The sequence below is a fragment of the Engystomops pustulosus genome, chromosome 3 (genome assembly GCF_040894005.1).
Source record: "Engystomops pustulosus chromosome 3, aEngPut4.maternal, whole genome shotgun sequence".
Taxonomy (NCBI): Eukaryota; Metazoa; Chordata; class Amphibia; order Anura; family Leptodactylidae; genus Engystomops; species Engystomops pustulosus.
The window spans coordinates 180,393,998-180,466,086 of record NC_092413.1 but is presented as its reverse complement, the minus strand read 5'-3'; the positions used below and the strand labels follow the sequence as shown (position 1 = coordinate 180,466,086).

General features: G+C 42.3%; 2 protein-coding genes and 1 long non-coding RNA gene across 3 annotated transcripts in view; 1 reads left to right on the top strand and 2 right to left on the bottom strand.

The window, feature by feature from the left end:
- Window positions 1-12,435, bottom strand: part of LOC140120639 (uncharacterized) — a 15,083-nt gene extending 2,648 nt beyond the window's left edge. The window contains exons 1-2 of the long non-coding RNA XR_011853925.1: window positions 12,289-12,435; window positions 6,986-7,059 (exon numbers count right to left, since the gene is read on the bottom strand). This is a non-coding gene — a long non-coding RNA (uncharacterized lncRNA). The remainder of the gene's footprint in view (window positions 1-6,985; window positions 7,060-12,288) is intronic.
- Window positions 12,436-23,209: 10,774 nt separating this feature from the next.
- Window positions 23,210-53,389, bottom strand: SLC25A36 (solute carrier family 25 member 36). The gene is made up of 7 exons (XM_072143117.1): window positions 53,045-53,389; window positions 42,738-42,908; window positions 38,963-39,040; window positions 38,301-38,401; window positions 30,402-30,468; window positions 28,854-29,143; window positions 23,210-25,700 (listed from the first exon to the last, which is right to left on the bottom strand). Exons 1-7 carry the CDS (start codon window positions 53,083-53,085, stop codon window positions 25,507-25,509), a joined length of 942 nt encoding a protein of 313 aa, XP_071999218.1. The 5' UTR covers window positions 53,086-53,389; the 3' UTR covers window positions 23,210-25,506.
- Window positions 53,390-55,961: 2,572 nt separating this feature from the next.
- LOC140122356 (uncharacterized) lies at window positions 55,962-60,397 on the top strand. The gene is made up of 2 exons (XM_072143114.1): window positions 55,962-58,950; window positions 59,234-60,397. The coding sequence occupies exons 1-2, from the start codon at window positions 56,026-56,028 to the stop codon at window positions 59,246-59,248; spliced, it is 2,940 nt and encodes a 979-aa protein (XP_071999215.1). The 5' UTR covers window positions 55,962-56,025; the 3' UTR covers window positions 59,249-60,397.
- The last annotated feature ends 11,692 nt before the right edge of the window (window positions 60,398-72,089 follow it).

Sequence of the window (72,089 nt, the reverse complement as noted above, 5' to 3'; positions counted from 1 at the left end):
CAGACCACCCCTTTAAAAGACCATTTTTTGTCTCAAAATTGGGGTGCCTGCTAAAAGAGGTTTCACTGCATTATGTGCACAGTCCATGCAAACTGGGTGACAGAGCACCCAATGCTGGAAATGCAGAAAATAACTTTTTAAATAGGATGAGCATGGAGTGCCATCGATGATTCCTGTCATCCAGCGTTACATATGCAACACCCTCGCCGATGCAAGGCAGAGGAGTGGTTGCGAATACGTCCCACCATGTAGCTTGCAGCCTGTGTAGGGTCTGATTAGCCTCACAGCATGTCACTACATAACACAGATGAACTCTGCAGTGGTAGATCCTGCCTGGTAAGGCAGGAGTTAATTGCTTTATGTGATGTCATATGTGTCAGCCAATCACAGGTGTTATACTTTGTCTCTGTGAGCTGAGCTGTGAGCTGAGATGTAATTGGAGGAGTAGCCACCACCTGACCAGGGGAGTAACAAGATCCCTGGAAAACTTCCAGAAGCAGTTAGTTCTCTCTGAGAAGAGAGTGCAGTGTGAGGAGAGAGTTTACTCTCTCAGATTAGAAACTCAGAGGAGTCTGTGCAGTCAGCATACCAGACCAAGAGCAGGTGAGCCTAGCCCCTGCCTGAAGAGTGAAGCTAATAGCTAGTATAGTGAGGAAAGGGGTATCATCCTACCTTTAAGGGTGATACCTGAAGCACTCCAGGACAAGCTGAAGCTTCCTATTAGGACACAGCTACCTCCCTGCCTGCCCTCTGCATCCAGGCTGGCGATCTACCTCTTGTGGCTCCCTCCAAGTACATCTCAGCAATCCACTACTCTGTTAAAGGCACGTTGCTGCGGTTCCTGTCGGTTCCAATAAAGAACTGTAAGTTGTTTAGTTTAACCTCTGCCTCCGTCTGGTCCCTGCTACTACAGCTGCCGTCATCACAGGCACCCTGTCCACCACACAGAGACTCATACTCTAGACACCAAAGGGTTGCCCCAGGGAGATCCGCTATAGCCGCCTCTCCCTCATCATTTCTTGCCAACACCACCCTGCTGGAGACCTGCCAGGCTGTAGGACAGCCCTCCGGTTCCCCCATACCAAGCACCGTGACACAAGCGTGCTTAGGCCGCAACCGCCAGCCACTCAGGTACTGCGGGCCCCGGCTGACTCCAGGCCCCGAGAAAAGGCTAGGCCCCGGTGGGGGATGTTGCGCATATTTTACCCTGCCAGAGGAAGTATAGTTGCCACATACTACATTACAGTTTTAGTGCAGTATATTGTTTAAGAAATTAGACACCAGCACCCTAGACATGCCAAAAACCACAGTACAATACAAATGCCACCTCAGAAACCACTACTGCATTATACTACATGTGTACATTACTAATACAGACCCCAGAGCCGGCTATTATACATACATTGATTTGTAAAGCACAACAGAATATGATGGCACCATATAAATATAAATTATTATTATAACAGGCGCTAATACAGGAGACCCTGCAGAGCAGGCACTAGTGAAGGAGTAATAGAATTTTTTTCCAGCTTCCAGGTACAAGCATGAAATATTAGCTGATGTCATGAGGAATTACAATTTGTCCCACAGATAAAAAGCCTTTATATGCTGCTCTGTCAACAGAGAATATAAAGTGGCTTTTGGAAAGTGGGGAGTAGAAACGGAAATACAACAATGGACGAGGATTTAATGTAAGTGTATTACCCCTCACCTCAAGTAGATTATACAACCTCAGTGATGCGGATGACATTTCAGTAATAAAGAACATATCAGAATATACCTTCAACATCAGGAGCATTGTCCTCAATCTTGTGGATGCATTGCATTATCCAAATCATTCCCATACATAGTACAATGGAAGAAGCCAAAAAAATCAGGACATGCTGCACGTACTTGCTGAATACTGTCCATGTGTCAGGTGAGAAGGTAGGGGGCAGGAACTATAAAAAAACTTGCATATATTGCATCTTATACAGTAATACAACATGTTAAAATGAATACTAATAGATGATAAGTAATTTTATTATAGGCACATAAGTCCAGGAACATGTGTTCTCTTCTCTTCTCATGAGTCATTCAATGTGGCTGACGACAAAAAATTTGCACAATTCAATAGGAATAGAAGAAAATACAAACACTTGTCAAAAACAATCCACGAGGGAAAATGTTGCTTCACATTGTTAATGAGTCTGTTCTGTTATTCCAACAACCATCTGCTTGCTGAAATTATTACTGATTTGTTGAAACACTTTTATCAGTGACATGATGGTATTAGGCATCTAGTGCGGCTTCAGCCATGATCAAGTGTGGCCTAGAAACGTCTCTGATCCGGAACATGACATGAAGTTGGGGAATATTGAGCTTGATGTGAAAAGGGAGGCTAATTAAATTCTATGTTTCATCCCAAAGCAGTCGTGTCAGTGCGATACATTTGTTTACAGGTCACCTTTTTAGTGGTGTCATAATGGTGGGTATAACATGATAACTAGGGGATAACTAGAATTCATATTAGTGCTGTAGATTTTATGATCCGTTCTTAATATTTTCTCGCTCAGCTTAATTTGGTGCCTCCACTATTGGTAGAGCATACCAAATCAGGTTTTGATGCTCATAGGTAAAACCTTAAAGAACTTCATCAGGATTATAACAGTGATGGCCTCTCCAACTTTCAAGACCGTTGTCAATGTTTATATAGACACGGAGGCCCATCCATAAAAGCGTCTGCTACTGCTTCATATCCTATTCAGACCTCAGCGCCTCACCAGAGTCTCACCAATCAAACACTGATGGGTTATCATAAGATTAGAATATGACTTTTATAACCCTCAATACAAACCGATAAGAAAGAAAAAAAACAGAAAACAACACCAGCAAAATTACATCATTTATTGAATATAGGTAAAATTAATCAATTTAAAACTTTATCCAGAAGAAGATGTACAGCAGAAAACAGTGATATACAAGTGCAGAGTAAGACAGCAAAGTTACATGTGCGCAGTCACAAGAATACTGGTACCTGATATATATGTATAGTAATAGCAATGGCCAACATATGTCACCTAAAAATCTGGGTTCCCCAGTGTGTAGCCAAGAAACGCTGCCCAGCATCTCCACACGATTTTCAAGGCAAACAGCTCTTTGCAAAGGGGTGGTGCTGGAGAGAGGTCAGGGTGATAGGGTGATATAAATTACAGGATGACCAATCAGAGAAACCTACCTCTAATAGATGGTAATACTGGCCGGGTGTGTAAGCTATGTGGCTTGAGCGACAGATCAGCGGGGTGGCTGGCCGAATGCAACATTTTTTCCAGCCACTAAGCTCTGCTTGCGCAAATAGTAGGTTTCTCTGATTGGTCAGCCTGTAATGTATACCTCCCTGACATTTCCTCAGCACCACCCTTTGACAAAGAGCTGTTTGTATCAAAAAATGTGTCGGGAGGTGCTGGGCTGTGTCTCTTGGCTACGCACTGGAGTACCCTGATTTTTAGGTAACATAGGTTGGCCATTGCTATTATTATTCTTCACTGAGACCCCCCACCAGTCAGCAAGTTAGGCCCTATCCTGTGGATAGGGCCTAACTTGGTTCGTGGGAAAACCCATTTAATACCACTAAATGTGGCCTTAATACCTTGCACTTGGCTGATACAATTATTTTCTAATTAGTAAGTTGGCTAACTGTAGTTTTATATCCCTCAAGACTGGGACCTAATACAGGCGGTCCCCTACTTAAGGACACCAGACTTATGCTTTACTATAGTCCCAGGCTGCAATAATCAGCAGTAAGGTGTCTGTAATGAAGCTTTATTCTTGGTCCCATTACAGAAAAAAAATTTTGAAACTCCAATTGTCACTGGGGCAAAAAAAATTTTTTGTCTGGAACTACAATTTAAAAATATACAGTTTTGACTTAAATGCAAATTCAACTTAAGAACTAATCTATGGAGCCCATCTTGTATGTAGCCTGGGGACTGACTCTATGTCTAATAAATAAGTTAGGAAAAACAGATACAGAATTGGTCTTTTCAAAAAAACACTGGTAAGTGGGTAGAATGTATTATTACTTTGTATTGTGAGGTTAACATATTCTACAGCAGTTTACAAACAATCACAATTTCTTATACAGTGGATAAGGGATAATATTTAAACTGTATTCCATTTCAAGGGATATCATATTGTGTTCTGTATTAAAGGTGAAATGTAATAATGAATGTCTGCGTTCAGACCTGATCTTAGTAAATGATAATGGTGAGGGTTAATACATTTATCATGTAATAGGTCAGAGGGGAGAAGAACTACATAGGCAGTTAATATATTTGCTTGTGAATGTCAGCACTGTATGCAGTCATCTCTAGAAGATTGCCCTGATTTATGCTCTAAAATTAAAAGTCACAAGGAGCGGAGATTCTAAATTTGGGTCATCTTTCCAGTATTCTGCATTATGCACTCATTGCTTTGTCTCAGAGCTTTCAGGCTTGTCACATCATACCAAGCAGGATTGAAAATCCATTATTCATTTGCATAAAAGTCTTAGAACTATTCAGCCCATAATTCTGAATTGCCAATTGTCACCCTGTTACTATTCATGTTTTTGTTTTTAAATCATAGTTAATTCAATTCCTCAAAACCTACAGGCCATGGCCTTTGATATTGTTGGACCTCTGGAGACAATTTTGCTGAGAAACCTGTTTAGGGGTTTAGTGCCATTGTGTTGTAACTGCTTAAAGGGGAATTCTGGAAATATGATCTTCTAATACAAAAATTCATAATGCTATAAATAAATTCATACAATAAACCTCAATGCCATAAGTCGCAAAACGGAGCTTAAATAGTTTGCTTTTATGATTCACAAAATTTTTCTAGATGGGTTTTCTAGAGTAGGTGGAGTTATCTCCAAGATGGCTGCTATCTATAACTACAACCCTCATGATTCCTCAGTTATCAATGACAGCTTCTCCCTTTAATGCTCTGCTACCAGTGATGATATAACACTCAGTCCTGCTCTGTAACCATAGTAATGATGTGTAGTTGCCATTACTGTACAGGACATCACTGAGATGACGTCTCACCACAACACTGGCCATACTGGATGCACTGCAACCAACCGAATACCGGCAGGTGCAGGACATGTGATATGGACATGTGACCAGCGGCCATCTTCTGTCCTGTGTCTGCGCCGCACAGAAAATCAACTGATTAAAGGGCCAGTAGCATTTAATTCTTCATTACAGTCTATATTAGCTTATATTTTAATGACCCATTTGTATGCTCATTACTGGAATACCCCTTTAATGCTTCCTAATACTAGTTGTGACTCCAGTATAGGATTTCATAGTATTAGGACCGGCAACTAAGTTTTTAAGAGATGTATAAGCTTTCCATGAAACATGCAAATTGGTTGTATGTAATTTGGAACCTCATCTTTTTTAATACAACTTTAAGTGAATATTAAAAGATTAATATTCATATTATATTTCGATAAGTGTTCCTTTTTTTTACTGCATTTCAGTTTTTTTCTGAAATTGTGTATGAAGTATGAAGTTGTGTGAAGTTTACACTTTAAAGAACACTATGGGGGAAATTTATTAGAGCTTCCATGTCATTTTTCTGGTGTAGAAGCATTTGCGACTATGCCACCTCCACACCATATGGGCATGGAGAGGGGAGGAGCCACCAGCAGAGTGGGCTGGTGCAGGGTATACCAATCCGCCAATGTATACATCAAGGGGTCTAAGCTTCTTGCTGCATCCACCAAGACATGGCTTGTATCATGCGCCATTGCACCATATCTAAGCCTTTCTGGTTGATGAGTGAGTTTTGTGCCATGCTAAAGGCTGGGGCACTGCCTCTGCCCGTGAGCCCATGTATCCATGGGGTGTCTGCAAAAACGGTAGTTAGCTGATCTTGCATTCCCCTAGGGCAGTGGTGGCGAACCCATGGCACGGGTGCCAGAGGTGACACTCAGAGCTCTTTCTGTGGGCACTCGGGCCATCGTCCAAGCATATCAGACAGGACTCAAAGAATTACAAGCAACTTAAAAGATGCTGCTTTCAGTCATAGTTTGATAATTACTTTGTTACTAGGGACTGTAGGAAGAGGGAGAATGAGTAGACAAGGACGAATTATCTTTGGAGGACCTTCTGCTGGCCCCATGATTCTCTGTGTACAGAGGGACACTGGAAAGAAGCTAAAATGATGAAAATTTTCCATCTCTCTACTGTGTTGCTGTCGGCAGGAGGCGAATATGATTGAAAACAGGGAGCAATAAATTACTGCTTTAATTTTTGGTTGGCAACTCGCGATAAATAAAGGGGGTTTTGGGTTGCAATTTGGGCACTCGGCCGCTGAAAGGTTCGCCATCACTGCCCTAGGGGGTGAAAAATGTCACACCATTTCTTCACATTGACCAGCGCTGTCTAATGGCACCCACCAGCCATGCTTAAAAAATGGACATCTACATTCACATCTTCTTCCAATGTTGCCACGGGAAAGGGGGTGGCAGTTGCAAAAGTGACCAATGTGACTCCCATTGCTACTCCACTGCCTATCACCTTGATTTTTTGGTTATCCTGATGCAGGCCCACATACACATAGAAGTCTAAGCCTCATTTGTAATATGCATAATTATGCCACAAGTAATACACATGTATTATGTACATCATACAACTAGTAAAAACTATATAGTCTATAAAAAAGCAATAAATTACAAAAGCCACACAACCAATTTTTTACAAGATTCGACTTACAGGCTACAATTTAGGGCAGTATACAGTGAGTGAGATCAAGTAGTGTGATTAGTTATGAGTTATGGCAGCATAATACACGCCTTTAACTCCATGGCAGCTCCTCAAGGTCACAAAACAGCGATGACATCTTTTCTTCAAATGTCTTCACTGCTCTGGTCTTCAAGGTGTTTTATTGAACCATAAGTTGTGCAGATAATAAATGAGTGACCTTGTATGGAACATGAAGCAAATGTTGCACTTACAATTCATTCCAGACGCCTCTCCCTTTGACGTCCACATTTCTGATGAATTTTTCAGGCATAAGATCTAATGATTTCTGTAACAACAATATTAGTGATATGTAAATAGTCCTTTTTTAATTTTACTTTTCATAAGTTTTTATCTTTATCCAGTAAACACCATATAGGCACATACTGTATATCCATGTTGTACCAAAATTGTTGATTTTGAAATTATGGCAAAATAACATTTTAGGAGATGATTGCTAAATTCAGTGATTTTCTATTTTTTTTTTTAGGCAGTTTAGTTGGAAATGTTATTTGTACAAACAACAATCGTACCATTGATCAAGTCCCAACTTGTTTGCTGATAACTATCTTATGTGTAAGAAACTTTGGAATCTGTTGCATTCATTTTCATTTCTTACATGTTCTTACCAACATATGGAGTTCTTAGGCTGCAGACAATGGGGCTCATTCACTTACCTGTCCACTGGAGTTCACTGAAAGTGCGTTGTCTGGCGATAATGCTCTGTGCCGCAATTCACTGAGATTGTGCGCCCAAAATCCTGCATGTGTCGCTTCCCTGTTCAGAGTAGTGCATGTAATTGCTGGGGCTTGCGACACAATTTGAAAGTTAAATCCTGCGCTCAGTCCGAATCAGTTGGATCGTCCGACGGCATGCCCCTCAAATTTCTCATGGAAGCCGGCGCAGCTCTGCCAAAAAATGATCCAAGCGACACAATCCCAGGACAGACACCTGTTAAATACCTGTCTAAGCCGTGCAATCCCCGAAAAAGTTGAACAGTCCAACAAAAGTGCAGTGCGCAACCCTTAGTAAATGAGCCCCAATGGGTCAGTGGTCTACTTTGCGGTCTGTTTCCCATCAGTGTGTAATCTATTGCCAAGCCGTATGTCCGCAATAATAGTCTGTGTGTTATCAATATGTCAATTGTTTTAGCGGATCCACCAAAAATATAAGGCTGGCTATTGATGACACTACCTTTTCCTTTGGAGGGTCACATGATGGTGTTACCTGAAAACTCAAATAGAGACTGCACACAGATGACACCAGTGTGGCATTTGTATTTTTCATGCCCCCATAGACTTCTATGGAAAGCCTAAGCTGCAAACACCGGCAGGAATGGAACTTATCTACAGCCTCCAAATGGATCAGTGAGAAACGTGTTCATGTAAATGAGTCTATTGAAAGTAGTGTCAGTATTTCACAGATAGCGCATGGACGAAAGAAACATTCATGTGCATTAGAGATGAGCGAGTATACTCGTCCGAGCTTGATGCTCGTTTGAGTATTAGCGTACTCGAAACGGCTCATTGCTCGGACGAGTATTTCGCCTACTCGATAAAGAGATTTCATTTAAGTTAACACAGTGAAGAACAGTGAAATTGGGGGTTGGATATTAGTCTGATAGCCCAGGGTAGGGCATTCCAGAGAATTGGTGCAGCTCAGGAGAAGTATTATAATGGGCCATCATATTTTGCAGCACTTTACAGATCGTGGGGTACATACACAGAGAAAATAGGACATTACATGTGATTACTCTAGCTTTAAACCTACAAGACATAACCCATGTGCAATGTTTCCTCACTTAAATTGATATAAAATGCAGACTTCATATACACAGAAGGTCATTTCTCTTTCGCAGCGGATTCCTTTTCTTTCCATGGGAGATAATACATTCTCTGTCAATCCACATGAAAACCATAGAGCAGGCGGCTCCATCCATAGTGTAGTGACTGTCCTATCCAGCTCTCGTTTCAGTGTGAAACAGCAGATCACCAGGGGGTACTGCACCTCACCTCATCCCCTATGGATAGGTCATCAGTGAAAGCAGAAAGATTACATAAATGCCAATAACATGCCCACAACACTCTCCTATATAATACAATAAGCTTAGCAAGTATAAAACAGTCACAGTTTATTTATAACAAAACAAATGTGTCCTGTATTCTAATGTTCTGGTTTTCTTAGCATTTACCATTCCCCTCATACTGTGGATTATTTTCCCGATTTAGTTCCCTCCATAAAACGGAACATTTAATAACACGCTGAAACCATTGTATAACAACATGATACGCAGCTAAGAGATTTTACTCCCCGACTTGTTGAAAATCCATTTTTCCTTGTCACTTTGCTCTGAAATAGTATTCCCCAGACACACAATTATCAGAATGAGCCGCTATTACACATAGCACCCAGAGCCCGCCTCATGCTTTATGACTATGTACCACACATATAATTGAACCAATAAATAAATCTACTCTGCAGAGGAGGGCGTCTTTGATTTATAAGAGTAATAGGCCTTTATTTCATTTTATGCTTGACTCCAACACAAAAACTGAAACAATTCGGTTTTATAGTAAAATGTTACTGGAATACATGAGTGAAAGGCTTGGGAACAGATTTTGGATTTCTTTTATTATTAGCTTCTGTTAAAATCATCAGTAACATTCTATCTAATAGAAATATCACATAGAGCAGGAGTGTATAATCTTTATCGGTTTGAGGTCCGCATTGTCAAACCTCTCAACTTCAGAGCACTAGCACCAATAACCACAGAACACAACAAAATCCCATTCCCGAAACCAAATACTGTGTATATAAAGTATAGATCCCAGAGCAGACTACAAATACAATTCTCAAACCAGAAAGTAATAATAATGGAGCAGGCACTTATAATACTGGAGACAAATGTTTAATGATGGTTACCCCCAGAAAAGACTATACAACTGGAAACCCCCAAGGCTGACTCCTCTCCCAGAGGAGATCTGTCAAAGTAGACATATGCAACATCCCCCACCGGGGCCTAGCCTTTTCTTGAGGCCTGGAGGAAGCCGGGGCCCAGAATACCGGAGTTGCTGGCGGTTGCGGCCTAGGCACGTTGATGTCACGGTGCTTGGTATGGGGACCGGAGGGCTGTCCTACAGCCTGGCAGGTCTCCAGTGGTGGTGTGTGCAAGAAATATGGAGGGAAAGGCTGAGGTACTGGTTCTCCCTGAGGCAACCCCTTAGTGTCTGTAATATATGTCCCTGGCTAATGGATAGGGAGCCTGTGATGGTGATACGGCTGTATCCAGGAATCAGACGGAGGCAACGTTGTGCAAAATAACTCACGGTTCTTTATTGGAACAACTGTAGGCAACGGGCCAAACGATCCTGTTACAGATTCCGGATTACAGGCTGATTCCAGATTACTGGAGTGGTCATGGAGAGTGATCCTCAGGAGTTGGTTCACCAGCCTGGTAGTGGATGTAGTCTGGGATGTAGCTGTGTCCAGTACTGGATGCTGCAGCTTTGTCCTGGGTGGTAGTTCTATGTGTAGCACTGAAGGTGTGCTACACACTATCTCTCTGTATGCTCTGACGGATGATGTGCTCTCTAGGAGAGCTGGGTTCCAAGATCTTCTCCTATGGTGAGAGCTCGGGCCTAGGAACTGCTCCTCTATCAGGAGCTGGGGCCTAAGAGATCTTGCCTCTTCCAGTACAGGGGTTTTGTTAAACTCTGGTCAGGTGGTGGCTCACTCTCCAATCACACTCCAGTTCACGTAAAGGAATATCATTGGATGACAATCTTACAATACTTAACCCTTGCCTGTTCTGGCAGTATCTACAGTTTCTGGTGCCTAACAATGACTGTATTCTCCCTGAGGCGAGTTGCACAGGCTCACCTGCTGGAGAGATGCACATGGAGGGCCTCATTCGCAATACCCCTCTGCCTGTACGTTGGCAGGGGTGTTGCACATATAATGCTGAAGACCCCCAGAGCTACACCTTAAGCCACCACAACATTCCCATGGGATGTATGAAGAGTGCTCACAGTCTGAGCCCTCTTCATACACATGGGGTGTTTGCTGCTGACACATCAAAATTTTAATAAAAGTAAGCAAAAGGTCATATAGTCCACATAACGGTAGCAATGAAATCCCACAAAAAATGACACCTTACACAGTTCTGTACACCAAAGTATAAAAAAAGTTGTTGGTCTCAGAATATGACAACATTAAGAATTATTTCTTGTACAAAAGATTGCATTTTTTAAACCCTACTAAAACATAATAAAACCAATATGATTTTGTTATTTCCGTGATTGTACCGAACCAAAGAATAAAGGAGAGGTGCCATTTGGGGTTCACAGAGAAAGCCGTAAAAAACAGGGCCCTAAAGAAAATGGCACAAATGTGTTTTTTGTCAATTTTACAGCATTTGGAAATTTTTTCCAGCTTCCCAGTGCACGGTATAGGATATTAAATATTGTCACTAGGAAGTTCAGCCATTCCTCCGCATCATTTTTTGTATTCCTCACTGGCAGATTGGTCACACTTTCCAATGAGGGAGATTTATCACACTGGGGCTCATTTACTAAGGGCTCCGCGGCCGCACTTTCATGGGGTTTCCCGAATTTTTCCGTTTTGCGCCAAATTGAACCACAAAGTTTAGGTCCGTGACAAACTTTGCGAGTTCGGCTCCACAAACCCAGACTCAAACGTTAGCCCGGGTTCAAATTCAGCTCAATCACTTTGCCAATAACATCCATGATGTTGCCAGAACTGATTGGAGTCTAATGTCTTACAATTACATAACGGGGATGTTGTGTGTCACCATATTGGGAAGGATCATTGCTCCACGATGACATCATGGGCAGTGGTGATCGTCGTGCCGCGTCAATTTAAATGCGTGACTATGCAAGATTGCCGAACGTCTGTAGAGAAAATCGCACACATCTTCAGACTTTCTTCACTTCAAATTTATGCTCAAAACCTATAACTGTGCCCTTCACCTTGCTAAACAGGTCTATTTCAATAATCTAATATCCTCTCTCTAACAGCCCCAAAAGGCTCTTTGATACTCTTCACTCCTTACTAACACCAAAGGTGCAGCCACCTGTCACAGACCTTAGGGCTGAAGATTTGGCCACCTACTTTAAAGGGGTTTGCCCATTAAAGAACATTCTCAAACTTCAAACCCCTAGTGATATTTATACAAATATCATTTTAGACCCTGACTTTACATTTTACTCAGTTTTATTGCTCTTTTAGCTCTTATCACTTAGTGATGGTCAGTGTAAGATTTCAGATTGTGGGTGGGGACTCTCTAACCAGACACTTCATGATTCCTCTGTGCTATGAAATGCTGTGTGCTGACAATGTGCTTAGATTATCAGGGAGCAAGGTTTATATACACTTTCATTTAACTTCTGAACTTTTACTAGTAATGATGAGATCCATGAGATGCATATTACACATGACATTCTCAGCTCTCCTATTACAGGCATAATATACACACATACACAACTCTGCTATATCTTACCTATAGCACATACTGTCAGATCTGCAGTGCCACCCCCTCCCCTGGAAAAAGATCTTATCTGTCTGTAGCTTGTAGCTTTTCTCTCCTCACGATCTGTTGTTTGCTGGCAGGAAGTCAGTGTCTGTGTGTGCAAATTCATCCTAGAATGCAAAGGTGGGGGCTAGAGAGAAAGAGAGCAGAGAATAGCTTAGTACAGCGTCAGACAGAAGAGTGAGATGTCTGCTGACCCTAAACTCAGAAGATACAGGTTTAGGTCCAGGTCAAAATTGTATACACCAGGACTGTAAGAGACAGGTTGGAATTATATCTGTATAAATGCTGTATTTTTGTTAATAACATTTTGAATAAGATAACCCGTCATCTCTCAGCTAACTCCCTCCTTGATCCTCTTTAATCTGATTTTCATACTTTGCACTCAACTGAAACTGCTCTTACTAAAGTCTCCAATGATCTCCTCACTGCTAATTCCAAAGGTGACTATTTGCTCTTCATTCTTCTTGATCTCTCGGCAACATTTGTTACTGTGGACCTCCAGCTACTCCTCAGAATGATTTGCTCCATTAGCCTGAAGGACACTGTGCTCTCTTTGTTTTCTTCTCTCTAACTGCCCTTTCAGTTCCTCCTTTTATGGATCTTTCTCTTCTCATCTTCCTCTTAGTGTCAGGGTTCCTCAGGGCTCAGAACTTCTCTTTTCCCTCTATACTGCCCAAAACGGACACACCATCAGCAAATTTGGTTTCCAGTATCATCTCTATGTTGATGATACCCGGCTCTATACTTCTGCATGTAGCATTACCCCTGCGTTACTTCAGAAGACCAGTGATTGTATCTCTGCTGTTTCTAACATCATGTCCCATCTCTTCAAGAAACGTAATCTTCTTACCACCATGTCTTTCTTGTCTTTCCAACAACCGACCTAACCGTGATTTTTCCATCTCGATGTATGAGATCACTATAGTACCGAGGCAGCAGGCCCGCTGCCTTGGGGTTGTGCTGGACTCTGACCTCTCCTTTGCACCATATATTCAATCTCCTGCTCGCTCTTGCCATGTGCATCTCAGAAACATCTCCAGAATCTGCTTGCAATTTCTTACAATTGAAACTTCTAACATGCTAAATGTTGCTCTAATTCACTCTCAACTAGACTACTGTAATTCTCTACTAATCAATCTCCAACTCACTAAACTCTCTCCTCTACAGTATATTCTTAATGCAGCAGCCAAGCTTGTCTTTCAGACCAAATAGTACACTGCCACTGGCTGCCTGTTTCCTTTCGAATACAGTTTAAAATAATAACCCTCTTCCACAAAGCTCTGCACAATGCTGCTCCCTATCTCTCTTCTCAGTCTATCACCCAACCTGTGATCTTCACTCTACCAGTGATGTTAGATTAATCTCTACCTTAATCCAAGCCTCGTCTGCACAACTCCAGGACTTCTCCTGAGCTACAGCAGTCCTCTGGAATGATCTTCCTTGGCCTACCATACTAATACCCAACCTCCAAAGCTTCAAACATGCTCTTAAAACCCATTGCTTAAGGCAATCCTATCACACACACTAATTGCATGAAATTTCAACTCTCTATTCTATCATAGGTCCTCCTCCCATCTGTTATTCATCAAACACCAGATACCAAGCTCTAGGCTTCTCTGCAGTCACATTCACTTTTGACTTTGTATATAAGAAAGCGGCTGATGGCTGGTTCAAGCAGCAGTATTTTAATTTACTAAATTATTTTAGTAAGCTCTTATACCTCTTGTGTCACCCCCCTCATCCTCATAGACTGTAAGTTCTTGTGTCACCCCCTCATCCTCATAGACTGTAATCTCTTGTGTCACCCCCTCATCCTCATAGACTGTAATCTCTTGTGTCACCCCCTCATCCTCATAGACTTAAGCTCTTGTGTCACCCCCTTCATCCCCATAGACTGTAAGCTCTTGTGTCACCCCCTCATCCTCATAGACTGTAAGCTCTTCTGTCGCCCCCTCATCCTCATCGACTCTAAGTTCTTGTGTCCCCCATTCATCCTCATAGACTGTAAGCTCTTGTGACCAGGGCCCTCACTCCTATTGTTCCATATGACTGTTTGTATTTTGTAATGTAATATTATATTTTCATATTTCCCCTATAATTTGTAAAGCGCTACGGAATATAATGGCGCTATATAAATAAAGATTATTATTATTATGGTAGCTTTAAATGAGATAATGCCTATGATGTATACCTACCTACTATGGTGCCAGCAGTTATTGGTGGGGGATTGGGCTCAGAGCCCGAACACAATTTTGAAGTTTGTGTTAGACCGAACCAAACTTTCTCAGGTCCACTCATTACATCTCTAGGTTTAGCATCAGACACAATATAAATCTTGAACAGTAAAAGACTTGTCTTGTTCAGCTCTACAGGGGGGAGATTTATCAATGTGTAGCACATTAGACCAATGCAGAGTACCACTAGACCAGTCTTCTGTAATATTCTGGATAATACATCTGGAGTAGGTTATGTAACTAAAAATAGTCTAAAACTGCTCTGCTCCCTCACCTCATTTCTCCGTCTCCCCTCCCATATACTGTAGATTGTGAGCGGGCAGGGTCTTCTTTACACTCGTCTCTGATTCAAAGTGGTTTTCTATCTTTTCTACTTGTATTTGTTCTCATCTTAAAGGGCTATTCCCATAAAGACAAGTTTCTTATATATACTCAGCATAACAATATAACAAATTCTCTAATTCACTGTTGGTAACAAAAATTCAGCATTTCACATCATTCCAACCTGTCTCTATCAGTCCGGATCTACACAATTTCAGTTGCCCCTAGACACAACACAGTAACTACTTACTTAGGATCAGCAGCCATCTTGGATGGATCATGCAGATGAGATTTCTGTCAGTCTCTGCTGTGTGGCTGTAGCCCCGCCCCCTGCACGGAGCTCACACTGCTGCACACTGAGACACAGGCACTTCCTGCTAGAAGATGGTGAGCAGAGAGAGAGGTTGCAAAGTACAATCTACAAGGACATAAGTGATCCGGGGTAAGTGGGACGCAGGCACATGAGATGTAGCAGAGCTCACAGTGTAACAGTGCTCACAGTGTAACAGTGTAAAGGTCTGCAGCCTCTGTGTAATCTCATGCATTACTGATCTGTCTCATCTCTCATTCTATGTGTCAGTGTGTTAGTACAATGGCAGAAGCCAGATGAAAGTGTATATAAACCTGTACCCTGATAATCTAACCACATTGTCACCCCACAGAAATAGATGGATTATTATGCGACTGCTTAGAGAGGCCCAGTCCACAATCTGGGATTTTGCACTGAGCTACATAGAGCTAAAACAACAATAAAACTGAGTAAAATTGTAAAGTAATGGGTTAAACTGATCTTTATTTTGTTAACATCACTAGGGGAATGAGATGTAAGAATTTTCTTTCATGTGAAAACCCCTTTAATGTAATATATGTGAACCCCTTACTGAATGTACTACACCATGGAATTAATACTATAAATAATTATAATAAATAATAATAATGATGTTGTTATATATTTAAAAACCTCTTCTATGAATACATATAGGAAATAAGGTATTATTACATTTTTTAATCTTCCCTCCAGACAGTGTTCTCATGGGGCAGATTTCCATCCAGTTTGTGAAAAATCTGCAGTATATCAAAGTTGGACCAAAGTGAAAGAGATTTTACCAAAACTCCCTGTATGCTGCGGAGATGTTTGCATGGTCATAAGTCATACAGTGATAGTGAGTGATCTAAGCACAAATACTGCGCGTGTTAGATCAGGGAACATGAGGAAACGTGTATTGCTGAAGAGCAGGGAGGGTAGAACTCCCAACTGTCCCAGATCTAGCTGGACAGTCCTGCTCATTGGGAGGAATGTGCTGAGACATCAACTCTGTTGGCATCCTCTGGACACTGACAGAGCTGATTTACAGGAATTACAGCATAGTTTACTGTGGGGGCTCAAGAAGGGGGGGGGGTGAAAACAAGAGGGGAGCTCAATATGAGGGGGAGCTGCTGGGGGCACTATAAGAAGGGGACAAAATAAAAGGTGGAGCTACAGGAGGGGTGAAATAAGAGGGGAAGCTGCTGTGGGGATTAATATAAGGAGGAGCTGCTGGAGGAGCAAAATAACATGGCAAACCACTGGGGGCATTATAAAAGGAGGAGCTGCTGGGAGGGCACAGTAAAAAGAAGGTGCAATAAGAACAGGAGCTGTTGGGGGGTCAAATAAGAGGGGGAGCTGCTGGGGCAGTACAATATGAAAGGGAGCTGCTAAAGGTGCAAAATAAGAGGGGGCTGCTTTGAGGGCACTATAAGAGTGCACTAAGAGGGGGAGCTGTTGGAGGAATAAGGGGGTCTGCTTGGTGGCATTATAAGAGGGACTATAAGAGGGAGAACTGCTGGGAAGGCACAATATGAAGGGAACTTCTTGGGGGCACAGTCCGATGGGGTACAATAAGAGAGGGAGCTGCTGCTGGGAGAGGCAAAAGAAGAGGGGTATTTAATATGAATAGCTGGGGGCACAATATCAGAGGGGCATATGACAGAGAATTGGTGTGGAGCAAAAGGCGTTGCTTTGGGTAAAAAAAATGTTTTTTGATGGTAGATTTACTTTAAAACATAGAAGGATCATTCAGCTTTTTCTTTAAAACTTGCCTTTCCTCGCAACAACAACACTGCCATCTGGTGAGCATAAAAGAGACTACAGACATTACTTTTATTGCATCATTTTGAATGGTTATTTTTGGCTTTACGTTAATAACACTTCTTCAGCTGGGTCCTCATGAACAGGTACATATTTTCCTCAGGTGACAAAGATGTTTTTTGGGGTTTTTTTTGCTGCTGTCTCATAGCTCCATGTATTGCTATGGGTCCTATTCTTGGCCAGCTCTACCAGTCCTGTAGAAGTCGAAGAGACCCCAAAACACATGATCAGCACACAGGTCTTATACATGTGAGGCCCGTTTTTGAGGATCAGTTGCGAAGTAACACAATCATGTGACTCTCCAATGGGTTGGGACATCACTATCGAGCCTCTTGTGTTTTTGCTGATGCAGCCCGTTGACCCCTAATTTGTGGCCATAGAAAAATTATGTTTGTGCACAGGTCTTGGAGAAACAAAACCTGTGTCCAGGTGACAGGTGAACAGACTGTCATATATCGCAGGTGCATGCAGTTCACTGTTAATAAAGGCTTCACATTTTTTTTATGTTTTTATTTTTCATGACTTTTTTTTCAGCAAACTTCCATAAAGGACATCTACTACCAGATTTACTGGTGGTGGGCTGTTCCCGCTGTCATGCTCGTTAACCTAGGGCAGTGGTGGCGAACCTACCGCACTCAGAACCCTCTTGTGGGCACCCAGGCCATTACTCCAGCATGAGGTTCACCAGACAGGACTCAAAAGAATCTTCCTACAATGATAGACAAATTTGCCCTCCTCCTTTCAACTGCGTTTTTGTCCTAAGGAGGCTGAAATTTGTCAAAGAACTGTGCGAGCAATTTGCAATAAATAAGTGGCTTTTGGTTGAAGTTTGGGTACTGTGGCTCTAAAAGGTTAGCCATCACTCAGTGGCGTAACTAGGGTAGACAGGGCCCCCCCTTCCCCCTTAAAAAAACACACATATAAATACACTCATGTGCATATACACATACATACAGTGCCATATGCAACATACTCACATACAGTGTATACAGACACCATATACACATCACAGATGCTGCATATATACATCACAGTATATGTTATATACATATTATGCTGGACATGTGCAGTACAAAATACACTCACCGGCCACTTTATTAGGTACACCATGCTTGTAACGGGTTGGACCCCCTTTTGCCTTCAGAACTACCTCAATTCTTCGTGGCATAGATTCAACAAGGTGCTGGAAGCATTCCTCAGAGATTTTGGTCCATATTGACATGATGGCATCACACAGTTGCCGCAGATTTGTCGGCTGCACATCCATGATGCGAATCTCCCGTTCCACCACATCCCAAAGATGCTCTATTGGATTGAGATCTGGTGACTGTGGAGGCCATTTGAGTACAGTGAACTCATTGTCATGTTCAAGAAACCAGTCTGAGATGATTCCAGCTTTATGACATGGCGCATTATCCTGCTGAAAGTAGCCATCAGATGTTGGGTACATTGTGGTCATAAAGGGATGGACATGGTCAGCGACAATACTCAGGTAGGCTGTGGCGTTGCAACGATGCTCAATTGGTACCAAGGGGCCCAAAGAGTGCCAAGAAAATATTCCCCACACCATGACACCACCACCACCAGCCTGAACCGTTGATACAAGGCAGGATGGATCCATGCTTTCATGTTGTTGACGCCAAATTCTGACCCTACCATCCGAATGTCGCAGCAGAAATCGAGACTCATCAGACCAGGCAACGTTTTTCCAATCTTCTACTGTCCAATTTCGATGAGCTTGTGCAAATTGTAGCCTCAGTTTCCTGTTCTTAGCTGAAAGGAGTGGCACCCGGTGTGGTCTTCTGCTGCTGTAGCCCATCTGCCTCAAAGTTCGACGTACTGTGCGTTCAGAGATGCTCTTCTGCCTACCTTGGTTGTAACGGGTGGCGATTTGAGTCACTGTTGCCTTTCAGCTCGAACCAGTCTGCCCATTCTCCTCTGACCTCTGGCATCAACAAGGCATTTCCGCCCACAGAACTGCCGCTCACTGGATGTTTTTTCTTTTTCAGACCATTCTCTGTAAACCCTAGAGATGGTTGTGCGTGAAAATCCCAGTAGATCAGCAGTTTCTGAAATACTCAGACCAGCCCTTCTGGCACCAACAACCATGCCACGTTCAAAGGCACTCAAATCACCTTTCTTCCCCATACTGATGCTCGGTTTGAACTGCAGGAGATTGTCTTGACCATGTCTACATGCCTAAATGCACTGAGTTGCCGCCATGTGATTGGCTGATTAGACATTAAGTGTTAACGAGCAGTTGGACAGGTGTACCTAATAAAGTGGCCGGTGAGTGTAGATATAATGGTGCAAATCCTCCATTCTTTATTGTGTCAGGTTGGATGACGGGGCCCCCTGACACTGCGAGCCCCACAGCGGCTGCTATCGCTGTAGTTACGCCCCTGCCATCACTGCCCTAGGGGGTACAGGGCACTGGTTTTGTTATCCTTGGCAAGGTCCACTTTATGAAAATATGGTAAAGAGTCTGAGGTGCTCCAGACTACGTCAACCGAGTGCCTTCTCGCTCCACCCACCCATCAATTATGCACGCCTTGGAAAAAAAAATAATTATATTCTGCCCCTCCAGCACACACTGCAGACGTCACCCAACTCTCTGCAAGTCTCACTCCTGCGCAGTAACACTTCCCTTAAGCAGTCGGCTGGAGACCAGTGCGGCTGCGCAAGGAACTGTATCATTGGCAGTCAGCAGCGCTTGCGGGAGGGACAGACTGAATTTTTATTAAGGGGGCGTAATAAAATTGATTAGTGGCTGAGCCAGAAGGCACTTGGCTGAAATAGGCCGGATCGCCTACAGTTCATTACCATATTTTTATAAAGTGGATTTCTTTGAGAAAGGGACCTTGCAATAGATAAGAAAACCGGTGTCCATACACACAGAAGGGCTGCAGCTTCCCCACCCCAGGGACTCACTACTTGCTGCTGGTAGGGAGACGGGTAATGTAAATGAAAATTACTGAAATGATTCAGAATGCTGACGAAGGCATTTTTAAAATTGTCACAGCATAGGCTATTGGAACTTGTCACCAGCTAAAAATGGCATTTGTGCTGACAGGTCCACTTTAAATATTATTGCAGCTTTTTTAAGACACATAGGGCCAGTTAAAAATTAAAATTTGTTAAAAGATTGGTTTTGAATACATTTTTAAAATTTTCAACTGATCTCAAAATGAGCATTGTAAATAAATACCCTATTGCGTGACAATTATTGATACATAATGGGGGAGATTTATAAATCTGTTTATGAATTCTGTCATAATTTGCACTAAATAATGTTAATGTCTTCCAGACAATCTTCAGGTACTTCTAAGACTAGTTTGGCAAAGGGGTATAGCATATTCAAAGGGGGGGGGGGGGTTCACAGCATATAATCTGTGAGCCAAAAATGCTAACCTGAGTTATCCTAGTTTTCTGGCATAAAATAAGGCAAATGATAGGAGGTGCCGAGTATGACTAGACAGTCTTATACTAGGACAGATTTATCATCCAGCTTTAGATGAATTATATGAATCTGGTGCAGAATAAGACTGTCTAGTCTAACCCTGCACTGTCTAATCTTACAACAGTTTTCATAAACCTGCCCCAATATGTATAATGTAAGCTAATATGCCAATATTTTGCATAGTGTGGACAGGGGAGTTTTACAAATATGTTTTTATACATTTTTGAAAGTTTTTTTTTTCTTTTACTATAACTGGGGTCAATTCATAAAAGCCCCAATTACAGAGGGAAACAACCCCATGTGGTGGCAGATGTCTTGATCAGAGCTGCACTGGGTCTCATAAGATTATCTGGGTCTCCCAATTATCTGGCATACAAACTTTGAAATAGGTGCAATTCCTGGTGCACTGGGAGGAATTAAGCCTATTTACTCCCTAATGCCACCTCTATGTCGAATGGGCATGGAGGTGTGTAACGCAATGATGGAGGGGGCAGCACAGGGTAGTCCTATCCCATAATAATAATTATTTATTTATATAGCAACTATATAGCTCACAAACTAAACAAACAATCTACCAGTATGTTTTGGAGTGTGGGAGGAAACAGGAGTACCCGGAGGAAACCCACGCAAACACCCATGCCCTACCTATAGCCTGCATCTCTTCAGGAACAGACTGAAGCGCAGGACCTGGCATAGAATTGCTCTGCCAGTGGTCAGGGGATTATATCATACCATGGCTCACCTAGTGTGTGAGTATGTGTATTTATCCTCTGTGAACTTTGAGCAGCAAACTTTAGTTTTTTTGGTTTGTTGGAATGGGGCAAGTCAATAGGAAGGCCAAACATTGGGAGCATGTTTACTCTGCTAGGCTTTTCTGATCTGATGAGCAAACAGTAAACCTGGCACCCATACAGTCCAGATATGTGCACAGTCTAAACCGTAACAAAGAGTAAAAAAGCAAGGCCAGAACAGTGAAGCTCATCCTGTAGAAAGCCATGGCTCACAAAATGGTCTCTGTAGAGGCTTATTCACACGTCCGGTTTTTTTTTCCGCATTATGTTATCTGTGATTTTCAAAGTACAGCATTCTGTTTGTCAGTTTTGGGCCACTATTATATCCACTTCCATTAAGTTTTATTTGTTTCTGAGTTTCTCTACATGTCAGCTAGAGCTGAAATCAAAACTGATTGCCCACGGGTTCCCAGCATCAGCAGTGGGAAGAAATAAAACCAAAAAAACAAATGTCCCTGCACCCGATCTCCAGGGCAGAGGTTAAGAAGGTCCGGCAGTGCTAGATCCTCCTGACCTTCAGGCTAAAAGTCTTAGGCGCTTCTAAGAAACAAAAAAAATTCTTGTAAAAAAAAAAAAAAAAAAGTGCTTGTAGGTTGAAAACTTTGGTAAGGAAAATATGAAAATGTCAAACCTAGATAAATACAACAAATAATCATTACATTATATTATCACTTCCTTACTGGACCCTTTTCATTTTCCAGATTTCAGTTTCCAGATTTCATAAGCCATAGTTTTTTATTATTATTTGTCCATTTACGGACATGACTACTGTGGGATTGCACAATTTATTCAGTGAACCGGGATAAGTAAAAAAAAAAAAAAAAAAAAATCCAAAAGAACATTTGGATTGATAGATTTGGGCCTCATATTATGGCCTTCACTGTGTGGTCCAAATTAAACCTATATCCTGTAGGCTAGTTTAATCACAGAGGTCCCAAATTTATATTTAGTTGCGTCACCTTACACTGGGGACACCCATACACTGCATTATGAAACAGTTAATCGTGCAAAATTAAAAAGTATTTTGTACAAAAATTTTTTTTTTAATCTTTTAAAACCTATATTATTTTAGTATCCCTGTGATCATAAACAATCCAAGTCGTGATCATTTGGACCGTACAGATCACAAAGTTGTAAAAACAGAGACCCATGGTGTGGACTTCTTTTTTTTCATCAATTTCACCGCCTTTGGATTTTTTTGCCCCCTGCTTCCCAGTATATGGCATAGAATAAAGAACAATTTGTCATGGAAAAAACAGCCTGTTATACAGGCCTCTACACAGAAAATTACAGAGTTGGGCTACATGCACACTGCCGTTGCCCGCCGCACCATAGCACGGCAGGCACACGGCAGCGCGCGGGGAAAGGAGGAGAGCGCTGCTCACCCCCGCCCCTCTCCATAGGAAGATACAGCGCACGGCGCCGCATCACGGGAAAAGATAGGACACGTCCTATCTTTTCCCGTGCTACGGAGCGGTGCGGTGCCGCACGTGTGCTGCACTGTACCTCTCCCGTACGATGCCGTGAGCCCATAGAAGTGTATGGGGGACGTATATCGGCCGTATATACGTCCCCCGTACATGTGTGTGAATGCAGCCTTATGGAGATTTTAAGGGGAGGGGTACAAAAATGTAAACAAAAAAAAAAAAGGACAGGTTCATTCAGGGGTTAAAAGGGCTTTAGCATGAAGGTGTCAAAAGATGTGGGTGAGCCCATAGCAATACCAGACTTGCTACATGTGACACACCTCCGCCACACTAGTTTTTGAATCTGTAGTAATGTTATTGTCCATCACAGCAGGGTAGCAACAGATTTGTTGTAGAAATGTCCATAATAGGTAACACCGCAAAAAAACGCCATGATCATATGTATGGAATGAATTGAGACTAAGGTAAATGTGTGAATATACGGGAGGATTCTAGAACCTTATAGATAAAGCTCTAGGACACACAGATACAACACAGTTTTCTTTATTAATAATGAACTTGTTACAGTATGAAAAAAATAGACAAGCAAGAATATTCAGAGTCTCGTCTGCATGGAATAAAAGCTCTGAAGACTGAAGAACATGGTTATAGCTCAAGCAGTGCAAACACAATGCATTTATAGCCTTTACCCACCATGCAATGCCTCTTGGGAAGGTGAAGGGTTAAAACAAGGCAATTTCTGACCAACCTTTGGGTGTGTCCTACACAGATGTAGAAACCAAAATTGACATGGACACAGATTGAAGGAGGAGTTGTACAGAGAAAGATGTGTGCGTTCTTCGAGAAACAGTGCATCACGCCTCCAGTGGTTACGGACGGTATTGCAGGGGAGTCTAATTGTAGTGAGTGACAGAACCAGCAATACCCCACACAACCTGAGGACTGGTGTGGTGCCCTGTCTGGATAAAAATAATAATGGTATAACTGTACAGCTCCTTTAACAAACATTCATGGTCTGTCATGGTCATTTGATAAACCCTCCATTCAGTTGTTACTTTAGGGATTTTTTTTTTCCCAGGCCCACAATGCATAGCACCAGTCCTGGGCACAACCATACATACCAGGGGGCATTGGCTCTAACACTAAGGAGGACAACCCCAACTGCTGTAGCAGCACCTGATCTGCCTATGTGTATGACAAAAAGCCCATGTGTATACCAAGGATTTAGGAATAAAGCACGGAGGGTTGTGTGGAGGTAAAAAAAAAAAAACATGGCTGCCTTCTTCCATTACCAGCACCACACATGATCACGGATGGTGGCAGCATTACAGCTCAGCCAAATACAGATGAATAGAGCTGCGTTGCAATACCAGGAACCAACAATGGTCAGGTGTGGCCATGTTTTTCCACCTCTGGACAACCCCTTTAACAAATGCACTTCAACACCAAAGCATTTACAGGGGCTACACAACAATTTAGGCTGCATTATGGCAAGTTACACTGCAGGTCACACCAGATGATGGGTGCGATGTCTTCCCACCTCTGAGGTCACATCGGTGGGCAATGTAGACCATGCAATCTTATTGCACCAGGCTTTGTGATCCAGTGACCCGTTGGTCAGGATTCAGGGAATGATAGGTCACCAATATCAGGAGCAGAATTTGCTCTAACCATCATGGATAGACTGTTTTTTTCTCCCCCAAACCAGAAATCTGAGTTCTGCAAATATAATCCACACCTTTATTACATATACAACCTTCTTATAGTAAAGGAAACTTCACAGCTTATCTGGTTGGATACAGAAATGTAAGGGGCGTTCAATCTGAGCTACTAAAGGAGTGACTAGAGGTGATCGGCCGCTAAGGCTAATATTCTTAACAAGGTAGGAAATAATTTAGGCCCCTGGAGGAAGGGGGGGGGGGGGGGGAAATACAACAAAGTGATAAAATGCACCAAAAAGCTTCATGGAAATCCAAAATATAGAGTGAAAGAAAGAGGTGCAATACCAGGGCCCAGATAGTGGAGATGAGCAGCGTCACAAGGCCTCCTTTCACAGTATAGATCTTTATGCCAGGAAGAGCGTGACCTTTGTAGGGCAAAGACAGTAGTAAGAGCCGGAGAGGCAGATTCATGAATGACACAAGATGAGACCTGTAAAGGCCTTGCTTTGGGATGGGGTGGAAGTGCACATGTTCAGCTGATGCATAGACACCAGTAACCCAAAAATTAAAAAAAAAAAAAAAAAAATCCCCCCCCCAAAAATATATATATATTCCAAAATATTAGAATTTCAAGCCGTTTTACAGAACACATATCCAATATTGAATCACTCAGCGCGTCTGAATAGTTGGAGGAAGTCTATACGCAGCAGGTAGGTAGACACAGCAGCAGGTAGGTAGACACACGAGAGGTGGATGGCATATGACAAGTATATGGATGGGGTTTCAGTATGCGGAGGGAGGAAGCGGCTGTCTTTATATGTCTGTAAACCAAAAAGGATATATGTATACAACTTCAAATCTCATCATCAATGTCAAAATGTTTAACAGCCCCAAAACATTGCACCGGTTATAGGGGAAATGGCATTCCTGAAATGAATGCGGTTGCCCCAGCAATACCCTCTGTCTATTAAATTTCACAAGCGGCCAAAGACCACAGATGACGGAGGCGGCACAGGCACTTCCAGCAGCGGCTAGGAGGCGCCCCCTGGTGGTTCCTTTACTTCGTGTCACCATCATTCTTCCGTCGGTGCTCTCTGGTCCACTTTCACTCCTTTGGTCTCCCATCCTCTTCACAGACAAGACAAGTGCACTGCGGGGGGGGGCTATCCGTTCAGCAGGTAGACCACCACTTCATAGGTACACATCATTATGGCCGTGTTAGGGATCTGTCTAACCAGGTGCGTGGTGAGACCACGGTACAAGGAACCATAACCTTCTTCTTTCACAACTAGTGACAGTGTCTGAAAGAAAGATCTGTATTTTGTCCCCTCTTCACGTAGTCTTGTCCGTACGACCTCTGTAGGAGAAAAAAAACAAAACAAAAAAAAAAAAAAAAACCTGTTACATAAAGGAACTGACAGTCATTATTATTTGTATGCAGCATGGCCCAATTAACATTTTTTATCTGGATAAATCATGACTTTTGGGACATGGCGATACTCAACATGCTTATGTTTGTTTGAGTTCTAGGGAAAGGGGGTGATTTTAACTTTGACTACAGTAAAATAAACAAAAAGTTTAAATAAATATTAAAAACCCACAGGCCTGTCAGGTACGATCCTTCGATAAAGGTGCTGGCTGTCATAGCAACTGGTTGCCCCCCCCCCCCAATCCCAATGATGTGATTGGGGGCGACCGCCGGATTAAAGATGGTGGTCCCTCGTGTTTCATGGCAGCACTTAAAGTGCATCTACCACCAGGATGAAGGACTGAATACAAATGAGTCCAAGGGGCTCCAGGCTCAAATAATACCTCAGGCTCATTTGCATACAGTCCTACATCCTGGTGATATATGCCCTTTAAGGGATTAAGGCTTGCATCAGCAGTGGGTATATGCTGCAAAGTGCAGCTAACACCAGCTGTGTATGGAGCAGACTGTAAGCCTACTCCATACTTCCTTAAAAAGGACCCGTCATGCAAATTAACTCCCTAAAATTTATATATTTTTATAAACTGCCATTAGAGAGCATTGCCTCTATCCAGAGAAGTAGCTTCAGGGAGACAGTGCCGACAATTTGCAGATGTACACGCACCCTCTGCATCTGTAGCTAAACCTGGGGAAGGGTAATAGATTGCCACTGAACATATATTTTTATGATATTTTGGAAAGGTTTATTCAATTTTACTACTTGATAAAATTTTAGGGCCATCACGAATGAAAGCTGACGGGAGTGAAAGCAAAAACCTGACAGTCTCTGCAAAGCAATTTTTTCTATTTTTCCAAAGATTTCAGAGGTGTAAAAGCAGCAAAACCCCTTCAATCTTTAAGAAAAAGGGGAACCAAATAGTCAATCCACCGTACATCTGTATATCATGTCATATCTATGGCCATTTTTCTTAGGCCGGATGGAGGATGGGCGAGTGGCTCACCACACCATGAACGAGTGTGAAAGACCACGCAAGTTATGTGGCTGTATTGCAGCACCCAATACGGAGTGTTAAAGTTGTAAAACAAACCCACTTCGGGCCACTGCGTGAAGCTCTGCAGACACGTTTACCATCCTTAACCTGAGGCACCCGAACTGAGTGGAGTTCGAGGAAGTAAATATGGCAGACACAATGGAACGAACTCTGCTCTGTACAGTGTCCCTTAAAACCAACCAATTCTAACATGAATGTGAAACCAAAGATGGCCACTAAGAGGCAGCGTGTAACCAGACTGCGGGAGTGCAAGAAATAAAGCAGCAGCACAGGATATAGGGTAGGCACTAGAGATGAGCGAGCACTAAAATGCTCGAGTGCTCGTTATTCGAGACGAACTTTTCCAGATGCTCGAGTGCTCGTCTCGAATAACGAGCCCCATTGAAGTCAATGGGAGACTCGAGCATTTTTCAAAGGGACCATGGTTCGGGAATAAAATGTGTTAATTAATTGAAAAAGAATGTCTTCTGATAAGTTAGCAGATGTATGCAAACATCTGCAATCTATTCTTCACTGTTCCGCGCGTATATTATCTCCCGACAAGTTAACAGATGTGAAGAACAGTGAAGAATAGAATAAAAACAGTGACCACAGGATCATTTAAGTGAAAAACACAGTGAAGAATAGATTGCAGATGTTCTGCACATCTGCTTACTTGTCGGGAGATACGCTGTCCCGGGATCCGCTGCTCTTCTTCCACTGAAGTCTCCCCGATGTCTCCGTGCCCCTCGATGTCTCCGTGCCCCTCGATGTCTCCCCGTGCCCCTCGATGTCTCCCCGTGCCCCTCGATGTCTCCCCGTGCCCCTCGATGTCTCCCCGTGCCCCTCGATGTCTCCGTGCCCCTCGATGTCTCCGTGCCCCTCGATGTCTCCGTGCCCCTCGATGTCTCCCCGTGCCCCTCGATGTCTCCCCGTGCCCCTCGATGTCTCCCCGTGCCCCTCGATGTCTCCCCGTGCCCCTCGATGTCTCCCCGTGCCCCTCGATGTCTCCGTGCCCCTCGATGTCTCCCCGTGCCCCTCGATGTCTCCCCGTGCCCCTCGATGTCTCCGTGCCCCTCGATGTCTCCGTGCCCCTCGATGTCTCCGTGCCCCTCGATGTCTCCGTGCCCCTCGATGTCTCCCCGTGCCCCTCGATGTCTCCCCGTGCCCCTCGATGTCTCCCCGTGCCCCTCGATGTCTCCGTGCCCCTCGATGTCTCCGTGCCCCTCGATGTCTCCCCGTGCCCCTCGATGTCTCCCCGTGCCCCTCGATGTCTCCCCGTGCCCCTCGATGTCTCTCCGTGCCCCTCGATGTCTCCGTGCCCCTCGATGTCTCCGTGCCCCTCGATGTCTCCGTGCCCCTCGATGTCTCCCCGTGCCCCTCGATGTCTCCCCGTGCCCCTCGATGTCTCCCCGTGCCCCTCGATGTCTCCCCGTGCCCCTCGATGTCTCCCCGTGCCCCTCGATGTCTCCCCGTGCCCCTCGATGTCTCCCCGTGCCCCTCGATGTCTCCGTGCCCCTCGATGTCTCCGTGCCCCTCGATGTCTCCGTGCCCCTCGATGTCTCCGTGCCCCTCGATGTCTCCCCGTGCCCCTCGATGTCTCCGTGCCCCTCGATGTCTCCGTGCCCCTCGATGTCTCCGTGCCCCTCGATGTCTCCCCGTGCCCCTCGATGTCTCCGTGCTGCCGCTGCCCCATGTCTCTGTGCTGCTCACCGTGTTCTTCACACATATATATTGTTCTTCACATACTATTTTGTTCGCACCGTTCCGCGCGTATCTTCCGACAAGTAAGCAGATGTGCCGAACATCTGTAATCTATTCTTCACTGTGTTCTTCACTGTGTTTTTCACTTAAATGATCCTGTGTTCACTGTGTTCACTGTTTTTATTCTATTCTTCATTGTTCTTCACTGTGTTTTTTTAATTAAATGCTCGATCTCGAGCAGGGGAAATACTCGTCCGAGCAACGAGCCGTCTCGAGTACCTTAATACTCGAACGAGCATCAAGCTCGGACGAGTATACTCGCTCATCTCTAGTAGGCACCACTTACCATGAGGGTAGGCTATTGAGGTGGCACAAGTCTTGGAAGTTGCAGCTGCCAACATGAGTCCAGCAAAGTCAGACGCTTCTTTCACAGACTCCTCGTCTTCATCGATGGTTGAGGCAATCTTATGTTCCAGCAATTTGCGCTTAATACTCTCGTAAATAACAAAGTGGATAACAGTTTCAGAGATGCCGGCATAGGAGGCAGACATGCCCCTGTAAAAGCCCTTTACGCCATCCGCTCTGTACACTTTGCGGATGCAGTCAAAAGCGCTCATCCGGATTTCACCGCGGTTTCTAGAAAGAAAAAAATAAAATAAAATTATTAAAACAGTAAAGAAGGATTTATTGCTGCACGTGCAAGAATTTCTTCAACCACACTAAGATGCTTGAAGACGACAATGGCGTTAATTCAAAGCGCATGGTGTGAAATATTGTAGCCGGGTTATGTTATTGTGCATGGAATGCCCCAGCCACAATATGAGAAATGGCAGATTATACAATGAATGGAAATGGATAGACACAGCCAAGGCTACATTCACACTAAAGTGTGCACCGGGCACACGGGAGAGGAGCTTTGCTCACCCCCGCCTAATATATATAATATATCGCACAGTACCGTAATACAGAGGAAGATAGGACATGTCCTATCTTTTCCAGGTTACAGAGCCGCACGTGTACTGCACCGTACCGAGCCGTGTGCCGATCGCCGGCCTATGGGGGACATATACATATATATAGCGGCCGTATATACATCCCCCAATGGACATGTGAATAGCCTTTGCTTTGTTTTTGTAATTTTTCTCAAACTGCCAATCTGCTGGCAGCATATAGGAAAGAAATAAAGAATAAAAACACCATTGTTTTTGTCCATTAATATAGATATTTCAATTTCATTCCATGTGCTCAGGAGATATTGGGTGCACCACAAGTGTGTCCTTAGCACCTAAAGCACTGCTATTCCTGCCTGGACCTTTAGAAGATGTGCAATAGAAGATGAAGGAATTGATGTAGACGAGAGTAGCAGAGCTCCAAGGGCTGAACACACATTACAGGTTCACCAACTACCTCATTAGCATATGGATTAAACTGGGAATAACGTTGAAACGGCATATAGTACACTGTGCCCTTCTCTACAACATGCTGCCAGTGCAGTAAAACGCTTGCTGGAAAACCAAATTCATGGCAAATATGAAAGTTCTAATAGGGAGCCCTGTCAACTCCGTGGTTAGGTATAAAGCAATGAGTCATGAATGAAGAAAAATATGCTATTTTGAACGTAAATAAAAATGTTTTTTGTTAAACCATGGCTTCAGCCTAAAGGGTATATGCACCCTCCATTTCTGTCTTCATTGGCACCTCCCTGTTCCCCTTCTGAAACTGGCCAAGAGATCATGCACTACACCGTATGAAAAAGAACAAATAAGTATTTCTTTTCACGGAGTCCACTGAAAGAGTGGACAACGGTTCCTTTAATTCAAGCTATGGCTGCCAGGGCCAGAGGGTATAACATAGATCTACTAAGTGACATTTGTAGCCAAGCAACTAATCTTACCTTGCATCCAGCTGCAGCCGTGTTTTTACCAGCCAGATGGGATTTGTGGCTGTGATTGCAGTAAAGCCTAAATAAACAACACTAAATCATTATTCAATATTAATCCAATCCCAGTCCTTCAGCCATTACAACATGCATCAATGATGTGATAGAAATGCTACAGAGCGTTACAGGAAAAGGGACATCTACTGGAGGTTTATCACTAGGGGGATGCACAGTTCTCAATGTTAAACTAAATCTACTTTTACCAAGCTCCCTACTAAAATCCCACCACCCAGAAGCAGAACCTAAAGCTACTACTTACTACTAAACAAGTGTTAAAAAACCAAAAACAAACAGTGCTTTATAATTGGACTCCAGGCAGAAAATGACTACATGGAAATCTAACGCTATTAAAAGAACTTTCAGGGCAATATATAGTTAAAAAAAACATTTAAAGTGCAACTCCGATTCCACTAATCAAAAGTTCTTGGGATATAAGATAACTTTGCCCATCATTTTCATTACCCGTGTACAGAAGTCTCTTTGCCATCCTCCTCAGTTTAGCCTGCCCCTGCAGTAGCTGTCTCCTCTGTCTGTGCTAATTATGTCTGAGATGCTGGATCTTTTACATAAGAAACTGGACAGATTCTAACTGCCGGAAGGGAGGAGCTTCTGCTTGCTGCTCTCACTGGGGTGGGAGGGGGAAGTCATGTGATGCAGTGTGTGTAGCTTGGAAGGGAGTTGTGCGTTTGAAGCTCTTTGTATACAGTAGTATGCAAAGCATAGTGAGGTCCCTTTAACTTCATCTCAGTCTGCAATTCTGCAGAATTTCCTCGGTCTCCCTGCATCTAAAGCCAAGATGAGAAAAAAACAAAGATAAGCCTCTGAGCCGACAGGTGTAATAGGGAACAAGCCAAAACACATCTTCTCACCCGATGGCACAACTATCAGGCTTATGTTTGTTCTGGTTTTTATCCTCTCTCTCCCTCTAGCAAACTGTGTCTAAAGAAGGTCACAATTGACCGAAACGTCCCAATCTACTGTGGATTGCCGTGTGTACGTTAATAAAAAGTACCCTATTCGCATAATAATTGAGACCCAGTCAATTTCTATGGAGGTTAGTCTCTGGCCACTTCACTGCTGCTGAGGAAGATTTCTGACAAGTAGCTTTATAACTGAAAATGCCATGACAAAAGGAAAGAAAAAGGGTGATCAACGTAATATGGGCATTGTTTGTTTTCTTTTCCCCCCAAAGGGGGAACTACTGATGACAATTTGGTAAAAAGCATTACGAAATCGGAGTTACACTTTAAAAAAGTTGAGGTTGACCACCAATGGGGAAAAAAAAAAAAAAAATTTCCCTAACTTGGCAGTCCATTTAAATCTTTACCTGGGCTCAATAAATACTGTACCAGCCATCTATTTTTTGGCAAACTCTTTCAGTCCGTACTCCTGCAGGGCAGTGCTGGCCACATCGATATGCAGCAACATATCGCTGCCCAGGTGGGAGTAGAGGATTGGGCGGCACCATCACAGGGACCACCAAGTGTTACAGTACTAATGAAGCGAAATTTCTCAAGGCCCAGGTAAGGAATAAATATATGACATTTTAAAGGAAATTATATTGCCCTTATATTAAAATTCTAGGAAGTATTATAGGAAAAGGCTGTACAATGACAGCTAGGGTTTTATTGTTTTTGTTAGGTGTGAAATAAATTAGATATGGAAAAGATTTACATATTTAAAGATAAGGAAGTGGACAGTAGGAATATTTCCTTCCACCAGTCTAACAAGCCACCCTATGGCTGCCCCCATTACACAGCACTCATGCTCTGCGTCTCCGGTACAGCAGTAAGAAAGATACGACAGTGTAAAACATGAAAGAAGATGGACTTGTATGGAGTTATTTCTCAAAGATGTGCAATGTCCAGATCTATAAAGGAATACAGTGCTGTTCATGCAGTGACCGAGAGAAAGACTATGGGATGTTCACACACACAGACATGTACACCATTCACACAAAGCGCTCCAGGAGACAGGCTGCAAACCGGATGATTTGGCCCATGAGGATGTTATTACTATAACCTGAAAATTTTTTACATGTTAAAAGGCCAAATTATTTTCAATGGGCTCTCACAAGTAGCTGGGGATTCCACAGCCCCCACAAGTAAGTGCCCTGCGTAATAGCAAATTTTGGAGCAGGTCCTACTGTTGCAAAGCAATGACTAAAGGGCTGCAAAACATCGGACCTGTTTACTGCCCTAAAGCAGCCCCATGTAGCCATACATGGAGTTTAAGATTTTCCAACTAGTTCACTTTGCCTTGCAACATGACAACATGGGGTGGACTTTTCGAGTTTAAGTTAAACTAATAGGTGCAAGTTATAACTAGACAATCTTATTCTGCATGGATGCCAGATGATAAAGCTGTAAAGCTGGTGCAGTCCAAGGCCAGTTGACCACAATCTACTACGGTCTGACAAACTCGAACCGCTGGCAAAATTTTGGGGACCATACCTTGTTGTCACTGGACTGAACTCAGGTCAGTGTAGTCAAGTGTGCACTTGTGGGATATTCTGCTCGAGGTTTGTTGCAGTGAGTTTCTTGGACCAAACTCGCTTGCAGGTCACAGGGCCAAGACTGACTAGTCCTTTAGACACTTTGCTCATGCAACATCAGGTCATTAAATATTTAGTCATAGTAAAGCTCCAGAATTAAACATGAAAATCTGGACCGTAAATTTACATAGTGAAAGATTACTTAAAATAGTATGTTACTAACAATGTGTACCGATCAAGTGATCAATGCACATGCTAAATTTACAGAGAAGAGTTCAGAAATCCCATCCTGACTGGATTTTACACTTGTCATTCATTACAGCGGACGATACGTTGCTCATCTCCCTGCGGCCCTCATTATGTTTGTTTTGCTATGTTGTCCAAACTTATTCACGGGTAGAAAGTTACACAATTAGTTTGTCATGTAATGATGGGACAAGATAATAGAATTGGCCCAGTTTCCAATGGGACTGTGCCCAGAACATACAAATATTATCTCCATAATATCCCAAGTTGGCAAGCGAACGGAATATACCACTGTGCCCGACTGTCTGCAAATAAAAGCTTGGACGATGTGAGGTTGTAGTGACCTGTATGAGAGAAGTGACAAGCTGATAGGTAGAGAAATAACTAAGATTATTTAAAGTCTTGACCATTATAGACTCCCCACAATGTTCACACTACACTACTAGATTATGTATTTTTACACCTTCTGGGGAGCACTTTATTATTATTAGTAAAACTTGGCACTGAATGTACAAGTCCTCTACGGTGGCTTCAATAGATCAAATATGAACCCTTTCTTAAAGGGCATGTACCATCAGGATAAAGGGCTGTATGCAAATGAGCCTGAGGGACTGCAGGCACCAAACGTGTTAATGGAGCCCCTCAATTGCATACAGTCCTTCATCCTGGTGGTAGATGCCCTTTAATGCTTTCCACCTCATGGTTATTAGTTTTAGAATAAACTTGGATATGAAGTCCTTATAGCTGACCATCAGTGTTTTACAACCAATCCACCAGGAAGCCTTTACCAGTCAGTAAAATGAAGGGACATGCGATTTCATCCTTACGTGTGTGGTTGTACCCGGTTGTGCAGGTCAGCAGCTTTCTACTACTGGAAAGGGTTTCTGTTCTGCTGCCTAGTTGGTATCCTCATCAATAATACATGGATAATGGCCTAAGGAATGTTTGGATATTAATGCAGAGATATATTATGCAGTAGACTGAACCGCCTACAGCAAAACAGGTGGTTTCTAAAATGCGCAACTATAAACTTAACTTAATTGCACTAATGATGTGCAGAAAACACAAGTAATAAATTAAAGAAATATGTTGCTGTGTCCTTTTCCTGTGTGATTTTCCCATCTAGACCATTTATGACAGTACCAGAGGATATGTCCGGGAAGATGTGGGTCCTTCCTCTAGGACCTGTACATATCTCGAGATCTGCTGAACCCTTCCTGCAGCAGAGGTATATAGTACACGTGAAGGCCACTAACCATTCAACTCTACGGGAGCACAGAGCGTATTACCTTGGCTATATACGGCACTCCCATAGAGTTTAACAGAGAGTGGCCTCCATTCCCAAAACTAGTGCAGGTCCCAAAAGGTAGGATGCACATTTAGGCTCCATGCACACATCAGTGTGTGTGCTGTGAGCTGCAAGTCATGTGTAAGAGGGGAGGGAGCTGAGCAGCCACAACACCAGGCAGGAATACAACCTGCTCCACCTGGCTCAGATATGCACAGTGCATTTCTATGGCGGCTGTGAGCTAGTTGCTGTATTTTATATGTTCCCTATGGGGCGCACAGAACGGAAATACATGAGAAAATATGACAGGCTCTATATTTTTCACCGCTCAGTACGATATGTTGCACAATAGGGCCATTAAAAGGGATTGCCCATTGTAATGAATGGGGCATATACTATATATGGCAGTTTTCTTATGCTTGCGTGCATAAGACCCAATTCAGATTTCTGTCCTGTTCTCCACTGACAGCTGGGACATAAAGGAACCTGATAAAAGAGTCTAATGACTTTCTCGATGCCGGGTATAGGACCTTATATACACTGCTCACTACAGGAGAAAGAAACAGCAGGGAAAAAAAAAAAAAAAAAAAAAAAAGGATAGTGAAGCCGCTTTACTCAATGCAGTATATTTTTATATATACAAGCTTACCACTATCACCTGCACTATTCATTTCTGAAAATAAAAGTGACATTAATTGTAAGGCATCAGTACTAGACCTATAATCCAAATATAATACATCTTAACATGGGCACAAAACATAAGGCTTGGTAAATTAGCGAATGGTTTCAAACAAAAACAATCTAACAGGAGATTCATGTCAGCGTAATACACATGTATATCACACTTCAATGAATGCAACACAAGGACTTTATAAAGTCTGCACAAGTACTATGAATAGATGAATATGCACTACACACACACACACACACACCTCAACTATACAATATAGTAAACGTTCATACATTTGTATTGTAATACAATAAAAATTATGTTCATTTCCTAACATTTCTCAATGCTCTTTGTTCGTTCCCCATATAAAGGCAATTACAATTCCAATGAGCTGTTCTTACGCTTTCGGCTGCAGAGAGAAGCTGGGTCAAGTACTCACGAGGGTTAACTTAGTCCATATTTCCGCAGGACGAGACCTGCAGGAGGCGAGCATGAGATGACACAATCTCGCGCCTTTCACAGTGGAAATGTACAGTAAACGCCTAAAATAGACACAGGCTTTTCTGTATCGCAACAACAAGCAGTGGTCCACAACATTGCGCACCAATGAAACCCACGGAAACGGATTTCACAAAATAAAATGGATAGACTTACAGAAAGGCAAAAAAATATTTATAGAAATAAAATTACTGTAAAGTGAGAATATAAGAAAGAGGAAAAAAAATAATATATTTTATAAAGAAAAACTTGGAAAAAAACAAAAACAGATGAAGAGGGAAATCATTTAGGGAAGGATCAATAAGCACTTCTGCATCACATCAGCTTCACATTTTTTGTTCTGTTTGAACTGTACAAGTTATTAAATAAAACAACATTTACAAGACATTAAATATCTGTATGGAACCATTCTTTTATTTTCCTATAATATTCACGCAAGATTTGCTCTAGCGGACCTGCCCTGACATGTAAATAATATTTATAGCCGTGTTGTACCGTATTTCATCAAAGGGAATACGTCACCAATATTTACCTCCCTAAACTGCTTTGTTTTTATTTTTCAGCTCCTCCTGCCGTGCCAAAACTTCACTTTAGAAATATGCAAATGAGGCTGAAGTGCTTAGGTGCAATGCTAACACCTCAAAGGGCTTCATCGCCACTAAAATAACAATTACACCTGATATACAGCCACCTCCCAGATACGTGCCCATCAGATACATCACTCATGGGACCTGCAATATCTTGCACATATGCAGGCGGCTATTCAAAGAACAGTGATGCCGCCTTGTCTCATGTGCGCATGCACAGGCTGAAGGTCACTACAATGTAAGCAGCTTCAGATCCAATGTCAGGGACCTGCAGGCATCACTGTTCCTTGTGTACATGCCGAATGCATAGCCTTCTGTACACGAGTGAGATCTCACTAGATCCAGGAATGGAGTAAATAAAATTGGGAAGGATTAAAAAAGGCTCATGGTGGGTTGGCAGTGGATCGAGGGGTGTTATGGCTGAGGAGCTGGAGCCCACAAAAAAAAATAAAAATGTAAAAAAAAACCACACACACACACACACACACATTTACATATTTATAAAAAAAATTGAAATTTTGGCACAAAGGGAGTAGCTGAAGAATAAAACCAAAATGTACAGGTGGCCCATGTGGGCATAGCCCTACGTAATGCAGCAGTTAGTGTAATTAGGTAAATCATGCTGAAGGATTCCCTTTGAAGCTCCACTGTGGTGTTACCATGTTATTTCTCCCTATGCAGGTGACATGTTTTCCTGCATACAGAGAAATAACAGAGGAACACCGCAATGGAGCTTCAAAGGGAATCCTTCAGCATAAAGATGAATCCCTGTGCTTTGATATTTTAGTTATTTTTCAAGCCGAATGGTCAAAGCACAGGCACACACCCCTTTAATAGGGGAAATTAACAATTAGTCAATTTATTTAACTTAAAAGGCATCTACCACCAGGATGAAGGACTATATGCAAAAGAACCCAAAGGGCTCTAGCCTCCATAGTTGGGCTCATTTGCATACATTCTTTCATTCTGGTGGTTGATGCCCTTTTATAAGAGAGGAACTGCACAATACAAATTTCAAAGGATAGAAGCTTCATAATAATAACAGGACATGTCAGGAGAGGAGACGGGTCTTTTATAACTTGGTAAAATACTTACCCCTTAAAAAAAAAAAAATAAAGGTTTGGATGGGACTAAATACTGAAAAATCATCAGGAAACCTCACCAAATGTGTGACTGGTGTAGGGCATCAATGTCTAGTCCCACACAAAACCCTTTACCATAAGAAATGAGGAGATTACAGAACCCCGAGATGAGGAGAAGGCCGTCATATTGGATAAATGCACTAAGATTTTGTTATTGATTGGGTTTTCATTATTCTTTTATCTCAGTGTAATTTTCTCATATAAGTTATTCTACAATTTTAAGGATTTAGGAAAAATTAAAATTTACATAAAAATCTGGAGGATATACAAAAGCAAAAAAAATGCTTTATTTAGGTATATTTTATGTATATATTTAGAAGGCTTGTGGGTAAAAGTTTTGCCTAGCAAGGGTCCAATGTTTAAAAACTATACACCAACAAATAAGTGATAAGAACGGATATCTAGAGGGGTGGGGAAGACTAATACTAATGATGGGTTGGATATTAAATATACTTCGTAGAATACATATGACTAGTGGGTAAACCTGATGATGGGTGTTAATGGGCAATTAATTGGAGTGAAATTTGTGTCGCACAATAAAAATCAGTACCTAAAATATATCCGAAAATTTATTTCAATACAAAAATAGGTGAAGGAAGGGAGTTGTTCCTAAACTAACAAAAATCTCCAAGCTTCTACCATCACATTAAACCAATTTTATTATTTAGAAGTTCCATCTGATTGGTCAATTCAGAGACAATTTGGATCTATACTGGAGAAATAAAGTTATGTACAATGTGCAAAAAAAAAAAAAAAGAATAAAATATAGACAGATACTGAAATAAGAGGGAAAAAAAGACAGTCTATATAAGATCATCTCATAAGATCAAACTAAGCAGTAACTAGACTATAATATGAGGCTACTTATCCTCATTACTCTGTACTATTCCTATATCCATCATCAGTCATGCACAAGTAGGGGTACATACCTGCGGCCCCAGCAGAGACCATGTGGACCTGTGTGGAATCTGCCGCAAACACATTGTTCAGCCTTTCCTTGCAGGTGGAGTAAGCTGCAAAATAGATGGCCCTGCAGGAGGGGGGAGCAAAGCGTCACATCACAGGAGGTAGAAAAAGAAAAACAGGCAATAAAAAGGTAAAGAATGACCCTTTATCTTGCTTGGTTGAGGGCAAAAAATGTGTTGAATACGCAATGAAAGTCAAAATGGTTCCAAGAAAGGTTGAAAGGTTAACTTGTAGGATATTTCTCTTACTCTATGAAGTTCAGACACCCAAGAGTTATTATATGAAAGCCAAATGCAGGCAATACACCATCACATAAAATGTGTTATATAGGTCCGCTGACAGGCTTGCCCGCACTGTGACCACCAAGTTCAGTTTTCTATACAGACAGATTCTTCCTGTAGCCGTGTAGGTTCACTATAAGACTATTCTTTCCTTGTGTGAATGTTATCGCTATATATAGAGACAAGGGTATTCAGAGCAAAGTTCTGTTGGTAAGGTCAGAGCGGTGTAACACACTTTTAACGTGTGCTCTGGAAGATAACACATTGCCATTTTTATTGTTAGTTTTCACATCTATAGTAAGCTTTTGCTAGTACATGCAAATACATGAAGACTAAGACAGTACCTGGAAGGAGCCACGCCCACCAAGTTAGGGCCAAGACCCCTGAATAGGGAACGAGGACCCTCCTTTTGCAAAATGATCCTGAAAAAGAAAAAAAAAAAAAAAAACAGAAGTTACACATTAGTAATATTCAGAACTTTTGAAGCCAACTTCAAATAGAAACTTACACTTAAATCTCCTATTCCAACAGAGATAGATATATATACACACATACATTTACAATCTCAGTGTGACCCCAAATGCCTCCCCCTAGAATGCAAGACAACTGGCTGGAACAGACACCTCCTCTCTGGGCTCTACCAACAACCAAGAAACTGATCAACCGACTCAGAAAATGGATCTGTGCTCTGGCTTCACAGACTGTTACACTGCAGCAGCTCTTCCCCCACTCACATTGTGTACTAAAACTCTATGGTGCAGAAAGATTAGAGCAGACAGATGAGGAAGGGGTGAAAAGTGCTCCTGCATAATGTAAAGCCTGTGAAGCTAAGGCACAGAGGGTCTCTAGTAACGTCCCCGCAGAGTCATCCAGGCTCATTAGCATAATCTTAACAGTTGACTTTACAAGGAAGGAGGCCATGGATAACAAATATAAGAAGATAACACAGGGACACTTGTGACTGTGGTAATCATGATGGATTTTGATGGTAGATTTTCTATAAATGCATACACCAATTGGTGTCTGAATTCACTTGTACGTTATTCATTTTCAGATTTAGGTCATGAACATACATTCATAATACAATATTATGAAAGGTTATAGTTTTCACTCAAACCTCTAGCGCACATATAAAGGGTTGATAACTTTCAGGTTTGTATTCAGCTTTGCCGACCAGACCAAGACACAGTCAGCAGAGTCATCTTATTCTTTGGCAGAGTTATGACTGATCTATTGTACTCCTGAAGATATTCCTGGATTGAACCAGTTGATTTTGTCGGGGTCAGATGCTGAGCAAAAGCCCTGTAAAAGTGCTGCAAAAAGTGTCGCTTTTAGTCATTTTGTAGATTATTTTGTAAACAAGTCACATGCTGATGTCATGCAAATAGTGGACTCCATTGTCCAATCCTTAATTTCCAAGGTACAATAGATAAGTCTGCCAGATGCCCATTCCATACATTGGGTTGTAGATGCACCAGTGACCACACTATGTTCGTTCATGAATATGATGGGAGTACAAGTAAATATTTGTTCTATGTAACACCCCTGGCGGCTGACAAGACAGAAGATTACACAGACCACGTGTTTATTCCATTATTATTTTCAATTTTCTTGTTCACAATCCAAAAACGTGCTCCCTATTCCTCACCGCTCCCTAATAAATTATACAGTAAGCAAGTTGTAAAATATAAGGAAGTGGCGGATTAGATAATTACAGACTCCTGCGGCATGTGCTTGGCTTTTCTTACGAATGTCAAGGAGATGGTTTAGATACGAATAGTGATGAAATAGATCGGGGTTGGGAAGTATTTATGTGGATGACTGCTCAGGAAGATCAGGTCAATGTCCACATTATTTAGATACAAACAACTGTTGCAATAGTTTGGATACACCCAAAACAAAGTATCTGAGTTCTGGAGTATGAAAAGGGGAGAGGAAACTTTGTTTGCCTAGTTCATATCTGCATCCGGACCTCTGCTATTACTAAAACAATAACGGAAGTATAAACTGATCCATTAAAACTTCCAATGATGCCAATGGACTTTCAGCAGATTGCATCAGAGTCTGTCTGCACTACTTCAATTAAGCCTCCATTATTTGAGCGGAAAATTGGATGGATTAGGTGCAAATGGACACTGATATAAGCCATTTTAACGGATCTGTTAGATTTCCGTAACCAAAACTATAATAGAAGATAACGGAGGTCCAAACGCAGGTGTGAGCGGAAGCTTACAAATTTGAAGCACATGGAGAATAGGTTTCATCCATAAAGAATATAGTACTGCTAGTTTCAATAAATAAGGAGATTTTAACTCAGATTGCCAATATCTATGTGTAACTACATACGAGAGCAAATGATTGGATCACCTGGAATGCTACATATACTTACTGAATGGCAAAATCAGCCTTCAATATTCTGAACACACAGGTACAGATTTCACCAGGAGAGGAGAACCTTCTAATGTTCATTGGAAATTTCCATCCATCTCATGACGATGTTGGTTAAGAGAAAGAACAGGCTGTGTGGATTCAACATGCCTAATTCTGACTTTTAAGTGTATAACCTACTACCACTGTGCATGTGAATGTAAGGGAGGGGGGTTTAAAATGTAGTTAGTCTATATATGGTTGTTGTCTATCCTGCCAAAATCTGTGGATCCAATGAATCTTGCTTTAACGAGGATGGTGCCTTCTACTGTATCTCTAGTGTAGAGTGACTAAGTACTAATGAATTGAAGGTTATCTGTCTGAAGTTTTGCCATACAAAGCTGCAGACAGTTTGGTATTGGCCCTGGATCTGTGTAACCATACCCTTCTGTGTGTTGGTAGTAGCAGGATTGTAGCTGGACCTGGTGAACTAGTTGGTAGAGCTCTTGACTGTACTACTGCTGCAAAAGTGATGAGTGTCGCTTTTAGTCGTTTTGTAAATTATTTCATACATAAACTCAAGCAGAGCTGAAAAGTACTAACAGAGGTCAAAACCCATCAGAAAAAAAACAAAACAAACAAACGGTATTGGTTAGGACAGCAGGATATCACTCGTCTACTCTATACGATCCCCATTTATCCTGCATCACTTCTTCACATCCTTCCCCATCTCTAATAACATCCAGTCAGGCTGAAAGGCAAACAAATTAGTAAAACAGAACAAAACCAAAAACATTCACAGGTGATTAAACTATATGAGGGACGATTAGAAGAGAACCAGCTCTTGGTGGCTCCTTGGCCAGGATACAACACGTCAGGAAGTCATTTAGCGCCTCTGCAGGAAATTAAGGTGCGTTCGTTTAGCCACCGATTGACGGGCTGCTGCATCTATTGCTCTGACTTCATTAGGTCCAAAACTATGCATTTACTATACACAAAACTGAGAATTCCTCTGACTGTATAAGGCCTCGTGCACACAGCTGTATGGTCTTTTCTGATCTGTATACGCGGCTGCATTCTGACCGTAATCATGGGATGTGTTGCAATTGTATGGCACCAGATCCGTATAAAATGACTATTGGCCGTCTGACAGACTGCATCACACACTGGTTCTGGATACTGCACATATATACGGTAGCATATGGTGCACAGCCGTATGTAGCACGTATTTTACACATTCCCATGACTTCTATGGGCCATATGGAATGCAAATACGGTACATGCTCTATATTCTTATATGTCCCCCTCATGCATTAGAATCGGGATGTATGCCGGCAGTACATACGGCCGGTTTAATACGTTCTCTAAATGTTCGTGTGCACGAGGCCCAACACAGTACACAGATATACATCCATCAGAGGAGCAGATACTCTGATAACAGCAATGTCTCAGCAGGATAACACGACCTCCCATGGGGTAATTATTGCCCAGGAATGGTTTAAAGAATATGGCAAAAAGTTCATGTTCTAATTTCTTCTCCAAACCAACTGGGTATATGGGATATGCTGGAAAAAGTAGAGGTTTGAGCCAAGGAAAGGTGAAGTGGATAGGTTATAATGGTGATTCTGGTTACAAGTTATAGGGGGTAATCTGCTGGGTAGTGGTGGCATCTGATAATGGGCATCATATTCCTCATAATTAATAACACACACACACACACACACACATCTTCTTTACTAGAGCGTTTCTTACTTGAGACAGTGCAGTGGTCCTGGGGAGACTCTTGCCACTCGGTTAACGCTAGCGCCATTCACCGTGTTAAGTTGAACTTCAGAGATGTAAAGAGTCACGGACGAGGACTGTAACCTTGTCTTCACAACTTCCAATGGGCACGTCAATATGGCACCAACAGTGCCCCCACATCTGCAAATACAAGGAAAGGACAGGTTATGTGTGTGTACTGCCAGGTCACTAAGATGGGATGAGGCACACTGCTTACCACGGAAGTCCACAGCAAACTATAGGCAGCATGTTATAGAGCAGGAGGAGCTGAATGTACATGTTTCTGGTTTAATATTAATAAGATATGAAGGATACATTCCTTTTAATGGGTCTATTGAATTGAGAACAATGTAATACACATATGGAAGGGTCTGGCTGGCAGCAGGATATTGCCAATTGGACGATAACCCTCTCATTCTCACGAGTTACTCAAAATAAAATAACCCCTTAAAAGTAGTAATTCAATAAAAGGATCATAAACTTGTAACCACACAAGTCCATTAAGGGCAGTACAACACCTCATGGACAGTCCATCTTTATAATTAATGCTACAATCCAATGGACCTTTAATTATACCCTGCGGATTAGGTGCATTATAATAAAGTCAGAAAAGTTTGGTCCTTCTACCATAGGCGGCTCAAGCTTTTCTTTCTTACAACAAACGCAATCATTTCGAGTTTGGACTCGATGTTGCGACACCGCTGAGCCCTAGCAGAAAGGCACGTTCCCGGGATAAATGCTGCATGGATGAATGGCTAATGAAACAAATGAGAACTCCGATCTGGAAAGGGTTCAGAGAACTTCATTAAGGCACAAATGACACCGGGCTCTTGGAAAAACAATGGAGGCCGAAGCTTAATGGTCCAGCAAAGAGCACATGACGAACAGCAAGGAACAAAACCTTATGAGGGCAGAGAAAACTAAAAGAAAACTGTTTTCTTTTAGTATTAGATAAAATTGAAGGGAAATGAAGCAACAATTCTTATGAATGTTGTAAAATAAGCAGTTGAAAGTTATACATATAAGCAGGTGGGTTAGACAGGATGCAATCTGCTCAGCTCCTCCTGCTCTATAACATGCTGTCTGCTAATAGAGAACTATGTACCATGTGCTCAGCTCCTCCTGCTCTATAACATGCTGTCTGCTAATAGAGAACTATGTACCATGTGCTCAGCTCCTCCTGCTCTATAACATGCTGTCTGCTAATAGAGAACTATGTACCATGTGCTCAGCTCCTCCTGCTCTATAACATGCTGTCTGCTAATAGAGAACTATGTACCATCTGCTCAGCTCCTCCTGCTCTATAACATGCTGTCTGCTAATAGAGAACTATGTACCATGTGCTCAGCTCCTCCTGCTCTATAACATGCTGTCTAATAGACCATTATGTACCTTCTGCTCTAACACATGCTGGCAGGAGGTAGCCACTATGCAATCTTCTCAGCTCTTGCTCTATAAAATGCTGATTGCAGATAAAACATCAGGTCCTATATATTTCTTCCATTTAAAATCAATTTGCTCAGTAAAATTAGGTGAGAAAAACATTAAAATAGAACAAAAAGAATGAAAAAAAAAAAACTGTTTACATTTGTAATGTCGATGTCCAATAAAGGGAAATACAAAGCAAAACTCATCACTTGTAGAAGCAGAGGGAGATACAAGCTATGAACAAGCTGGGAATTTACAATTTGGAGAAAAATACAGAAATGGTAATAATGTTCTACAGCGATTTTAAAAAGGGAAAAAAAAAATTAATAAAATCCTTGAGAAGCTGGATGTCCTTAAGGATCCTGGGGGTGATAATATCCACCTCCCCAGCTGATTGGATAAATCTGGAGGAGGAAAATAAAACCCTCCCTGACGTCTATTTTCTCTGAACAGCGCTGCCATTGTGTCACTACAAGTCTTTCCAAAACATTCTGGACGTGCAGAAATACAGCGAGGAGATTTGGCTCAATGTCCCCAGAAATCTGACAGAGGTTTCCTATTGCTTAACTTATCATTTTAAGGTATTTGGATAGTAAAGAAAAAGTTGACTATGAAGAGGCAGATGAGATGGGGGCGGGAGACAGATACATCACCATGGCAACAGATTAAAAACTTTGTAAAGTTATCCTGTGTCTCCTCCATTTATCCTCCTTTTGTTCATATTGTACATTTTTTAAGCAGGATAAACTAGGGACACATATTTGTCATTCATGGCCTCCTTCCTTCCAAAATCAACTATTAATGAGCCCCACTGTACTGTAGCTTCACAGACTGTTACACTGTGCAGGGGCACTTCCTCCCTCCCACTATTCAAGAGGCAGGGAGATAGTGCCAAGGGAGGCGTAAAAACCTGTGTAGAGACAGCATGGAGGGGCTCTGGTAACATCCCCCAATGTCCTTTTGGATCATTAGCATAATTATAAAAGTTGATTTTAAAAGGAAGAAGGCCATGAATAACAAAAGATCATAGATCCTGGCAGCACCGTGACTATAGTTAAGTGTCCCCTGGTTTATCCTGCTGGATTTTTATGGTAGCTCAGGTAATATTTTTTGCCCACAACAAAAACACAACAAAAACACAACAAAAACACACAACACTTTTTAACCCCTTAACGCTCTGCGCCGTAGCTCTACGGCGCAGAGGTATAAGGGATGTATGAAGAGGGCTCACGGGCTGAGTCCTCTTCATACAGAGGTGGGGGTTTTTGCATTTTGCACAAAACCCCCACCGCTAATAACCGCGGTCGGTGCCTGCACCGATCGCGGCTATTAACCCCCTAAACGCCGCCGGCAAAGTCGCCGGCGGCGTTTAAAAGACGGCGGCGCGCGGGCGCCGCCATCTTTTTTTCGATCGCCACGCCCCCGAACGTCATCGGGGGGCGGCGATCGGTTGCCATGGTAGCCTCGTGTCTTCTTTTGACACGAGGCTATCTGGCAGCTGCATATTCGTTACAATGAGCCAGTGGCTCATTGTAATGAATGTGCTGCAAAAATGCCATATATTGCAATACTGTAGTATTGCAGTATATGGTAGCAGCGATCTGACTATCTAGGGTTAATGTACCCTAGATGGTCTAAAAGATAGTGAAAAAAAAAAGAAAAAAAAAAGTTTAAAAAATAAAAAAAATCAATAAAATATTAAAAGTTCAAATCACCCCCCTTTCCCTAGAACGGATATAAAACATAACAAACAGTAAAAATCACAAACATATTAGGTATCGCCGCGTCCCAAAATGCCCGATCTATCAAAATATAAAAACGGTTACGGCCGGCGGTGACCTCCGAGGCGGGAAATGGCGCCCAAATGTCCGAAATGCGACTTTTACACCTTTTTACATAACATAAAAAATGAAATAAAAAATGATCAAAATGTCGCACAGACCTCAAAATGGTAGCAATGAAAACGTCGCCTCATTTCGCAAAAAATGACCCCTCACACATCTCCGTGCGCCAAAGTATGAAAAAGTTATTAGCGTCAGAAGATGGCAAAAAAAAATTTTTCTTTTTTGTACACATTCGTTTAATTTTTGAAAATGTATTAAAACACAATAAAACCTGTATAAATTTGGTATCACCGCGATCGCACCGAACCAAAGAATAAAGTAGGCATGTTATTTGGAGCGAAGAGTGAAAGTCGTAAAAACTGAGCCCACAAGAACGTGACGCACGTGCGGTTTTTTTTCAATTTTTCCACATTTGGAATTTTTTTTCAGCTTCGCAGTACACGGCATGTTAAAATAAATAACATTGCGGGAAAGTAAAATTCGTTACGCACAAAATAAGCCCTCACACAGGTCTGTACACGGAAAAATGAAAAAGTTAGGGATTTTTGAAGTTGGAGAGCGAGAAATGAGGCGAAAAACCCTCCGTCCTTAAGGGGTTAAACCCTGTTAGCAGTGGTGTCCCCTGTAAAATGCATGAATGGCCCATAAATCAGTTGTTGAAGTTTAGAAACCTATTCTCTAGTCTATAAACCTGGTATAAAAGCCGAGCTCTCCACCCACAGAGCACCACGAGCCTTGGCAGACAGATACAGGAAAAACACGTGCCCGCTATTAACTGGGAGATGCAGAGGCAACAAGAGTTGTAATGGGTGCAATGTCCACAACGTGTGCATAGACAATAACCGGGCACACAAAGCATCGTGCCCTCATTAAGGGACAAACAAGCTTTAGTACTGAGGGTCTTGGCAGCGACATCCAATGCGACAGGGAGGGAAAGAGAGCCGTGTCTCAGCAAGAACCAGCGTCCACGAGTAATTAAACTAAGCTCTTCATTAGCCTCCTGACTGGTGAGGAGCCGTGCCAGGAGTCACATACCCCTCCTAATACCAGCCACTTGGTGCCCAGCATGTCCAGAATAGCATCTCAGCGATGAAATGGACTCCTAATAAAATGTACTCAAGGCTACACTGCTTAGTAAGGCGGCAGGGGTAACACAAGTACATAGAAGATCTGCTATGACAAGTCGTGCCAGCCAATGCTGCCAACAAATGCCAAGGTTGGCATCGCACAGGGGAAAAAGTGATAGTTAAAAATATTGGAGGCCTCCTGGTTCAAGCATGTGAAGCCAAGATCATCTACAGAGTGCACAGAGACACAACTGCGCCATGCAAAGTGTAGTGGTCATGCGGGGGTAGTGGAGCTCAGTTCTCCATTGCTTGTGCCCGCTACACACAATACAGTATAGCGGGCAAGGACTTCTGGCTTCATACATTATATAGTTGTGCCACTGGAAACAGAAGAGAAAAAGTGAGTTTGGCCTATCTGGTATCAAAGATACAAAAGTATTTTTCTCAAATTAAAGTCTGTCAAATTAAAGTCAAATTAACAGTCTTCAGTGCCAATTATGCAAAAAAAAGTTTGAAAATATTCCTGGCTCTGGGACAAAGGGGGGAGGTTCACCAAGTCATCATCAGGAACACGGATGTGGTATGAATGGCAACCCCAACCCAGACCCCGTAGGCCGGAGCCTTCATCTTGGTTCAGACCTCACATTCGTTTCCCCATGCGATATGCACATTCATGAGATTTCATCAGTGAAGCTGACAAGGAGACAGGAATATTGTCAAACTGCAGGGAACATGGCAAGAGCTGGAGACAAAAAGGTCTAGGTTCTATGTGTAGTAAGCAACAGAAAACCGTCAGAGCGACAGGTCAAGAACTGATGACAGGTTCCCCTTAATTTCTATAGGACCAAAAAAATATTTCCAAAATATCTGTGTAAAAGTTGAATCCATCGCTCTTTGTTAAACTATTAACATCCATCTACTAGTTCACAAAACCAGAGGAGAGAAAGTCCAAGTCTCCAGTAGTTACATGACTACGGCTTCGCACATGGGCCCTCGGTACATTGTGTTACAGCAGATATAAATATCCACATCCAGTAGTGCACATCCTGCTTGGCAAAGACCATTCATAGCACATCAGCTACACAACATCTAGTGTACATTTTGTACAAACGTGTAGCATAGTACATGTAGAAGACACGAGCCTATCCCGCCCAGGCTTTATCACCATAGACTCACTAGAGTAACTTATAAGTGAGAGGTGGAGGATGACGCTGCAGTGTCCTTAAATGACCCAAACATATCAACAGGGAGAGATCAGTGGGGAAGGCCGGGCCTTTAATACATCGGCTCAGCTGACTTTTATTAAGCTAATTTTTTTAAGTGAATCAAGTGAATAAATGAGATTTATCAATTTCCCTACACCAGAATGTAGTAACTGGCACCTGAAAGCAATTGTGCAACAATGAGAGTTTTAGTAGGCAGGAAATTAAGTGTGCAACATTCATTAATATTTTTTGTATACAGTTTTTCCATTTGTCTGATATGGGACGTGGCCTAACCCAGAAAATTCAGTCCTCATCTATACCAACTAATAGCCGCTTTCCATACACCATCCAGCGTGATGCATCTGGTATAGTATACAACAGTGGAGTCCGATTCTGCACTGGTCTATTCACCGATACTTTAATAAAGCTCCCCACTGACCCATCATTACATCACTACTGACAATAGATGATGTCACAGCTTATCTCCTCCCCCTCCCTGTACAATGACCTCTATATAGATACCACTGACCCATCATTACATCACTACTGACAATAGATGATGTCATAGCTTATCTCCTCCCCCTCTCTGTACAATGACCTCTATATAGATAACACTGACCCATCATTACATCACTACTGACAATAGATGATGTCACAGCTTATCTCCTCCCCCTCCCTGTATAATGACCTCTATATGGATAACACTGACCCAATTCCAAACATGTTAGAGATACATTTCATAATCCAATTTATGTAAGAAAAATATTGGTTTACACACTTCTATGTTACGACTAGAAAAATGCAAACAGAAAAATGAAGACTTCAGAATATGATATTAGAGAAGAGAATCTCCTCACCAAGGAGACTTCAATGTGAGTGTGATAGAGCGGCATAGCTGTCATAGCTCTGGTAGGCCCGGGCTCCTGTGGTATTTGGATAAATGTATACATGTCCTCATTACACTGACAGCTCGTCCTGACTGTGCGGCCTGTGACGTGGAGCCGCTGTACAAGTATTACCTCCGTCTTATCAGAAATCAGTCCCCGCGCTGTAACCTTTACCCTACTAGCGAGCAACGCAACACCACAAGGAGGTATTTACCCTCAAACACATGAGGGAGAAGACGCCATGTATCCAGCAATAACAAACATCTGGCAATCCACATGTAAGAGCAACGATCGCACAATGTATGAGTGTAATCTGCCCAAAACATAAAGACAACAATACAAAACACACAAAAAAACAACAAACAAACAAACAAACAAACAAACATTGCAATGTTTTGACCGGCAGAAATAAAATTCCCATTTATCATTTTTCTTTAGTGTGTAAATTTACACCCGTTATTTTGGGTGGAGGGAGGATTTTGGGCTTGTTTGATGTAGAAGGAGATTAAATCAGGCACCCGAATCTTTAAGTTGCACAAAAATCGCAAATTACTGAGCAACTCATAATCTTTGTCCCGCAGTAGAAGGGAAATGGGGTTTGTGCACAAAAACTTTGCGGGTGAAAAAGGCAAAAATTTAGCAATGTATCCCCTGATAAAAGATGCAAAATAGAGAGAAGCAGCAAAAGATAAATGACTCAATGTCACCGGCAATGATCATCACATTTACAGGCGGCAGCACATGATGTGGAATTACCGCTGTGTAAATAATACAACCTTACCACAACCAACAGAAAATCGGCCAGTGTGTCATCAGTGGGGGAGCTCCGCTCATGCGCCAAGGACCCACAAACATAGGAAGGAAAAGGACCTGCTCCACAAATCACAGTCTGCCCATACACTAAAAAAACTAAATTTGTGTGTGAGCCCATAGAATGACGTGTCAATCCACCGCAACATGTATGTATGTAAAATTATGCTGCACCCAGCAACTCCCCAGCTACAAGGTCAAAACCAACATCTATACATTTGTTTATGTTGCGTCTAAAAAGCAATACTATCGCAACAGGGAGGAGCGTGTCCCCATCGCATATGTGTTTCGACGGAAACGTATACAATCGATAATAAGCACCATGTGTTTTGCATATAAACAGTGCAAACATATGCGATTGTCCCCCTGATGACAAGGGGTCCACCTGTGCAGACCCATACAAGAGAAACTCCATAAAGACTGCAACAAGTAAAATTTCTATTGATATGGGAGTCAGTTGACACAGAACCCACCCCAAAATCTCCAACAAACTTCTTACAGTTATATCTGGCAGGCAAAAGCTTTGCATCATAAGGCTGCAGATTTTCCCCCGTAGATTTTGCTACGATATTACATGATGTAAAAGCTTTGGGTGGCAGACATAACTGATAAGAAGTTTACACAGTGGCGAAAGATCGTGAGATTTTATCACATGCCACAAATAAAACGTGACCTCCCAGGACATTGTTTTTGTTGATATCTCACTGACTTTCCTGTACACGGTTGAAAACTCCCAGAATATCCAACCCGTGTGTGGACATCCCCCAATTGGGAGATTTTTCTTGCATCTCACAAACCCTTTACAATGGAAAAGGGGAATTACACTTTTAGTAAATATTAGTTACATTTCCTGGTCATTGAGTTAGTGCAGCCCTGAGGTGACTGTATGCAGCTGAGACTATAACACCATGAAAACAGACACAAGGCGCTTTCACCTGCAGACCCCAAAATATCCACTCAAGCAAAGAACGAAACACTAGATCATAATATATTACCCATTTAATTTCTCCAAAAAAGAGAAAAGTTTTAGTAGCCATGAAGGGGAGGGGAAAGGTTTTTGACTGCACTGCTTAGTAATATCTTACATGGAAGAACTTGGCAGTCACTACAGGTCTGCCTAGTTTTCTATAGCCTCCACAGAGATCAAAGAAATTAAGTGCATGGTGGGTAAATATGTCCATACACGACAACTAACCTGCACTTATCTGTGTGCAGGTCTGTGGCAGAGAAACAAAGGCTGTGTCTCGGCTTTTCTATTACAGGTTAAGTGAAATCTGAAGATTATGAGGCCAAAAACATGTGAAAAGTTTTTATGAAAAACCAGTGCAATGATCACTACATAACAGATTTATTAGCGACATGAAGACGAATCAGTCATCTGTCTATTCTGGTAAAGGTGAAGCAGCACAAGCAGGAATCGGAGACATATAAGTTTAAGTTTAAAACCTACCTAGTGAAGCGCAACAGGCAAAGCCTTGTATTCAGGGCCTTATCTGCTGAACAAATCCTCTGGCACTTACTGAACAGTGTGGTGTAATCTGTAACAATGAGGTTTGATTCAGAGTTATTACAGCACTTGATAGGGCATTGCCCTCGTGCTGCTGTCCAGCGGCCAAAACCCTCTCCCGGCTGCTTCCCAGTAATCCATGTTCTCCAGGACAACGGAAAGAACTTCAATCCGAGTCACTGCAAATGTGCAACCCGAGCGCAGGACACAAGAGCCATCTCCCTGCACAATGCAGCACCTACACCTCCCCGAATACATCACTTAAACAGATTCTCAGGATAATCAAAGCAATTACTAAATAATCCAAGCAGAGGACCCTGCAGGCAAATACCGGAGGAATTATCATACTCCTATAGAACTTCCCAGAGAAGGATTACAAAATCATGGTGCATGCCACAAAGCGATAAACACACACGAGGTATAGAAATGGTGCACCATATGATGGCATTAACACATCCTAAATACAATGGAAGGGCAGAGTCCACTACGGAGATAGTGTCAATAACTAGTGACTTTCAGATTATCCTAACACCCAGTCCCAAATATACTGGCTCCCCGACCAGCAATCTGTGCAAGAGATTTGGGCAGAAACCACACGTCCACAGAATTAAAATATCCCAAATGTCTCACAGGGTTGAGCAACTGAACAAATATGACATCTGCAAACTGAAGCCTTTGGCCGACATCTTACAGGACAAATGCAGGACACAGGTGAGGTGTAGACCTGGTGCCTAACACTACAGAGGAGCTGAGGCCCCCTATAGGACATTTGTACTTGTACACGACCGGCCTCAGCTATTCCAAGGTTATAACCTGCACAAATCCGTGTGAGAAGAGACCGAAGCGCTGCACTACTGCACGGCCATGGTGGACCTGAACACTGCGAGAATGTAATGGCAGAAAACCGAAATGTATCTGTGATCAGCTGACCCCATGTGCTATACAAGGATAATGGGAATAATCTCTACAATCAGTTTCCTAGCAATGCTCTACAGCACTGACAGCTGATAAGATTCATATCGATCAATAAGTATGGACCAGTCTATGACCATAGGGGGCGCTATTATTATTATTCCCATCATCAATGATAGAGGATGTTGCCTGTGGTAGTGATAGAACAGTCAGGAACATTGTAGAACCTGTTTAGAATACTTGGTAATGAGCAGATTAAACTAGAATATGTGCAGAGAGTATAGCAGGCAGAATACTAGCAGTATAGCATAGCATGTGGGATTATAGCAGTATAGCAGGCGGGATTACATTACAGAAGTGCAGTATAGCAGGCTAGATTATATATTTGCAGTATTCAATGTGCAGTGAAGTCTCCAGGATTCTCAGTGTGGAGTATAGTGGGTTATAAGTATGAGACATATATATAAGTGTATAGTACACAGAATACATACACATGTCCACCACTGATATCAGTAAATGAGTGAGTGCCCCTGCTGCAGACACAGGTGCTCCTACCCCACATACATACCCCCTGCTGTGATGCCCCTCGCGGTGACAGGCAGGGGGCAGGTACCTACCCTCCGGCAAACAGATGCACAAGGGTGTCTCTCTGGCTCATTCTCTCTCATTCTTGTCTCCTGCAGGCAGAAGGAAGGAGCAGGGTCCCGGGGGAGTCCTCAGTCAGCCCGGAGATGTAGGCCCGGTGACATGCCACCAGGCAGCAGCCACTGCACTACTCAGCTCCTGCGGCTACAGCCTGCGCTGTCCCTCTATATAAAGGTGTATGGCGCCTGCACAGGCTGTAGAGAGCCCTGACCTGACACACAGCCGGCCCACCAGAGTCCTGCCCGGATCACCGCTCCCCTCTGCCGCCTGCTCGCTCTCTCTCTCTCCCTCATGAATATTCAGCAGCCCGACATAAACACAAGCTGATTGGCCGCGGGGGCTACACCGGAAGTGACGCGCGGGCGCAGCTGCCTTGCACGTGACTTGGCTCTCGCTGCCGGAGCTGTGCGAGGAATGTTCAGTGTCACAAGTCTCAGACTTTAGCGAAGACTTGGAAGACTACAGCTCCCAGCATGCTTTGCTGCTTACTGGGCGTGGTCTATGAGAGCGGCCGCTGAGCCGCGGTGTTGGAGGTTCAAAGGTCGCCCGGTTGAGACGGGTATATGGCTGCAATGTCATAATGTCACCTCCGGTCTATATTCCTATAATGAATGGCCAGACCAGTCTTATATTAATGGAGGCACAACTAGTGCAAGGCTCTCGTGCTGCACGAAGTTAGGTTGTGGAGTCACTGGCTTCGGTTTTGGCATCTATTATACTAATTAGGCTCATGGTAATAGTAAGAAACCATTGCAGGTAGTCCTATTATTTATTTATCTATTATTTATCTATGTATTTTATATGTTGCATGGATTATACATTGATTTTAATATAGTGGAATATACTAGGGATTTTTTCTTTTTTTTGTGGACGCTGTAGACCCTCTTCTTTCCCTCAAATATGCTAATTAGACATTTTGTGAAATGGGCGGTGTAAGTAAATTTGCTCCACCCACCTGCCATTAATTAAGTGGCTCTATGGCGCCTCTATAATATGTAATAACGTGTGACATTGATCTGTACCCAGCTATACACTTGTCCTGCCAGGTGGAATATACAGGTATTACGTACACCTCAGGGTTGGCGCTCACAACCCATACCTTGGCATTACGGGGGACCCTAATGGCTTTACATTCAAGAAAACTTGTCACGTCGATTTTGGACCCTAAATCGTCTACAGGTCCTTACATACATGTGTATTTGTGTCTTACAAAAATAGGGTTCATACACACAACATTTGTTTATCAGCCCCGGCGGACACACAGCCGCGCGCTGGAGAGGAGGAGGATTGAGCACTGCTCACCCCTACCCCCTCCATAGAGTAGCGAGCGACATGTCCAATAATTCAGGTCCTGGAGTCTCATACATGGGAATGGATGACATCACTGGGAGAGACTATCCAAGCTAAAGAGGACTCAGACCTTGAACCCTCTTCATACATCCTTAACAGCATTATGACCTATATGTAAGGCATAATGCGTTAAAGGGAACCTGTAACCACATATTTCACAAATACAGCTAGTGACAATTTCCCAAAGAGCCCTATTAACTAAATGACTCACTTCTCAAGCTAGTTGGTTTTTGATCTTTGCAACTTACTGGACCCTATGGATTGACCCCCTGGATTTCTCTGCTGGACCCTCCTATTCCATTCCCCGAGCATCGCTATACTGATGTCCCTCTCCGATTTACTGGCTTCTATTCCTACGCCCCGCTCCTGATAGCCCTCTTAACTTTAATAATGTTTTATCCTAACGATTTTATTGCACCTGTCACGTTTTGCACTTGGGGAGCACTGCATGTTGTTCACGTTTTTTTTGCACTTTTTTTGCACTTTTTTGCATTATACTTAATCAATTTTTTCTGTCTCGTCTTATTTAAATCCGGTTCACCTATTATAAAATGTTGCTATGTATTGATTATGTACATTATTATCATAGAGTTTAGGTCTATGCATTTTGCACTTTATACAACTCGTACACCTTTTTATAGATATATATATGTTTATTTATTACTTATTAATTTTTCCATGCACAAGCACTTTCAGTCTGTCCCTCTGTGGATACCCTAAATTCTCTTTGTACTCACACACTGTTTTGTATTTTATATTTCTCATGCTCTGGCTCTACTGTTTTCCACTGTCCTTAGGCAGTACAGTTTTTCACATTTGTGTAATACCGATGTCCCCCCTTTTCACTGTACATACGTTACCTTGGTGATCCCCCTTTACGTCTTCGGTCTCTTGCGAGGGCGGTGCAAACTATTTTGTTCCGCCCCCACTCCTCCTCGGGCTCCGATCTATCAGCTTTTGGTCATGTGACCCTGTTTTCGTCATGCCCCCGAGTCACGTGACTCGTATCTCGCGATAGCCGCGATGTGTCCCGCTGCTATCCATCACTATGTTCCAGGTCAGAGTAACGCCCACATTCTCCAGGGGTCCGTCCATTCTGCGATTCTGATTGGTCCATGGGTACTTATATGCTGATTAGCTCCACCTTCCAGCACTCCCCCAGAGGAAGCCATTCTGTGGCGAAACACGTGTCGGGGCTGTTGCTTTTCATCCAGGGACCGTGGTCTGTATATATGCTCATTTGCACTCTCCTGATTTGTAGATTTTATTATGCTGACCGATTTTGGGTCGTATGTATTCAGCTTCCTGTTCACAGGAGTTTCATATTACTGTAACACCCGGTTTGTTCTGATGAATTGTTTGTCTGTTTGTTGTCTCACTTGTTTGCCTATTTTATGATTGTTATTATTATGAGTATTGAATAAAGTTTACATCATTTTATACTTTACTGCATATTATTTGCGGTTTTTTCGTATGTGCTTTTTGATTCAGACTTAAGGGGGTGGTTTGGGGCCCCTATCTTCACCCCCCTGTCTTATCTTTTTGGTGTGTGATTTATTCCTGTGAATATTTTGATTTACAGAGGATCTAACCTGTGATCGATATGGATTTTCGGGCCAAGGAAACGACATGGCGGTCTGAAGCGGATGCGCTTTTTGGCAACAAGGGGGCAACTGCAGAGGATCCAAACTTAAGGAAAGTCAAAGAAATTAAATTAAAATTTAGAAATTTATTACACCGCCGCACTAAGATGTGGTGGAATAAAATATCTCTGGAAACATACATTCAACGTAATCTTATACCCAGAGGTCTGAGAATTCAAATATTTCCATCTTATGGTCTTGATGATGCACTATTTACCACTAAATGGGAAGAGATCTGTACCAGAAGTTCCCTGTCATTGATGCAAGTGATCATCGACCATAACACCAAACAGATGGAAAATCTGGATACAGAAATCTCTAATGTACAATTACAAATTAACCAATTGCTATCATCGACAGAATTAGAGTTGTTTAACACTGAGATCAATGATGCCTTCAAAATTTGGGAAAAACAGATCAAAGATATGAAGGCTAGGAAATTCCAGAGAGATGTACAGGATGAGACCCTGGGACGCATTTACAAATGGAAGATTCAAAAAGATAATCTCCGTAGTCGATCTTCGTCTATGGCATCCCTATCTTCAATAGGGGCGGAATCTAACGCCTCCCAAGACAGCCACGAATCCCGCTCGAGAAGGGTAAATGAACGTAGGTTTGATCCCTACAGAAGACAGCAACCCAGGAGGTGGGCGAGAGGGGAGAAGAATAATGAACGTAGTAAAACATCTCTGAAGGTAATTAATTTATCTGATGTGGACTTGACCTCTGCGCAACTTGAGGTATTGAGTCTAGGTATGTCGTTCTCACCTGTCTCACCCTTTGATTGTTTTTTGGCAGTGAAAGACCTCCACTTGTTTGCTCGCAAACTTGTTTTTAAAAAACATTTTCATCAGAACACCGACTTGGAACTTTTCCCGTCTTCCCACGAACAAGAAGCACTTAGATCTCTAGAGGAACTGTTGGAGGAACAACAGGACAACTCAGCCAACAGTAAGTTCCCCACCGATTTACTTCCTAAATCGAAGGCTTTTCCTCCCTTCTCGGGACATCCAAACATTGAATTGTTTGTACAACTAGTTTCGAGAGATCTGTACAAACTATCAAGGAATGGTGAGAAAACACAGAACTGTACCCTTGCTCAAAGAAGAGCAATCGATCAGCTTGCGAAAATGAGGGATGTAGTTATCAAACCCTCTGATAAAGGGGGTAATGTGGTGGTATGGCCAGTTAAGGCCTATGAGAGAGAGGCCTTACGCCAACTAAGAGATTCTTCTTGTTACAGGAAACTCACATTCAACCCCCTGAACAAGTACACGGCGGAACTGACAACAATGTTGGAACAGGCATTTGAAGATAACATCATTACCAGGAATCAACTTATGGCCCTACTACCGAAATATCCCAAAGTGTCAAGCTTCTACTTACTCCCAAAGGTGCATAAGGAACTGAACAATCCTCCAGGACGTCCGATCGTTGCAGGAATGGGAAGTCTATGTGAACCTATTTGCAGGTATGTGGATCATCACCTCTACCCACTAGTAGAAGAACTGCCTTCCTACTTGAAGGACACCACTGACATCCTTAGGAAATTGGACGGCATCTATCTAGACAAAGACATGTACCTCGTAACATGTGACGTAGAGTCCCTGTATACGTCCATCCGTCATACGGATGGCATAGAAGCGGCAAGGTTTTTTCTAAACATGTCTGGGAAGGACTCAGATTTGGTGTCGTTCGTGGTGTCCCTTCTTGGGTTCGCGTTGACCCACAACTTTTTTATCTTTCGGGAGACCCTCTACCTACAGCTCCAGGGAACAGCGATGGGTGCCGCTTGTGCGCCCTCATACGCCAACCTGTTCCTGGGGCTGTGGGAGAGGGATATCTTCCTTACGAATCCGAAACATCATATAGAGAAGGTTCAGTTGTGGTCACGCTACATAGATGATGTCATCATGATATGGCAGGGTACTGAAGACGAACTCCATGAGTTTATGTCAGACTTAAACACTAACTCTCTCAATATCAAACTTACCTACAGGATGGGGAGGAACGACATTGAATTCCTTGATGTACTGTTTGATGTGGATGAGAATGGGCTAATCAGAAGTGATGCTTACAGGAAGAAAACCTCCACAAATTCATTGCTACATGCATCATCATCACACCCTGCAAAATTAATCAGAAGTATACCCACTGGACAGTTCCTCAGGATCCGAAGAATTTGTTCTACGGACTCAAATTTTGAGAAACAAGCAACAGACATGAGGGCACGATTCCAGGAGAGGGGTTATCCGATGAGGACAATTGAGCAAGGGTACCAACGTGCCAAGCGAACGAAAAGAACGGATCTGCTTACTCGCAAGATCAAAAAGTCAGGGAAAGATGATCAGGTGAGGTTCATCACCACATATGATTCCCAAAGCGACGCTGTTCGATCTATCCTGGTGAAACACTGGTCGCTGTTACGGATTGACCGCACATTGGAACAATATCTTCCAGTATACCCATCTATTACCTACCGCAGATCAAAGAATCTTAAGGATTATTTGGTCAGAAGTTATCATAGGGGTCAATCAGTAAATAGACTCTTTGGCTCAAAGGGTCCTAAATGGGGTTCAAGGTCATGTGGATCATGTGTTGCATGCCCCAATGTGGAGACGACCAACACGTTTTGGGATTCTTCCCATCAGAGAGAGTTCACTATCACTCATCACATTAATGGTACCACTGTAGGTGTCGTTTACTTAGCGACATGTCCCTGTGGTCTGTCTTATGTTGGGCTCACCTCTAGGGAACTGCGGAGAAGAACTAGAGAGCATGTCCTAGGGATCGAGGCCGCCAAGAATGAGGAGGTCGATACACATCTGAAAACCCTTCCAAGGCATTTCAAATCATACCACAACTGTGATGGCTCACTTCTCAAGGTAAGAGGCATCGATAGGGTTCTTGTCGACAATAGGGGTGGTAATTGGAGACGCATTTTGGCGCAAAAAGAAGCCAGATGGATTTTTAGACTGAACACTGTGGCCCCTAATGGGCTTAATGAAAATTTAAGTTTTGTATCTTTTCTGTAAATATATTTTCTCCTTGTTTTTGGATACCGGTGCTGTATAATGTGGAGCTGATTGATTATCGGTATTCCCAATTTTTTTAATATAATTTTAATTCCCTTTATGTCTTTGTATTTTCCCTTGTTCTTTTTTACAGCTAGTTGGTTTTTGATCTTTGCAACTTACTGGACCCTATGGATTGACCCCCTGGATTTCTCTGCTGGACCCTCCTATTCCATTCCCCGAGCATCGCTATACTGATGTCCCTCTCCGATTTACTGGCTTCTATTCCTACGCCCCGCTCCTGATAGCCCTCTTAACTTTAATAATGTTTTATCCTAACGATTTTATTGCACCTGTCACGTTTTGCACTTGGGGAGCACTGCATGTTGTTCACGTTTTTTTTGCACTTTTTTTGCACTTTTTTGCATTATACTTAATCAATTTTTTCTGTCTCGTCTTATTTAAATCCGGTTCACCTATTATAAAATGTTGCTATGTATTGATTATGTACATTATTATCATAGAGTTTAGGTCTATGCATTTTGCACTTTATACAACTCGTACACCTTTTTATAGATATATATATGTTTATTTATTACTTATTAATTTTTCCATGCACAAGCACTTTCAGTCTGTCCCTCTGTGGATACCCTAAATTCTCTTTGTACTCACACACTGTTTTGTATTTTATATTTCTCATGCTCTGGCTCTACTGTTTTCCACTGTCCTTAGGCAGTACAGTTTTTCACATTTGTGTAATACCGATGTCCCCCCTTTTCACTGTACATACGTTACCTTGGTGATCCCCCTTTACGTCTTCGGTCTCTTGCGAGGGCGGTGCAAACTATTTTGTTCCGCCCCCACTCCTCCTCGGGCTCCGATCTATCAGCTTTTGGTCATGTGACCCTGTTTTCGTCATGCCCCCGAGTCACGTGACTCGTATCTCGCGATAGCCGCGATGTGTCCCGCTGCTATCCATCACTATGTTCCAGGTCAGAGTAACGCCCACATTCTCCAGGGGTCCGTCCATTCTGCGATTCTGATTGGTCCATGGGTACTTATATGCTGATTAGCTCCACCTTCCAGCACTCCCCCAGAGGAAGCCATTCTGTGGCGAAACACGTGTCGGGGCTGTTGCTTTTCATCCAGGGACCGTGGTCTGTATATATGCTCATTTGCACTCTCCTGATTTGTAGATTTTATTATGCTGACCGATTTTGGGTCGTATGTATTCAGCTTCCTGTTCACAGGAGTTTCATATTACTGTAACACCCGGTTTGTTCTGATGAATTGTTTGTCTGTTTGTTGTCTCACTTGTTTGCCTATTTTATGATTGTTATTATTATGAGTATTGAATAAAGTTTACATCATTTTATACTTTACTGCATATTATTTGCGGTTTTTTCGTATGTGCTTTTTAGCGAGCGACATGTCCAATAATTCAGGTCCTGGAGTCTCATACATGGGAATGGATGACATCACTGGGAGAGACTATCCAAGCTAAAGAGGACTCAGACCTTGAACCCTCTTCATACATCCTTAACAGCATTATGACCTATATGTAAGGCATAATGCGTTAAAGGGAACCTGTAACCACATATTTCACAAATACAGCTAGTGACAATTTCCCAAAGAGCCCTATTAACTAAATGACAACCATCTTTTAGCTATTTTTTTCCCTCACATCCTCATAAAATCAACTTTATTATCTTATCTGGCATACAGCCAGATCCAGCAGCGAGTCAGAGGTGGAGTGTTCTGTTCGGTAGTGTCCAGCTGCTCTACCCCATGCCTCCATCTCACCATTCAGTGCTTCATGTAATGTAACCAGGATGATCTTAGCTCACAATTTTATTATATTAATATCCACTAACATTTGCAAAATCTACTCCATGTATGTATCTGATCACATGAAATCCCAGCATGTCTCCATGGAGAATGGGGTGGAGTAGTAGTCCAAAAAATGTTGTGTCAACTAAGAGCCATTGAAGCTTGAAACACATAAGCTAATACATGCTATTTTTGATGTATTCATTTTTTTTTTAAATTATGGGAAAAAAAAAGTTTTGAAGACTTTTAACTTGATGCTGGATACATTTGTTCTTACAAAACAAATCTTAAGGATCCCCTGAAGTGCAGTCAGTGATCAATCTATGTATAGTGACGGCATTATCTATTGGAAAAACACAGCCTGTATATTTAGGGGTTTGGTAAGCTGTTACTGTTTTTGTATTTTTTCTAGTGTGTCACCTTCATACAACGTCCTCTCACTTGCCAATAACCAGAGAAAAGATTACCCAAGCTGCAATCATACACAAAAATGTTTGTGTGCAGAAGGTAGTCACTTCTACCTAGGAAATCTTATCCAAACGCTCAGCACATGTAGCTCATCTGCACTCCAATCAGTATGGGGCACTTTTGGTCTTTTATTGATCTGATCAGTGGCCCCCTTTTTGCACAACTGAATGGCGGAGCAGGGAGTCTCCTGTGCCTATTCTGCCATAATAATAATAAACATCTTCCCTCCTGTTCTCCGGGGCTCCCTGCAGTTTCATGGATGCTTTATCCACCCCTTCTTTTCCTGGGAATATAGATAAGTGTCAACCTCATCATTGTAATATACACTCACCGGCCACTTTATTAGGTACACCATGCTAGTAACCGGTTGGACCCCCTTTTGCTTTCAGAACTGCCTCAATTCTTCGTGGCATAGATTCAACAAGGTGCTGGAAGCTCCTCAGAGATTTTGGTCCATATTGACATGATGGCATCACACAGTTGCCGCAGATTTGTCGGCTGCACATCCATGATGCGAATCTCCCGTTCCACCACATCCCAAAGATGCTCTATTGGATTGAGATCTGGTGACTGTGGAGGCCTTTTGAGTACAGTGAACTCATTGTCATGTTCAAGAAACCAGTCTGAGATGATTCCAGCTTTATGACATGGCGCATTATCCTGCTGAAAGTAGCCATCAGATGTTGGGTACATTGTGGTCATAAAGGGATGGACATGGTCAGCAACAATACTCAGGTAGGCTGTGGCATTGCAACGATGCTCAATTGGTACCAAGGGGCCCAAAGAGTGCCAAGAAAATATTCCCCACACCATGACACCACCACCACCAGCCTGAACCGTTGATACAAGGCAGGATGGATCCATGCTTTCATGTTGTTGACGCCAAATTCTGACCCTACCATCCGAATGTCGCAGCAGAAATCGAGACTCATCAGACCAGGCAACATTTTTCCTATCTTCTACTGTCCAATTTTGATGAGCTTGTGCAAATTGTAGCCTCAGTTTCCTGTTCTTAGCTGAAAGGAGTGGCACCCGGTGTGGTCTTCTGCTGCTGTAGCCCATCTGCCTCAAAGTTCGACGTACTGTGCGTTCAGAGATGCTCTTCTGCCTACCTTGGTTGTAACAGGTGGCGATTTGAGTCACTGTTGCCTTTCTATCAACTTTAACCAGTCTGCCCATTCTCCTCTGACCTCTGGCATCAACAAGGCATTTCCGCCCACAGAACTGCCGCTCACTGGATGTTTTTTCTTTTTCGGACCATTCTCTGTAAACCCTAGAGATGGTTGTGCGTGAAAATCCCAGTAGATCAGCAGTTTCTGAAATACTCAGACCAGCCATTCTGGCACCAACAACCATGCCACGTTCAAAGGCACTCAAATCGCCTTTCTTCCCCATACTGATGCTCAGTTTGAACTGCAGGAGATTGTCTTGACCATGTCTACATGCCTAAATGCACTGAGTTGCCGCCATGTGATTGGCTGATTAGAAATTAAGTGATAACGAGCAGTTGGACAGGTGTACCTAATAAAGTGGCCGGTGAGTGTATATCAAATTACATTTGGCTTCCATGGCTTGTCAGTGGACTTTTAACTACTTGGGCCCCCACTCACATCCAGAATGAAGGAGTTAGTGACATAACTCATTAAGCATTTCACTCCCAATGATTTTATGGATGAGGAATTGCAACACAGTTACATCAGTTTGTGTTGTAATTCTGGCACAGCGCCAGCGCTATCATGAAGTGCTTGTGACAATATCATCAAAGACAAAAAATGTATCATTACAGAATTCTAGGGCAAGTGCTAATTACAGATTACAATGACAATATGTCTGCACCTATACAGGTAGTCAGGACTAGGAGGGCCATTGTGGTCATGATTACTAATGAGCTCTTTTGGATGATCTGCAAGTTTCCTACAGTGAGACTACAAAGTCACAAGTTCTAGTTCAACCTGCTCTCCTACATTCAACTGATCAGCCAGCCACAAGTTTGACATGATATATTAATCAATAAATCTCTGAAATCAGTAATTAAAGGCTGAAATCATCATTGCATGCAGTTGATGTATATGAAATTTTCAGTTTTTCTTATTTCTTTTTTCGTATTTTTTCTTGTATATGAAATGTGTGATCGCTATTGGGTTGTCCCTTCCCTTAAGGAAGGTCATTTATTGGTCTAAACATTTCTTTGTATTTGCAATTGTTTATTTCTACAATACCTTTTGGCAGCGGTTGTCAAGATGCACAATATATATTGCAAAGAGTATAGGCACTACATAAAAAGTGTCCAACAATATTCTTTGCATTTCTGCCAGGGTACCTTATCTGGTGTGTTTAATTCTCTTATTTAGAAGGTTTGGCATGTAGTCTTTATGTTTGAGCCTGCTAAAAGAACTATGTTTGTTATGTATAAATAAAATTGGGGCTGTATCCTTCATAAATGGACAGGTTGTCACAGAAATCGACCAGAATCAATGATTGTAAACCAAGCACACTTACATGCTGACATGTGCCCCCTCTGGCAGCATCCACTCTTCTTTAACCTTTTTATGCCATTGTTTTTACAAAGAAAAAGATTTATAAATTATGCAAATGAGCCACAGGGGCTCTTGGCCACATATCTGTTGATTGAGCCTGGAGCTCCTGAGGCCCTTTTTTCGTAATTTTAGTAACTACAAGGGCATAAGATGCTAAAAGAGGGGTGGATCCTGGCAGAGGGGTTACACAACAGGATGTAAGTGTACGTGGTTTACAATCCTTCATTCTGGTGGTAGATTTCCTTTAAGGAGAACCTAATATAGGCTATGAAATGTCCTTTGTTAGAATTCCCTCTTTTATGCTAAACCTCACTCGGTTACCTTTAAAAAAATATCTCTCTGCTAACCTAACTTTTACATGAGATGAGTAAAAGTTTAGCAGCTGCGGAGTAATGTTAGTTCAGAATCCCCTATGTTCTAGGGGCTGTTTTATAGCACCTAGAAACATGCTGCTGGTATCACACTAAATAAGGATTTAATCTTTCAGATCCCATCAGACTTATGGATTTGTGATCTGGGTATCATAGAACAGAAGAAAGGGGTTTCTGAAAATACACTACCCCTGCAACCACTAAACTTGACTCCTCTTACGTGAAAATAGAATGAGAAGAGTCATATTTCCCGGACTTTGGGGAAGATTTCACATAAAAGAGGAAATTATTGAAAGGACCTTTATACCCGACCTGAGGGGACAAGTAGTTTAGTCTGTAGTTTTACTATGCTCGGCAATTTCCGACACACCCATACTATAGACAGAGAGCCCAAGAATGTATGCTCCACCTGCCGCTCAATCAGTTATTGAGAATAGGACCCCTGTTCCCCGGATTGCTTGGGGTCCTGTTCTTGTGTTCAGTGGGTATCCCAGCAGTCGGACCCTCACTGATCAGCTTCTTATCCCATATACAATTGATAAGGAATAACTTAGAAACATGGTACAGCCTCTTTAAGAAAACATTTTTGAAGGCATAGACAATACAACACTATTCTCACCCATGGGTCTTGTTAAGTTAGAATGTGGTGCATCAGAGGTCTACAAAATGGAGCATAGCCTTACTTTTATACCTGATTGCTTCCTTGAAGGTACAATGGAGGTACATTAGCTTGAAATCCTTGTGTCTTCAGGTTTCTTTCAGGGCACCCCTGATAAAACATCATAGATTGAAGGGATGTTCCCACTTTGGCAAATTAATGTCATTGTTTGTATGATGAAAAATTATACAATTTTCCAATATGCTTTCTGTATCCTCACGGTTTTCTAGATCTCTGCTTGCTGTCATTCTATAGAAAGCTTCTATGATTACTTTCAGTGGGCAGAAATCGGACCATGGTCACACAAGTGCACGGCTTGTTAGATTACAGAGAGTAATCAGCGCTGTGTGATATAATGAGCCGTGCACCTGTGTGACCATGGCCAGATTTCTCTCCACTGGAAGTAACATAGAAGCTTTCTATAGAATGAAGGCAAGCAGAGATCTAGAAACTGTGACAAATTGATACAGAAAATATATTGGAAAATTGTATAACCCTTTAACATTTTATTTTGAAGGAAATCTAATATAAAAATCAAGAATGGATAAACTTACTCATAGATCCAGGCACCCTGACTGTGATAATCTTCTTATATTTGTTATCCATGGCCTCAACTTTTAGAAATTATGCTAATGAGCCTCACATGCTCTGGTGGGTGTTCCCAGTAACCCTCCGTATCAATTATTTACTGGCTGTTACACTGTGTAGGAGCATCCTAAGGCACTTTTTAAGGTAACAGCAGGCAGAGGGAGGAGGAGAAGTGCTCCTATACAGTATGACAGCATGTGAAGCTGCAAAATGGAGGGGTTCTGTGGCCTGCCAGAGCCCTTCTGGCTAATTAGCATAATTACAAATGATATTTTAGAAGGAATGAGGCCATGGATAACAAATATAAAAAGATTACCACAGTCACGGTGCCTGGATCTATCAGTAAGTGTCCCTGGTTTATCATGATGAATTTTGATGGTAGGTTTTTCTTAATGTATCTGTAGGTTTTGTTTCTTTTTAAAGGGAATTTTACATATGCTACTGCTTTTTATACACCCACAGATTTCTTGGTTTCTTTGTAAAGGATTATCATTATTATGTATTTTCTTTAAAATGAGTCTACCTGCTGTGCTGAACTTGTGCTGAGCAGCACTCGTGTGCATCATGTTTATATATTACTTATAAAAGGATCCTTACAAACAGTAGTTTTTGGCTATGAAACCTGAATAAGAATTGCCTTTGTTGCCAATAGCAACTAGCTATAGTGCAGATTTGGGGGTAATAATAATAATTCCTTTATTTATATAGCACACACAGATTATGCAGCGCTGCACAGATCTTGTCAGAAAGTCCCTGTCCTCATGGTGCTCACAATCTAATCACCTTACCAGTATGTCTTGGTGTGTGGGAGGAAACCAGAGGACCTGTAGAAAACTCAAGCAAACATGAAGAGAAAATACAAACTCTTTGCAGATGTTGATCTGGATGGGACTTGAAACTAGGACCCCAGTGCTGCAAGGCTGTAGTGCCAACCACTGAGCTGCCTGGGTACAACTATCTGACTAAAAGACCACTCTATGACAAAAACTGCATGTTCTACATGCTAACCTACGTCCTCATTGTTATCTTCGGGCTGGTGCACTGGGCTGTGGATTTCACAGCCTCCCGTGCACGAGACGACTGCCTAAGATGAGGTACATCCCAGGACTGTCTAGAGCCCGGCTATTGAAGGTGTTAAAACTGCTAAAGGGGGATTTATCAAGGCTGACTGTTACAGATCTGTCTAAATGGCAGGATTTGGAGTTTCACAGAGACTTGGGGCAGTCACAGCAATGGATCGTAACCCCTGATGATGCCTCGGGGGCAATGATCCGTGCAAAGATGGCAGAGCACCTATGATTGGTGCTGGTATTTTTCAGTATACACCCGGGCTGTATGAGGAGGGCTCACGGGCTGCCCCTTGCCTCCCACTGATGTATTCATTATATACCAACTTCTGCGGTGGAATATTGCATCTACCAGGTCCATATGAGACTAGATTAAGGACATTTTAATGCACATGCCTGGAAAAAGAAAACCTATGCTTCATCATGTAACCAGATGTTACCCATTCCTTCCACTCAGAGCCGATGACATAGTAATATAATAATAGTCTTTACATTAGTTACATAAGGTACCTGGATTTCTGGGCTACGGAGACATTTGTCGTCACCATTGGCAGCTGCTCTTTCACACTTCAGTAAGTACCAAGCGTAACGTATGAAAATGTGCATTTAATGTACAGAATTAAATTAATTTAGGTTTTCCTGAATTTCTTTGACAGCATTAGGTTAGGATTTTCCTTGGTTATATTTAATGTCAGACATTGCTTTTTCCCTACCTATAAAATCCAGCATGATAAACCAGAGACATTGTAGTAATCTACTTATATTTGTTATGAATTACCTCCTTCCTTTCAGTATCAACTGTTATGCTAATCAGGCATGGGGGTGTTGCCAGAGCCCCTCCATGTTGCAGATTCACAGGCTGTTAGACTGTCTTCCTCTCCCCCTGCTCCATCAGCACCTCCCCCTCCCTCTGCCTGATGTAATCTCACTGTAGCTGAAAAAGTTTCAGCACACAAAGTGAGGAGAAAGTACACCTACACAGTGTAACAGCCTTTGAATCTGCAGCATGGAGAGGCTCTGGTAACACCCCAGGAGCCTTTAAAGCTCATTAGCATTTGCTTTTAGAAGGAAGGAGGCCATAGATAACAAATATGAGAAGATTACCTGTTGTATTTTAGTTCTTTATTGTTTATGTATTTTATTTATTTAGAGCCTCCACATGAAGGCAATCTTTACAAACAGCTGCTGAAGAATAAACTAAAAGTGACTGCTGGAGAACCGCTAGACTCTTGACCCACATGCATATGTCTTTTTAGGGTAATTGGGCATTGGTTGCCTTTATGGCACCTAGTGCTATAAGTATAAACCGTGTCAGACTGGGGTTACTTGGGCCTACCAAACATTTCTGTGTACCGGTGTATGATGATGTTGCAGCTCTTTCTGCGCAGCCTTACCCACAAATAACTGATGAATGAAAGACGACCAGGAAGTAAGGATGCAGACACCAGCCCCCAGGACCTTTTCCCATGAAACTGTTGTAAAAGAAGAAAAAAATTAGGAACTAATTCCAGAAATGGTTGTCACAAGTTTTGATTTATGAATTAATTATATAAAATCCTTTATGTAAGATGACATTTTTTTTTCTAAAGACAAACGATAATTCTGATAGATTAGTTCCGTCCCTTTGCAGTGTATCCCGCAGTATTATTACATTATGCTGGATATGAGTCGCTGTACGCTGCATGTGTTTCACATCATCATGAAAAGTTCTGTATCAAATCATTTGGTCCACGCCTGTTACAGCTATATTTAATCATTTCCCAATGTACTGTACTTCACCAACAGTAGTATACTACCATTCACATGCATCTTATCAGGAGGGGAGTTTGTATGCTATTTGTGGATTATCAGATTCTACAGTATGTGTCCTGCTTAACTTTGTTTAGTTAAAAGAAGGAGGTCTCTAATTTACTCTTCAATTAGTTTAAACTGGAGCCACTTACAGAACTGCTTTAGCGATGAATGATGGCAGGGATTCTCCTTCATAAAACACATCATAGGGGACCCTTTTACATGGTACAAATTTTTATCATACTTTTCAAAATTTGGGTTTAGCGCAGGTGCATAAGATACTTTTCAAGTTTGTAATAGGGAAGGTCCCATGGAATGTACATTACCGAGATGGAAAAGAAGCAGGATCAGTCTACATACAATTTCTGTTACCATGGTCAAGTACAGGCAGTCCCTGGGTTACATACAAGATAGGTTCTGTAGGTTTGTTCTTAAGTTGAGTTTGTATGTAAGTCGGACCCATATACTTTATTATTGTAATCCCAGTCCAAATTTTTTGACAATTGGATTTTAAAAATGTTGGATTGTCATAAGAACCGGAATAAACAATAAATCTTAATTACAGGCTCCATTGATAACTGTTACAGCTGTTTATTGTAGCCTAGGACTAAAGTACAGTAAATTACCAAAATCCAGAGGTCCGTTTGTAACTAGGGGTCGTATGTAAGTCAGGTGTTCTTAAGTAGGGGACCGCCTGTACTGTGTCAAGGCTAAATTCACACGCAAATGTGCCCGCCGTACTGTAGTACGGCGGGCATACATCGGCGCCGGGGAAAGGAGGAGGGGGAGAGCGCTGCTCACCCCGGCCCCTTTCCTTAGAAATACACATGTCCTATATTTCTAAGGGTTACTGAACTGTAACGGTGCCGCACGTGTACGGTGCCCATTGCTGTGTATGGGGGACGTATGTACGTCCCCCATACGTTCGTGTGAAAGCAGCCTAACTCTGCACAGTCGCTTTCACCATTGGTAGAATTTCTTTATTTTTTTATTGTAGTTGCATTAGAGCATTTAAAAATAATTGGTAGGTAGACACATAAGTGCGTAAAACTAAACTTTTAGGCTCACATTAATAATATAGTGGAATTACCAGATGACAAGTCAACGGAAATAAAAACTATGCTTTCTGAATTATTGAAATACTATTAAAACTATTGAAATAATAATAAGCAATAATAAAATACTTAATAAGAGCAAGTAATGTGATGTAACAGAACAGACAACTGTTATGAAGAAATAATAAAACGAGGTGTCCTGCCCCATTGTATGCAGGCAATAAGCCCAAAATGTACTCTGTATCAACCAAAGGGGAAGTTTATATGGTTCAGGTGACATTCCGGCCTTTCAATGGTTCTTTACCTCCTACATCTGATGGGGCAAGATCCACCATATTACCAGTTTTATTACTTCTTTATACCGTTGTCTATGCTGTCAGATTAGTTGGTATCACTTGGTATTTGGATCATTCTCATGGTCAACTGGTAATTACACTATTCTATCAATGTGAAATTAAATGTTTTACATGCCATTTTTGGAATTTATTTTTGGAGAGTTGGTGCCTGCAAGGTGTGCTCTATGTATTTATTCTGATAGGGACATCAAAGCAAAATTGTATCTTGACTTCAAGCGAACCTGTCACCATTTATAGCTTTAGTTCCAATAGCCTATGCCAGTGGTGGCGAACCTATGGCACGGGTGGCACTCAGAGCCCTGTCTGTGGGCACCCAGCCCATCACCAGAGAGGACACAAGGGATCTTCATGGATTCCTAGACAGCCAAGGACTTTCTGCACTCAGTGCTGTCTTAAAGCGACAGCGCTGCCTGAGCCTACAGGAGGAATGGGAAGGGGTGGGCAGATCTGGATGATCATTGTAGCTTCAGCTCCAGGCCTGAAAATTCTTCCTATTCAGGAGAACATGAATTTGTCACCCTTTCTTTCTACTGTATTGGTGTTCTTAGGATACTGATACGATTGAAAGCTATAACAGAGAAGGGAGCAAGAAGTTACTGCTTAAATTGTACTTAAATGTTGACACTATGGGATAAATAAGTGGGTTTTGGTTGTAGTCTGGCATAATTTCAGTACTTTATATAATAATAATAATCTTTATTTATATAGCGCCATCAAATTCCATAGCACTTTACAAATCATAGTAGACATATACAAATATAATATTACAGTGATATGGAACAATAGTGAGGGTCCTGCTCACAGAGCTTATAGCCTATGAGGATGAGGGGGTGACACAAGAGCTTACAATCTATGAGGATGAGGGAGTGACACAAGAGCTTACAGTCTATGAGGATGAGGGAGTGATACAAGAGCTTACAGTCTATGAGGATGAGAGAGTGACACAAGAGCTTACAGTCTATGAGGATGAGGGGGTTACACAAGAGCTTACAGTCTATAAGGATGGGGGGGGTGACACAAGAGCTTACAGTCTATAAGGATGGGGGGGTGACACAAGAGCTTACAGTCTATGAGAATGAGGGGGTGATACAAGAGCTTACAGTCTATGAGGATGAGGAGGTGACACAAGAGCTTACAGTCTATGAGGATGATGGGGTGACACAAGAGCTTACAGTCTATGAGGATGGGGGGTGACACAAGAGCTTACAGTCTATGAGGATGAGGGAGTGATACAAGAGCTTACAGTCTATGAGCATGAGGGGCTGACACAAGAGCTTACAGTCTATGAGGATGAGGGGTTGACACAAGAGCTTACAGTCTATGAGGATGAGGGGTTGACACAAGAGCTTACAGTCTATGAGGATGAGGGGGTGACACAAGAGCTTACAGTCTATGAGGATGAGAGAGTGACACAAGAGCTTACAGTCTATGAGGATGAGGGGGTTACACAAGAGCTTACAGTCTATGAGGATGAGGAGGTGACACAAGAGCTTACAGTCTATGAGGATGGGGGGTGACACAAGAGCTTACAGTCTATGAGGATGGGGAGGTGACACAAGAGCTTACTGTCTATGAGGATGAGGGGTTGACACAAGAGCTTACAGTCTATGAGGATGAGGGAGTGATACAAGAGCTTACAGTCTATGAGGATGAGGGGCTGACACAAGAGCTTACAGTCTATGAGGATGAGGGGGAATACAGGAACTTACAATCTATGAGGATGAGGGGGGGGGCACAAAAGATTACAGTCTACGAGGATGAGGGGGTGATACAAGAGGTATAAGAGCTTGTATAATGGTCCAGCCATTAGTTATAAGGGAACAGTATAAAATAATTTAATAGATAAAAATTCTGCTGATTGAACCAGATATCAGCTGTCATCTTATATACAAGGACCAAGGTGAAAGTGTCTGCAGAGAAACCTGGAGCTTGGTATATATCTCGAGTTTGCCGAATAAGCAATGGAAGGAGGACTTAGGATGGATTGGTAAAGAGAGCGTTGATATTTCATGCAGTTAGTGCTTGCCTAAAAATATGGGTTTTAGGAGCATGTTTGAAACTTTGGAGGGTGGGTATAGTCCAGTGTAGGGCATTCCAGAGAATTGGTGCAGCTCAACAGAAGTCCTGGAGACGTGCGTGAGAGGTTCAAATTAAGGTAGATCCCTGATCCTGGTGGTAGATTTTCTTTAAGGTAGACATATTCTTTAAAATAACATTACCTTACTACTTTTATTTAACTTACGAGTAGCAATGGCCTGTTCACGAACCGGAAACTTATGTTCATGAACA

What these genes read in the sequence shown, in the direction of transcription:
- SLC25A36 (XM_072143117.1), bottom strand. Translation starts at nt 53,085, where the DNA reads ATGAGCCAGAGAGACACCCTTGTGCATCTGTTTGCCGGAGG. An exon ending in GGACCACTGCACTGTCTCAA is followed by an intron (nt 39,041 to 42,737) that starts GTAAGAAACGCT and finishes TTTCTTTTTCAG; the next exon opens with GATCATTTTGCAAAAGGAGG. An exon ending in CTCAATAGCCTACCCTCATG is followed by an intron (nt 25,701 to 28,853) that starts GTAAGTGGTGCC and finishes TTTCTCCTACAG; the next exon opens with AGGTCGTACGGACAAGACTA.
- LOC140122356 (XM_072143114.1), top strand. Translation starts at nt 56,026, where the DNA reads ATGGATTTTCGGGCCAAGGAAACGACATGGCGGTCTGAAGCGGATGCG.